The sequence below is a fragment of the Ptychodera flava genome, chromosome 2 (genome assembly GCF_041260155.1).
Source record: "Ptychodera flava strain L36383 chromosome 2, AS_Pfla_20210202, whole genome shotgun sequence".
NCBI lineage: Eukaryota > Metazoa > Hemichordata > Enteropneusta > Ptychoderidae > Ptychodera > Ptychodera flava.
The window spans coordinates 48,602,907-48,674,995 of NC_091929.1; the positions used below are offsets into that span (position 1 = coordinate 48,602,907).

A 72,089-nucleotide genomic window follows, 5' to 3' on the forward strand; every position below is an offset into this window, starting at 1 on the left:
CCTTCACTTTCGTGGTGCATTCTACCTTAAATACAGCTTAATTTGTGAATGTAATGCGACTATATTGTTGACACATCTGTATGGGATAGTGTCTGTATGTAAATGCAAAGTACGGACATATGAGGTGTGTGAGAATGAGGGAGAGAGTTATCTGAAATTCAAATTCACAGACATTTCACAGAAAACACACACACATTATCTGGCACACATATTAAACACTCATGAACCGCCAAATGTTCAAACATCTAAGACAATTCCTTTTAATGTACACATAGAAGTATAAACATTATTTATTGTAATTCTCCAAAATGAAGATAATTCCCAATACAGACAGTCATTTCCATCTACTATGTCAACACACTGAGCTTGTTGCTGAAAATGCATCAATGAAATCAAGCAATGCATTGATAACCTCTGAGATAACATTAAGTGATGCAATATCATTTGGTTTCCATGACAACTTGGTTTTGGGTGAGCTGAGCAATGAAAGCACTAAATTACCTAGTGAATATGTCATGAGAATGGCACATAAACATCTGGGTGAGACACCTAGCCATGGTTACAACACCCTGTATTTGTAATGGTTTCACCCATTTTCAGCGGGTAAAGATCAAACAACATAGTTGAAAGTACCCGTAAATTGGGTTATACCAATAAGTTAAATTGGAGGGGTGATTGAACTGACTTCAAGAGGGGTAAAAATGAGGCCAATGCTGACCACATAACTATCTACAGAACATCTTACAAAATTTTACAAAAGAAATGAACCATATAGACTTTGTCTCTGTACTGCACTAGCACCCATCTTTCTCAGCAATTTTCCTGTACATAGCAACACACTAACCGATGTGTTGGTGAATTTGTCAAATGTGAAACATCAGTGTCAGTTCTTTCATAATCACTTTAGAAAAAAAGGAAGGTTGACAAATACACAAAATAGCATTGGAAAGAGTTATTTTACAAATATTTACACAGTTCAGCTTATAACAGCAGCAGTTGCTGTAAAAATATCAACACAAGTCCAAGACTTTGCTATGCAGCAATTTACGGTAGATCTTGTCAGGTAGTTACATATAAAAGCAGACAGCACATCGTCACAAGATGAATGCACTTAATATCCCTAACAAATACTTGTTATTTCAAAAGCAGTAAAAACTATTTGGGATTTATCTGTAGTGACATTTCTCATGAAATCAGCTGCCATACAAAGCATGTAAATCAGTGTACATAATATGGCACTATTAATTGTTTGAAAATGAACTAAGAAATGTTTTGATGAAAGAAAAGGCAAGATAAAGCACACTGCAAACACTAATTTAACAACAGTGAAATCAGTTTTTAAAATGGCATAAATCAAATTTCTCCTAAATCCTAGTACCAAGTTTGAACAAAACAGCATTCACTTCTCTGTATACTGGCTCAAGATAGCTTAATTTCAAAACAAAATGGCTGCCAGTCAACCATGTTGGATCATATCACAGAACTGGTACCACAATGTATGTAACATATTATGAATTCTCCTGAAAAATTTGCAGGCAAGAAGTATTTGCTTCACTCTCCTGCTCAAAGCATATGAAATGGCTATAGTACCTCAATAAAAAGTGAGAATTTGACCATACTGTACTTTTCCAGGTTTGGAAAGAAAGCATTCAAAGGAAAATAAATCACTTACATTAGAGACCACTGCTCATATCAAACACTGTATAAACATCTTCAAGATGCTTATGTAATGCAATAGCACCTCACTATGGCAAAAAGAATGAAATTTAGAAGGATACATTTCATGAGAGATGAAACAGTTCACAACCTAAATATGGATTTGAATTGAGAGTATTAGGGACGCAATGGAGAAACTGTAGAGAGAGGATGATGGGTAATGGGACTGTTGCCAGTGTATTAATTCTTTATACTTGTATGTAGTATGAGGAAAAAATGGAAAATGAAAGAAAAAATTTACTGCTTGCTTCATACTTCAGTGATGATAGGAGCCAAGCTGATAAATTCTCAGCATTTCTTTACATTTTCACTGCCTGCAGTGATACGCATCTTAGAATTCATGTGACACAAAGTCAACTTCATCAATAATGTTGTCTTTTTTTTATTCTGTTTAAAAAACAGGACATACTTATCTGCTAAACTATGATTAGATTATCAGAAAACTAAGCAGTTGAGCGCAACTCAATACACTATGCTATACTACTATGGGAAATATTTCACCTTAAGTTCTGGAAAAATTCAAGTACTGGTAAGAAGAAAGTTAAGTACATACAGGATAAACACTTGCAATATTATCAAACGTTTGGTAAACCCTGTTTACAATGGGCAAAGTTGGACATTCAGAAAGAGCACAGCCTTGAACTGGCTAAAATGTAGTTATTCTAAACGTATGTTTGTATATTTTCAAGAAGGATATGACTGTCTGTACAGAGAAATACAACAACAAAAACTGACAAAAATTGGATAAAAATACACCGTAATAAGGTGACCATAAATAAACAGACTCAACAGATCATTACATTCTGATAAGTTCTCTGAATGCTTTCTGTCACAGAAGATACCACCTGTTTTTAGGGTTCATATGCAAATTTACCACAAAGCCTCTGAGTTGTTGGCCCAGACAAAACGGATCACAGCTTGAAGTGTTGACAGGCCATGACTGACTTAAGGAATGCCAGTTATCATTGAAGTGAAGTGACTAAATGCATTATGGGTAATTGTGCATTGTGGGTAATGATGAATCATGGCACAACACCTGCACACCTACTCTTAATAGATATTTTTTTCTGACATGTCAGTAGGCTATACTGCTTGGTGTTATCTCATAATATGGAATGCAATCTCTCTGTTAAAGATCACATTCAAAGAACAATCAGGTACAAAAGTTTAGTTTAAAGCTGTATTGTCTGGAACTCAAATATCAAATATCTGCAACATAACGGAAAAAAGTCTAGCAGTCGACTAACTTTGTCTTCCCCTAACTTTAAACAATCCCCATTTTGTCAAATGAGATGGGTTTTTACATCATTCTAGTAATACTGCAATGAATGCATCCCATTCAAAACGCACAAGGTCTATAATTATAGCACATTTTGGAAAATTCTTAGCAAAATTCACTTCATGGACAGAAAATCAATGAATATTCTCAATAAAATACATTTTCAAGTATCAATAATATTCCCCATTATATTATTTCCATCTTGGATGTTATTATTTCAAGGCTGGACGAAATTAAAAAACTAATATCTTATATTCAATATGTTTTCAGCTTCTGTTTTCCAACTCAGAAAGATTGGGGAATTTTAATTTCAAGACATTACAGCTCAGTGCATTGAATATTTTCATTTCATATATTACATGTACATTGTAAATGTGAAGTAGAAAAGACACACAGACACGCACACAAAATTCTTGCCTCCTGTGGAGGAATGCTGAATATGCAGACTTATCGTCGTATGTATTGGTGTAAACTTACAATTTTCATATGAAAATGTGCCGGTTCACAATCTCTTGCAGTGAGTTGTGTTATGTCACACAGTTTCAAATGATTTGTATCAAAACTTTATGCATCTGTGTGAAACCTCAAGTCAAAAATATGCTGTTCATAAATTCACAAGGTTGTATGTCAACTCAAAATTTCATGTTAAATCTTCTAATCTTCAGGGTTTGTGGACTGACTCACTGCTCTACCAGATTCTGGAGTTCAACTTACAGTTCACATGGTTGTGGCTTAAAGTGGCATAGTATTTTATAACATATTTTCAACATCTTTTACAATGACTGATATACTTTACTCTGCAGTTAGGTGCAATAAAAGCAAATTCAAGAACAAAGGTATGGTTTCTGGCCGTGAACTTCAATATCTGCTGTGTAGAGATGACTTCAAATTTCTTAGCAAATAGGCTCTAAATACAAGTCATCGTTCTGACCAAAGCAGAACACTACACTGCCAGCACAGTGTGCCATGTATTGTAGACTCATAGAGTTTTGAACATGTCAAAATTCCCATCTTAGTTTGACAGAGAACTAGTAGTGAAAGGGACATTCAAAATTATAGGGCATAAAATTGCATACTTTGCCAAACGTGGCATTGCTTTTTTCATTACCGGTATTAACAAAGCATGATCTACACATAATTACAGAGTGAGATATCAATCATTTGTATCAAATAAAACACCTAAAAGATGTTACAAAATAATAATGCCACTTTAACAAACTATTCCATAACTCAATAATATTGTCCATTATCCCTTTCACAGCCAAATTTTGCCATCAAGTGGAGTCATATGCACTTTGACACAGAGATGATAAAGTTAACTCACACTCATCGGGATGAATTCACTAACAATCTTAAAATCACTTTGTCCTGAATTCAAAATTATCTTATGAAAATTCAATTCTGGGACTTGAGTTAACAATCTTAGGAACTCACAAGATTTCACATGAGATTCTGAGTGAAACCATGACTTTAAACACAGGAACTCACACTCTCATATGAATGGTCCTAGATAACTGCATCTATCTTGAGTCTACAAACCCTGCATGTGAATTATTAAATCAAACATGAACTTCATTTACAACTTGAAATCTCACATACGGATCCCATTCAGCTACACTGAAGAACATTACACCCAAAGTAAACAATGTCACAATTCAACACCATCCTAGGGGGTCCAGTTACTTCATAAAGCTATGGGACCCCCTAAGAAAACCTAATTGTTTTTGTTAACAAGTTTAGGTCAAGTGTTCTTCAAGTGTGTCTTGCATTCTATAAAAGTCTTTCATGAGTATCTGTGTCAATTCACAATCATATACAAAACTGTACGGCTTTTCATGTCATGGTAGACAATAAAACATGAACAAGCCACTTCATAGAAATATCAATCTCAGCTGTAACAAACTCCAATGTTCATGTTTTTTACAATGCAAACACAGAAAATTGCTGGGACTTTTTTGTTTTGTTTTGTTTTGTTTTGTTTTGTTTTGTTTGTTCCTATGATGCTGTGTTGTTGATTTCTTTTTCTTCTTTGTCCTCTGAGTTAGGTGCTGTGTCAAGTCCACTGTCCGATGATAAGTTCAAGTCATCAAAATTCTGAAATTGAACAACATCATCAGATTAATTTTGCTAATTATCATAAATAAATAAGTTTCTGTTGACAGGAAGCACATCAATACTACATACTTCAATATTAATTCTAATTTAAAGAGAACATTTCGACCTTGAAATAATATAGATAGATGACCCTAAACATATACAATAGAACACCCCATTTCAATAGAATAGCTGCAGTCCACTATTCTATTAAAATGCATGCTAACTATTCTGTATAAATTGAGGGTCTACAATTCTTTGGTTGAATGGACAAACAAAATGAATAAAAATCAAAGTGCATTTAACTACTGTTATCTGCCACAAAGAAAACAACACTCTTTACTGCATATATTAGTTTTCATAAGTTTTTGACAACATTTGTACACCTGCTGTCTTACTGAAGCTTGTCCAGTGAGAGTCAGCGTTTGTTTAAGGTCCTGCTTACTGCTGATTATTTTAGATAGAACCTGCTGGACACTGGATTTATACTTATTAACACTGAACATTCCCAGCTGTTAAATTCCATACAGTGGAATTTGAGTGTATCATCTGATGTCACAGCAAATGAGTAGAATTTATAGAAGACATCAGCTTACCTCTAATTCTCTCATGACTTCATCCATGAAGTCTGTTGAATTTTCCTTGTATGCAACAGCTAGTTTAATTGCTTGCCTAAATAACTGTAATAAAAACATGGTGTGTAGACATCTTGTTAGATTTTCTGTTTTACAGCAACTTTTGACAAGAAAATATCCAAAAATCCGTTTCCAGATACACCTAAGTTTAAGCATTCTTTTAATAAGTTGAGCTATTTACATTGGGTAGCTGATATGACTACACTGATGTCATAGACAAACCTAGCGTTAAGTGTACCAAAACATTCACACATGACACAAACTTGAACTTCCTACCCAGCATGCCTTGCACTCCAATGGACATATAACCCATGTGAGGGCACTCTCACAGATAACTTTCTGAATACTGTCAATATTTATGTTAATAGGAGATTTCAGCATTCTTTATCAAGCAGGGGCATCTATACACTGACATCACCACTCACCTTAACTACATTGGTACCGTCTGACGCAGACACAAAATAGAAGTCCATATTATGTTTCTTTGCAAAGTTGAAATTTTTCTTTGTTATATTATAATCCACATCAATTTTATTGGCAGCACACACACACGGTATAGAAGGTCTGTATTCTCGAAGTTCTTTATACCAATTGGGAAGATTTTTATATGTTATTTTTCGTGTTGTGTCAAATACCTGAAGAACAGATAGAAACATCAATGTTAAATTCAATGGCAGTACAACACACAAGTATGTCATTCATATCTATTCAGTAATGGTATACTGGTTTTGTTCTAATGACCAGAGAGTCAAAATTCATATTTTTGTGACAATTTCTAGCTCCTTTTTGTGAAGTTCAGATCAGTCTATTCAGTCCAAAGTAGATCAGTGTCAAGTAAAACACAGAAAGTATCATAGAAACTGAATCTGATGAAAGTCCAATGCAGAAATGGGTCAATTTAGTTTTTTATGCTATCGAATTATAGTCCTTTTATCTGCAGTGATAGAAGAACAGCCGAAAAAGACCGTAATATGATAGTGTAAAAGACTGACCCATTTCTACATTGGATTTTAATCAGATTGCATAGAAACTGATATTTTACATGGTTGATCACTTGATGCTTATTCTGTCTCATGAGGGCGCTCTCTCCAATTTTCCAGAGTGACCACTGTACCCTAGTCTTACAATTGTAGGATATTGCTGCCAGCACACAGAAATACTGACTATGCACTTCCTGACAGAGATGATGGAATCATTAAAAGGCAGACTATAACTTTGAGTAAAACTTGACTTACGAGTATACAGCAATGTGCTTGATGGTAATATGATGGATGCATACTACTAAATCGTTCTTGTCCTGCTGTGTCCCAGAAATCTGTAAAAATGAAATAGTCATAAGATTTTGTCAATTTCAAGTAAGAACAATGACAGGGCTTGTTTGAGAATGATACTTGCATAGAGTTTTACCATCTCACCTCATATGTACCAATACAATGTATAACAATCAATGGGGCTGTATTGAAATTGAAAAGACCAAACACACCGGTATCTATACCTGTAGATAAAAGTGAACCGACCACAGCAGCATTGCAGTGACTTTATGGCAAAATGAAAAACTGTTTCCTAAAGAAATTTGTTCCGAAAATTCACAAAATGGTAATAATTCAACCTCAAGCACATCTCCATCTCAAAAATGTTTCTGACTTTTTTTACAAACGAGGAAAAGATAAGTGAGCAAAGAGTAACAACTTTGTCTCAGAGAAGCAGTGGCCATACTGTCTGCGTGGACACCAACACAAGATGGCAGTCTCTACAGATACAGGTATATGAACAGTACATACTGAGGATTCAACTTTGTGATATTTTGATTGACTTATAAAAATACTACAGTCAAATGATAGGACACACTTGAATGAAATACAGGTATTGTGGATAAATATCCAATGTATTCTGACACAAATGATGGACCATTGACATGATTACATCACAAAGGATGTGGAGAGAAAAATGACATTCTGAAAATGCCAAAAGGTTAATGTTGGATAAAAAGAGCTTATTTATAGCATTCCGTGAATCATGTCTGGTGACAACTTTGTCTTGGCATGTAGGGTACACTGACAAATTACTGTTTCAAAGATTTTCTCTTCAAAAGAAGGACATTATTACAGATTATATGTACACAAAGTAACATACCGGTACAGAGCTGACTGAAAGAAATTATTACAAATTACATGTTCATACACAAGTTGTAGAAAGGAATGACTGAATAATATTCAAGAATCTCCCAGAACGACTCAGAGATTTCAAAACATCAAATGCAAGGTCACACTGATTAGAGATTCAACAACTGAATCACAGCTGATGCACATTAACCTAATTGGCCACCCTCACATCCCACTATTTCCCCTCCCACTCCCCCCTCCGCCCCCATGAACTCAACCTCCACATCTACACTACTTCATCTATTACTTACCTACAGCTACTTCTTTGCCGTCAACTGTTGTGTTGTATCTGAACAATGTCAGTGCATATGTTGATAACTGTTGGGGTTGACTGTAAAATCATGTCGCAGGAAAATAACACAGACAATCTCTGACAGAGAAAGCATTGCTATCAAACTTGAAAATTCAAGTCATAATATTTTGTAGGATTTCAATTTCCATGAATTCCATGAAATGTCCGGCAATATCATTTCAGGATTACAGATGGAAAGCAAATACGCGATCTTATATTCTATATTACCATAGCAACTGGGGATTACACAATCTATATGGTTTCATTCTTCATCAATAGCCTCAGCAATTTTTAATTATTGTAAGATGAAGCTGTATAACACCAACCTTGAATTACAAATGATATGTTTCTAGCTTACATTTTTATGATACTACGCATCAGAAGACAGAATAAGGACATTTATATTTGTTTTCAATTGGTGATTAAAATTCATGTGATTTTGTACTTAAAAATTTACAATGTAAAGCACAGAAGTATTACAGATATTAATTCTAAAACAGTTGAAATCTCAATTTGTTATTTCTATCTTCATTTTCCTTGTATTACATTCACGTTTTTGCAGATTGCCTAAGCTCAACTTTTATTTAAAGAACAAAAATACTGGACCACACTGAAGAATTTTCCGACTAATATCATTGTAGAGGTACAGTTGTTTTAGAAAGATGTGGCATCTCCTACGGAAACCCAAATATTTTCACAAATTTGACAATTTGGTAAAGCGTTCTTCATGTGTGCTAAAATTTGACACAGTAAATAAGCTATCATGTATGCTTAGTGGAGATATAAAACAGAAGATAGAGTAAAATATTGTAATACTGCACAGTGCTTCCAGTAGTGTATCTATTATCATATGATATATTGTAGTCAAGTTTGGTTTGGCTGATTAGCTAGTGCTGTGGCAATGTATATTCTTTATTTGTATAACTCAACAATTACAACTGTAATGCATTACAAAAGAAAAACTTTTCTTGTTAAACCCTTCCAAGAAACAAATTTCTATGACTCTGTTGTTATTTACACTATAATTTGGCCAGGAATCAGAAACAGTGTTAGAGGGCTTGCAGCTATTTTCCACGTCTCATAATAAATCTTTGATCTATCTAATCTAGTTGCATTTTGAATTATGGACGGCCATTAAAGCTAGCATGATGATGAAGAAACACTGAAAAATTCAAGTGGCAAATGGTAAAATTTGTCCTGGTTATCAGTTGAAGTAAAAGTGAACTAAACCCTTTGTTAGAGTAAGATGGTTTGATCTTATGAAGATGGTGGGACTATTTATCGGGTTATAGGGGAGACTGAGTTTGATTGATACATGTATACAGGTATGAAGAAACTAAAATTATACGCCAACAAATGTACATGAAAGCTCAACAAATGAGATATTATCATTTGCCAAATCACAATCATAATCAAATCACAAGGATAATTTTATATAAACTTAGACAAGCGTAATCAGTGTACTGACCAGCATTCCCTCTACGGTTTCAAACAGATGTGCAACATTGGCTTTGGTGTCTGAAGGGAATGGCGGCCACTGAGGCAGCAATATTGTGTCTTCTCTATCCACGTTAATTTACTGAGTTACGTAAATCTGGTCACATAGTCACAACGTACTCTGAATGGATAGGTGTACAGTGTGTTCGTAGCAACTGTGCTGCCACCAAGCAGTAAAACTAAAATGCAGAAGTAAAATCGGCACTTAAATCACACCTTTCGCCCAAAATTTTGATGTTTATCGTTTCCAAAACTAATACCGATTGAAATGACTCAAACATAAGTAGTGCCAAACATGAAATTCCACTATAAGAGCAGTTGGAGACACTGCACAACTGCATACGAATAAGCCTTAGCTGGGAACACTGGTACTGACCATGATATTGATCTAAGAAAACAGTTTACCAGGAGAAAGTATGTTGCATACTTCATTTTATGTAATAAATCCTAGGCATGGAAAGTTGATGTCTTCAAATGATGATTTAGATGTTACATCATTTCATAATTCTAGCAGGTCTGTTTCCATGGCAATACGTAATCTTCCTGAACTCAGCACATCAATTACATTCTTGTTCAAGATAACTGTTTTATAGAAACAAGAATATTGCTGAAGGAAAGAGAATTATTCATGGTTACCCATGATGCAACTCTCTTTCATCTTGTAGTCAGCTAACGACTTAACTCCCAATTCCTAAAACCCTCTTCTGTTGGATAGCACACTTCTTCAATTGACTAATGGATTTGATGAGTAGAGTGGTTTGTGGTTCTCTCTCACCAATGAATGACAAATAAGATGTGTGTAAAAATAGACAGATCTGTTCAAAGGATACTATCCATCCATTAGAAAGCGTTCCACTAATCTGCAAAGAAAAAAGAAAAAGAAAAAAGGGAAATATAAATTCCAAGTAATATCTATCGGTATGTTATTCTCATCAACAAATGTCAAATGTAAAATTTGTGCCTGTATAATTGGACAAGTTGACAAAATCTTCAGCATTGTAATCAGTCTGGCTGTAAAGAAATGACACATGATCTTAATCGTCAGAGCTACATAATCTGGATTGCTAATCAAAATTTCATCATGTTTCTCTTTTTTTACAGATTCTAATACGACTGACTAATACTGCCTGTTCAACTTTGTCATTTGATAGAATGTCATCAAGGAAGCTATCACTATCAGTTTGGTCAAGATCAAAACAAAACCTTGAAAATCATGGCTCATACAGAATATACCCATACCTAGCACAACGACGTACAGGCATGGAGCTGAGTAGTCTCACATGCTAGACCTCAAACCTATGCACTTGATTTATGCCACAAGCAGCAAAGCTGCAAGCTCTGAGCAACCACAGGTTGTGAGGTCTGGTTGGAACCAACTGCTTACCAATGTGATGATGTCAGAGTTGGGTGTTGTCTTTTCTATGCTAATTTACACTTTGGACCACTTATGACTAGCCAGTTGTTTCAAATACACGTATTCAAATATGCATGTTCCACATGAATGCTGAGGATATTAAAACACCAGTAAATATCAAACAGGATCATATCATCGACAGCTGACTGGGACTGCCAAGATGCTGCACTTCTTTGAAATCAAGTAACATGTAGGGGATGCTGACTAATGACAATCCGCTGTCTTTCACAAACACAGTCCTAGGGTCTGTTACTGTAAAATGTTCAAAGCAAAATGTAGCAACCAGAGTTGACTTGCCATAACCTGTCAACAACTTTAACGTTTTTTCCTTTCAGAAATTTTATCAGGAATCAAGGGTTTTATTTAGTGATTTCTTCATTTTGTTAATTAGACAACAATAATCGTTTTGTCAGTGCTAGGTTTTAACTTCAGATGGTTCATGCTGAGATCAATTCAAGATTGTTTCCTTCATTCAAACTTTTCTTGTAGAATGACAAAGTCTATCAGTCCAGTACAAAAATCTACTTTGGTTCACTTCACCTATAGTACATGTAGTACACAATTGAAAAGTTACTGTACCATATTGATAATGGCACTACCCTTTGATGTGGCTGAGCATCAAGCATCCCAATAGACAGAATGGATGGTAATAAGCTCAGAATATGAACTATTTGACAGCTATACTGGTATACCGGTACTATTAATAATTGTTACAGTGTTGTTCTATAACACACTAGAATAATTCTACTTAAGCAATAACCCCCGCCGCAGGAGGGTATACACGTGATTTTGGTACAATGCGCGACATATAGCACGAGCCGATAGGCGAGTGCTATATGGAGCGAATTGTACCAAAATCGAGTGTATACCCGACTGCGAAGGGGGTTATTGCTATTATATTATATCATCTTGTGTGTCTTTGTCTTCTTGGTCCAGCATTTTCGTCAGTTGCAGCCCAAAATGCAGAAAACTGACGTCTGAGAGATCGAACGTCGGAAAATCATCGCCCGAGACCGAGCATTTTTATAAGTGTGGATTACGTTGACAACACACGAACACAATCCTACGATAACATACGCATTACGTTCATCAAAATTTCATTAATATTTACATGCAACACGAACTGCTTCAGACACAGAAATGGGTCAAGAGTTCAAAGCAAAAGGAAAAGTAACAATTTTTTTCGTAAATTTACATAAAAACGATAGCGCTGGCTTTTTTTTTTTTTGCGTAGTACGCTAAAAATAGATTTGTCTCATTCACTGTCAGTCCGGTGTGCGCCAACCGTCGTAACATTCAGACAGAGGAGGTGGTGTAGTGGGGTTACAGGTTCTATTTTTGATGGATATTTTGGATGGATAATTTGTGCCAGAAAACGTGCAGTTTTGAAATAATCCAGACATGGATTACGGCGACTGTATGAACAGTTGTAATATGCGAGCAGAGTGTGTTGCCCGATTCAGCGAGAGCTGGACGCTGACACGGCGATTTTCGTCGCAGTCGCCAGAATGATCGCATTGTTATTTTGAACTTCTCAAGTTCTTGGGCTACATCGTTAGAACACCCTGGTCTGTTACAGCCCAAACTCTAGGAAGGAATATCTGACGTACCGTTACAGTGAGGAAGTTTCAATTTATTTGTGTATGAACGAATACTAGTAGTAGCTTCGTTTTAAAGAGCGGTATGTCGCGTCTCGACTCCTGCTGAATCGATCAAGCAAACTGTACACAGTGCGCTGTTACCCTATATACAATTTTGTACATCATCATACCAAAATAAATGTGTTGCTTCGGAGATTTCTTTCATCATAGACCGCTTATTTTCACCAAGAGGTGAGTTAAAGAACCATACTTTATATCTGTATCGAAATTCGAACTCCGTCTTTGTAACAAAGCGGACTGTTTCGGATTAAGTTCAGAGCCACATCGTTCAAATGCACCGACTGGGCAATTTTCAAAAATGCTGGTTTAGGGGCCCGTTTTACCACCGCTATCAGTGCTAAAACAATATTTTAGCATTGCTCTCGTCCAATCAGAATGGCGCATGGTAGCATGATATAATATAATAAAGGTTTTAGAACTTTCTGTACATATGCTATTGATATTACAAATAAATCATTTTATCGACTGAAGTCTTCCCGGATTGACCTATCTGTTTTCTCTTCTCTTTTCATGGCAAACAACATGAAACCGGTATCTTGATCTAAAGTTACGATATTAAAATAGCTTTCAAGAATACTTTGATGTTAGGCATGAGTATCAAGGTGAACTCAAAGATTTCATATTATGTATGGTTTCACCCACCCACCACCCACAACCACACATACTCATTACATGTAACAATCATGAAATTGCAATATTGCAGACGCCATGGAATTTTCCCCATGGCTGTAAAACCTGTCGCCATTTTCTACAAGTTCAATAATTTTAAGAGATGCATATATTTTCGCCACTCCACATGTACAAAAAGGTAAATTTGAAAAAGTTAAAATTCATATATTACTTTGAAACAGGAATATAGCAACACCTGTAATATATTATATATATATATATATATATATATATATATATATATATATATATATATATATATAGTTACACAGTATGCAATATGTGTGTATGTGATGCAATGAAACTATTTGTTCAAAATACAGGAATGTAATAACAGAATTGCCAGAATCAATGCTTGTTTACATACTATTTAGTCAAAAACCTTGTGATCAAATATGACAATTTACAACATAAAAATAACCTATACGTACATGTATATTTCATGTTGAACCAAACTATTTGAAGTGTGAAGTGTCAGTGAACAATGAGAGTGCATGACATCACTCACAGTTGTATGAACTTTTACTCTCTATGAATAATAAAATAATTCTGCTGGAAAGGAATGAATTATATATCCATGCATGTACATGTACATGTATGCTTGCTCTCAGTGATGTTAAGATATACATAAACACCTTAGGTGGAGACAGTTTAACCTTTCTGGAAGAAATCTCTTCATGAAAATACCGGTATGTCTCCTGATAAATTCATGGCACAGCTTTCCAGTAAAATTCACAACAATAAAATCTGAGATCATTTCAAAGCAGAATCTTAGCAGTAAATAGATGTCAACATGTTACAGTGTATAAGGCAATTCATGTCTTGAATTTGAGTTTTAAACTTTGGCTAAATCTTTCATCAAGGAACTTTTTAAACTTATCTCTTCCACAATCATGAATAATAATTTGGGGTATAATACTCACTCTTGCCTCTGAATCAAACTCACATACAGTAAAATTGATTTCATGATACTCAAAATCGGTAATACAGCATTCTTGTTACCATGTTGATGACAGCAAAAATAATCAAGGTTTGACTCTATCCTAGCCACCCAGCTCCCCAACTCTATCCAATCCCCCCCTCCCCCACCCCCATCATTGGTATTATCTGAATCACATCACAAAATAATGTACTACAGAATAACAGACTGGTATAGAAAGTGTATGTACACTGAAAGGATAATGTAACGTAGCAATGACCTGCCAATACACATATGTATCAGCCACATTGTCAGGCCAGTATGGCTGCTGTAAAGGGACATCTTTGTAGAGTGTTATTTTGTAGTGCTATGCTAGCCTTAGATTTTCAATCCTCATCAGATAACACAGGGGCAAATTTTTATTCTACAACCATACTGCTAGCTTCTTCAAAAAAGTTCAAAAGTATGAAAATAAAACACAGGCTCATTTTAAATCCCATGGATCAAACAGAGTCCACTACTTTAATCCATTGGGACTGTGTTTGCTTGGTGACTGTACAAAAGACTGCACTGTAGCCACTGGCACAGGATAACACCAGAGATTCACAGTTCCATAGTTGTTGGTAACAGATGTGGAATTCAACTCAACTTCAATCACAACCGACTTTGATAAAAAATTTGAGCAAACAGCATTGTATTGAACAATCTAAGAACTGGGATAAGGCGCAACAAGCTGGCTTGAGGGCTTTGCATTTAATCTGTTTTCATATTTTAAGCTAAAGCTGCAGCTACTGAGAGCATGTAGCATTTTCCATCCCTCTTCACAGACATGTACCATGTATTATGGTGTTCATATTTTAGGTTTGTTGCTTATACCATGGTCTAATAATTACATCCAACCTAGTTGACCAATGAATGCGCTCGAGTTGATCATGGACAGTGGGTTCCATCCTGGGGGCATTGTCATAAGGCCGCGTCCTGGCTGCAACACTGTGTGTGTGTGTGTTTGTGTGTGTGTATAAATATATAGTACATTTTTACTGTCTACCAGTATGATATAACAACTTACTTCAGGTACAAAGACATCACTCCTTACAAAGAAGTGGACAGTTTTTTACTTGAAAATTCCTCCTTGACTCCATAATGATACTGGTGTATTGACCCATAGAGATATTACAGCTTTGTATTGTTATAATTATACCAGTACATGTACTGGTCAGCTCTCCAGGCAATTAAACAGTCTACTCAACAATGGACAAATTCTAACTCAAGGATGTTTCCTAGTTTCCATAGAAACCAGATCCAAACAACTGCACAGTCCACTGCACTGATGAGACCAATTTGACCAATTTGATCTGGCTGATGGTAAGATTAAAATGTGTTCATCAAGAGCTCAAAACTTGGAATTCAAGAATAGACCTGGCTATGTTGATCTTATCCTGGTTTGTTGATGCTACATTTTCAATATGATTCCAAAATATCTTTTTTGCAGTGCTAAAACGGGCCCCTAAACCAGCATAGAGGGTTAATGTAGAAACCAATACAGGTGGGGGGGGTGGGGGGTTGGGGCTAGGTGTTTGGGGGTAATGAATTAATAAAATTAATAAATGTTTAATTTAATGAATAGCCTTTTGCAAACACAACTGCACAGTCCACTGCACTGATGAGACCAATTTGACCAATTTGATCTGGCTGATGGTAAGATTAAAATGTGTTCATAAAGAGCTCATAACTTGGAATTCAAGAATAGACCTGGCTATGTTGATCTTATCCTGGTTTGTTGATGCTACATTTTCAATGTGATTCCAAAATATCTTTCCAACAAGCAATTTTTCACATTTGCTTCCTGAAGTAAATGATTTATCACCATAGGTGAATGTAGATTCACAGCTACTACCATGCGCCATTCTGATTGGATGAGAGCTCAATCCAAAGATGATAAAATACTGTTTTTGCAGTGCTAAAACGGGCCCCTAAACCAGCATAGAGGGTTAATGTAGAAACCAATAAAGGAAGGTGGGGGCATTTAGCTTCCAGGGAAATTTTAGGGTAATGACTTGTAGAATAAATAAAGGTTAACTTTAATATTTCGCGTTTTGCAAACACAAGTGTAGACTGTTTCATCCTCATTCTAGAAATTCCTCACTGTACTTTTGGCACTTTGCCAAACTTGCACTGTCACTTTTTGTCGTCTGCTTCACTGGACAACAACCATGGCCGGATACACTACTGAGCTGACAGAGAAAGATTTCATTAATGACACAGCTGACTTGGTTCAAGTGCAATGCAGCCAATTTGCAAATTTTGAAAAAATAACTGATCACAGAAAATCACTGACCTGAAAACTAGTTCAGACTTGATCAAAGCAGAATTATGTGTACCAAGATAAGTGAGGGATCTATATCTCAAATTTACGGGAAAAATATTAATGATTGCAAATAAGTAATCTGGAAAGAAGATGAGTTAAAAGCAGAAACCTGATTGTTTGATTGTATAAGTCTGAAAAAATGATTCTGCAAACTGGAAAACTGTAAAAATATAAAGAATGTTTTATCTGTGTATACTGGTATCTGGAACAGTAACACTACTGGCAGTAAGGGACATGCCAGGACTCACTGACAAACAGCTGACCAAAAAAAAGGAATTTTCATTGACTTTCATTAGCTATGCAGTAACTCATCAATTTGTATAGAATTGTACAATTTTGTCGTTCTGTTTACAAATTACTGGTAATTCAGAGTACAGGCAAACCACAGTTATTTTTCTTACCTTCCCCAAGAGAGATATATCTAATTAGTTTATGTGATGATAGTCTGAGTGATTATTTTATTTGAAATCTGTATTCAGCGTTTACAATTTGTGGACAAGAAATTCACTCCACAAAATTCTATTGAAATTTCACTTTTGGGGTATAATGTGCATAGGGTCAGATATTACACATTTCAAAGTCTAATACTTCAGAGGACTCACTTTGAAGCTTGTGAAATTAATAAAATTTTCACCGTCTTATTAATGTGAAAATTTAAAATTTAATTTTTCCTTATTAAAATATAGAGTTAACTTAGGAATGGCAGCCATTTTGAAATTCAAGTATCAGTACATGTTAGGTAATTTGTTTCTCAAGTACCAAAATTTGCCCTGCGACCCCAGATTTTTACTCTTGATTTTGAAAGAGAAAGGTAACATTTTCCAGTTTCCAGGCACTCAATATCTCAAGTCGTATGCTGTTGATATAGCACTTTATTTCAATAGAACGTACTGCATTGAAGCATAATCATAGTTGATATCTGGAGTGGATACAATACCTACTTTGATGTGATTTCTCAGTATTGGTACATGGCAATAGTTTTTGACCTTGCACATGAATCAACTTGTTAATGAGTGTTGAAAGCACAAGTGTTTCCACACTATTATGATACAGATATTACACCAACATTTACTGTGTCCCTTAATCTGACCCTAGGGAAAACATAGACATCAATGTAGCATGAACACAGAATATTAATTACTTTTAATTTACTAATGCACAGAGATCAATCCAAGACCGATGACAAATGATGGCCTTGTATAAATTCATCATGTGTGTTTGTTTGTGTCTTTCAAAGCACAGCTCAATGGTTTGGTCAAATTCCACCATAAAATGCAGGATATTTGTACCACATAGTAATGATGACAGGTAAGGTACAATACCAAAAATCATGTAAATGTACAATGGAACAGTGGATAAATATAAACAACTTATGTTGGTTTAACCCTTTTCCTGCCAAGTCGGTGAAAATCCGCTTGAAATTCGGTGTAGCTAAAAGCTGAGCAGCCACGGCCGTTATTCTCCTAAGGCGGTGGAAATCGGGCTACTTTTTGGTACCCCCTTTCCTGCCTAGTCGACGGAACTACGTGTAGCAAACTCTTGCTCACGCTAGGGTCGTACGAGGACAGGTTTTGGGCGAGGAACGGCGTTTGCTCTGGAAATGGGTTCACAGGGAGTCCAAGGACAGGGAAAGGTGCAGAAGCTACCCAGCCAGTCCCCCACCCCGTTGGGGGACTGGTTTTTTTTTTGGGGACGAGTAGCGTACTTGGCAGGTTAGCACGGTGACGTATCCTAGCGGAGTTTGGTCTAACTTGGCTCTGAGCCACTACATAGATTGCGGCCGAAATTGACCGTCTCGGCAATGCTAATCTATAAGGCAACCGCCTAAGACCGCCTCAGCTGGCGGTGCAATTTTTGCCAATGGTGCGAGACGAAAATCACGGACTTAGTCCTGATTGACGGAAGTGCGGACGGATTTTGACGGACTCGGGTTGATTAGTCCCTGACATGGAACTGATCCGAACGGACTTGAGCGACATTTGTGAAGGGTAACCACCGCTTTTAACCGACTTGTTACCTTCTCGAAAAGACTACCCAGTCAGATGTCGGACGTTGTCGGCTACACTTGGCTCTAGACGTTCAAGCCGTGCAACGAAACACACCGCCTCAGCCTTGCCATTCACGAACAAGGCCTCGAAATTCGATCCCATTGTTCACTGACTTGGCGGCTGCGGTTAGGTGCGTGAACCGTTGTTCACCGACTTGTTACGCCTATGTTGTCCCTGTGAAGTTCGGCTAACGGCCGAGTCTAACGGGAGTTGGCAGACCTGTGTTTGGATATACCGTGGTATAACCGACTCAGGTAGAGGTACCTGTCGGTATATTCCGAGTTTTACGCACTCGGGCGTCAATGACGGGTCGTCATCACCGCTGATGACGTAGACGTGCTGGCCATGTTATTTGAAGGAGCCATGATTGCTCAACGGATGAGGCTGAGACAGCTGTTGACAATTTTGGTATCCTTCCTCTTTGACCGCCTTAGTTGGGTAAGCCGCTCGGAAGGCAACGGTTATGACCTAAACAAGCCGCTGAAGCACTGTTCGTTGCCGTACAAGAACGAGACGGCCAGTCCATTACTGCTTAATGGGCGATCAGTCGGGTTGGCTTGTCACCGACTTGGATGACAATACGCCTTGCTCGGGCGTACTTAGAAGTGACATGAGGTTAAAGATACGGGTTTCCCACCCGTACTGAGCATGGGCTTGGGCCAACGTCCTTGGGTGGCAGGTGCGCATGCACGTACCCAGCTGGACGGAATGTCAAGTTGAGATGCTAATGACATTGACTATGGTATGCTAAGTGCTCGAGGGATTTGCATTGCAAACGAGTATTATTAGCATATCAAATGGTACGGACAGGCAATTTACATGACGGGTAGGAATGTCAGCACCGGTTGGTGGACTGATTGCCGTAGGTTCATTATAATAACAGGTGGCTGCATATATTAACACCCCTGCGTCCAATCATGTCCAGGGCTTTGTTTCCCTGTGGCTTTAAAAGGGTGGGACCTGCTAGTCTGTCGACACTGTTCCAGACATGAGCTTGACGGACCGCAAAAGTTTTCTGAAGGCGAGCAGACGACTGAAGCTCAAAGATGCAGAGTCTCCGGGCGGTAGTGGTAGCGATCGTTGTGATGTGCCTAGTAAACGTTCGAAGAAGTCGGGCAAGAAACGCGCCCGTAAGGCGAAGCTATCTCCATCTAGAAAGCCCAGTGGTAAGCGTAAACGTAAGACTGATCGTTCTACCGATGATGATGGTGGGTCACCGGTTGCCAGTGGTTCTCACCCGGCTGCTCCGGGAGAGACTACTTCACCTGCAGAGACATCTGCTGCTATTGTGGGAGATACTTCACCTGCACAGACTACGTCTGCTGCTGCTAGTGAGACAGTTAGTAACGAGACGGCTGATGCCATTGGTTCTTCCCCGGCTGCTCCGGGAGAGACACCACCTGTTGCGTGCACCATGAGCCCTCATCCTGCGTCAGGAGAGGTTCCTGTGCCCAGTGCGAAAGAGCTTGAGTCCTCGTCATCAGCAGAGGCTGCCCAGCCCGCTCCTGCCATAGTTTCGTGTGCTGCGATGTCCCCGCCGAAAAAGATAGTGCGGAGGGTTCGTTATCAGGATAGCCCACCTGATTTTGAGCCAGATATGATCCTTGATGCCGCTACGGGCGAGTTCAGGCCCAGACGCCCAGACGATGGTGATATCACCGCTGAGTCCGACTCGGAGGTTGACGAGGATGCGGCAGAGGACGATGACTTTTATGACAGGCAGTATGTAGGTGAGGCAAGCTCTGACGACGATGATGACGTTGCTGCTGTGTTGGCGGAGGATGACACCCCTCCTGTCTGGCGTATGTCGGAAACTACCGATGCTAATATATTTGAGGAGATCGATTTTGACCATGAGAGAGGACCGACTTTCACCTTGCCCAGCCACTCCCGTGAGATCGATTACTTTTTTAAGTTTATTCCAGCTACACTGATCAGATTGGCAAAGGACGAGACTAATAAATACGCCAAGTTCCACCAGCGATATATCGCTAAAAAGATCGATAAATACTGGCGTAACGCTGACTACCGAGAGGTGCAGGCGTTCATTGGCGTCTTAGTCTGTATGGGTATCGACCGTAAATCATCAGTGGAGGATTATTGGTCTAGCGATCCATTTCTGAGAAACCAGGGTATTTCTACTGTGATTACCCGCAGTCGCTTTCAGCAGCTTATGCGATATTTTCATCTGGCAGACCAGAGAACGATCCACGTCGTGATCCTGATGAGGCACGCCGCCGACGTCGGTGTCAGGAGGATCCCCTTTATAAAATCAATCCATGGATGGAGCCCATAGTTGACAGGTGCGTAAATAATTATAAGATGGGTAGAGAGATCTCCATCGACGAGGGCATGGTGCGATTCAAGGGCCGTTCTAAATTAAGCAGAGATTACCGCATAAGCCTGACCGAGACGGTTTTAAGATATGGCAGCTATGCGACTCCACCACTGCATACATCGCCAACTTTGCACCGTACCTAGGTGTGAAATTTCGGGATCGGACTGATGGGAGACGGCAGGAGCGAGGTGTGGTGAAAAGAATTACGATGGAGCTGGTCCAGCCATTTTGTGGATATAATCACAGCCTATTTTGTGATAGCCTGTTTAGCACGGTCGTTACTGCTAGAGAGCTGATGGAGACCGGGATCTACATGGTCGGGAGTTTTAACCGCCGTAATCGTCGCACCATGCCCCCTCAATTAATTCCGCCGGGTAAGAGGAAGCGCCTTCCTCTGTCTGTTGGGGATATGAAAGCCACGACCAGAACGGACTCTCGTCTTAACATCACTGCTTATCAGGATAGTAACGCTCAGGTGCTGATCTTGAATACGGTCTATCCACCCTTGGAGTGCGTGACAGTGGGGGAGGGAGACGAGCAGCGACAAGTGCCTCTGTCGCTGTATAATTATCGCCGGTACATGGGAGGTGTCGACCGAGCCAACCAGAAGCGCAAGTACTTTCACACTGGGCGCAAGAATCACAGATGGTGGACATATCTGGCATGTTACCTGATTGATGTTGCCTTGGTAAATGCATATATATGCTTCAAGCATGTACACCCTGATAGTAAGCTGACCCATAAGATGTTTCATCTGCGTGTCGGGAAACAACTCATTGGCGGTTATTGTGGGCGATCGCAGCCCAGTGTGAGAGAGGTCGAGGCCACCGTTTCTCTTGCCTCGTACATACATCCACAAAATCAGCCGATGCACGTTGTCAGCCGTTTGGAGGGGCGGCAGAAATGCTGTAAAGTATGCAGCAGAGAGGGTAAGACCACTGCGAGCGGACGACTGTCTGAGACGTCCAAAGGATGTAGTCTGTGCGGGGTTCATCTTCACGAGGGCGAGTGTTTTGCGGCTTTTCATCATCGCATGATGCTACGAGGTAAGAGGAGCGTTGGCGTGCAGACCTCTACTCACACAGCCCCGACGACACCCATCAGCAAGAGAACCCGACGTAAATAACGGACAGGGGATAGCTTCGCCTTACAGTGGCTTGACTGTATTATAACACGGACCATGATCACATTTTGAGCACGGTTGTGCCGTTTGTTTGTGCTTTACGATCCCGCTGATTGTAAATTGAAACACGGATTATTTTGTACAATCCCCCGATTGTAATCTTTGTAACACGGACCATGCACTCGGACGTCGAGACAGACTCTGAGATTTATTATTCGGCATAATGTAAATTATTCCCGAATAAAATTATATCTATGGATCGCATATTTTCGTTTGTTTTGTTTTGTTTAGACTGATTATTTTGTACAATTCCCCCGATTATTATTTTTGTAACACGGATCTGCCACCCCCCTTTTTAATTTTTGAAACACGGACCATGCACTCGGACGTCGAGACAGACTCCGAGATTTATTGTTCGGCATAATGTAAATTATTCCCGAATAAAATACTATCTATGGATCGCATATTTTCGTTTCTTTTCTTTTTACCCCCACTTTCGTTTTTGGCAGATCCGTAAGGACGCTATAGTAATGGATGAACGTGCGTTGTATCATGTGGGAGGGGCACAGCCCAACGGAGGCTGTGCTCGTGCGACGTAGACGTTGTACCGACCATCTGTCGTTTGGGTTAGTGCATGGTGCAGTTGCACTGTCCAGAGCTAAGGTGGTACAAAACTGCACCTTAGAAACAACTGCCAACTAACCTGTTAGGAAACGGTAACACTAACGAGCTAAGTGTGCACTGAACTGGCCAAACTACGTACACGCCTTCCTTCAATGGCGGAACTATGTCGTTGACACTACGTCAAAGTGGACTGCACTGTGCGACTCTTCCAAGTCGTTCAAAGTACGTGGCCAAGTGACACAACCCAGGGGAAACAGGACAGGTTCGAGGGTGCTGCCGCACCCATAGCACTAACCCCTGGGTCTTCTACTAACCCACGAGCGAGGTGATGTTTCCCCGGTGTGGCCGTGCGTGCCGGCGAACGAGCTTTACTTCCGCGAAAGTAAGCTAGAAAAGGGCATAAAAGTGCACGTCCCCCGGGGCAAACAACGCCCGTGACCTCGTCATTTTCTGGACACAACCTCATCAGCGGTTGCCCCTCTATACGGGCATGCAAAAATTTTTGAAGTCTAACACGTATATGGTCGGTAATCGTACCCCGAAAATGCGGTATTTTCCCGCCAAATGCCTGGCAGGAAAGCGTGCAGGAGAGCCTATCTTCTGTAGACACGGAAAAGGGGGCCGGTTTTGACCGACTTGGCAGGATAACGGACAGGGGCGCTCGGCAGGAAAAGGGTTAAGGAATTTGATTGTCTTCACAGGGGAAAGAGATGTTTAGAATAATGCTTTGTAATTCATGTAGTATTCAGTGTGTAATTTTCATCCCTAAGTATCTACAGATATTTCATTTCATATTCAAAACTCTGATGCTACATTCATTGCTATATTTATTTTTAATTTACTAAATACAACTTAAAAATTGATAAAGAAAACAGTTGAACAGTGTGCAAGTGTTAGTCTTTCACTGACTCACCACAATTTATTAGCTGAACTCTTTCTAGCCCTAGTTCCATAGATGTACATACCCGGTACATGTCGCTGTATAGTGTAGCTCAAGTGCTAGTTTTCAATGCGTGTATTTACTTCAGGGAACAGTGTTATAACATGTATCATTAAAAACACTGAGATTAAAGCAAACACATCAGTGATGAAAGTCTGAAATTCAAAGCAAGCAAAGCCTTGTGGAAAATCAAATAACTGATCACTTTGGTTTGAAATTGAATTTTTTACACAAGGGATGTGAAAGATAACTGGTTTGGTATTAAGCACTGTAATGATATGTTTAATCACTTACGTTTACACTGCACCCCAGACATATTATTGCTTTGTTCACTTATTTCAACTCTCAATTGAGAACATCTATTGCAAGGGACTAGACTGGCATCTGCTATTTTCCATTTCAGATTATCCTACATCCCAGTATGAATGTATGTCTGCCTTCTTGTGATTGGTTGATTGATTGATTGATTGATTGATTGAGAGTGTACAGTTTGCATCACACATCGTGTGTTTGCCACCGTACTGTACATGACACCTGTCTACAGACACCACAGTTATACCGTTACACTGACACTGCAAGTTACCATTCTTCACAGAAATCACTCTCAATACACTGGTTAATTCCTATGGATGTTTTACATGTACTAACTTAGTTAACAAGGTGTTCATGTTACACAGGTTTTCACAGTGAAAAGTTTATTCATTATTCAGTGATACATAAACATTCATATCAATTTACTGTAATGTAGAATGGGCCTATTGGACAGATATTTGGACTCTTATCTTTCACAATATTCTCTAGTACCAAAATTTGCATGATGAACCCTGAATTCATTCTTCATTTTGAAACAGAATGGTAGAAAGTTTCCTTGAGGAAGTTTAAGCCAATCTGATGTTACTGGGTCGATCTTTTACGCTATCGTATTATAGTTTTTTTCCAGCAAAAAGACCATAATATGATAGCGTATAAAAAGACCAACCATCACTACATTGGATTTTAATCAGATTGAGTTTGAGCAAAAGTTAGAGTAGTCCTTTCATTTCAAGGTGCATACTACCTTCGCTTAACACACAGAGTGTTCCATAAACTCTATACTTTCAATAAATCTACTAACTATATTTGTAACAAGTGAAAAATGATTCAATTCATTCCACGTACAAGTACCAGTATACCGATAGGTTACATAATGGTTAATTAAATTCATGAGCTCCAGGAATTATTGGATAAGGACATTAATTAATTTAATTGGCAGAAATTTGCTGATAACTTCATCTAGTTGAGTACTGATGCTAGCGCAACGGAAATTACTTTATCTGAGAAAGGCACGATGAAAACGGAACAGCAATTGCCAATACAACACTACCTGTAGATAGGGCAAATTTCCATGTGATATTGTCACCATAAAATCCTTACATTGGAAGTTAGTCATACCGGTACATGAAGATACTGAACCCGGATATGAACATTACAGTGAATATTGTCATGTAAGCTGAAACAGTGAAACTATACAAATTTGTTTACACAATTGTGAGCTACATACTAGATATTTATGGACAAGTCTTCATATTTTAATCAGTACAGAGATGATTTAAACACATGGCTTTTACAATAGAGTTAGTAGCCGTATATATATTACAAATAGGGTAGCCATATCTTAACAAACAAAACGTTTGAGCTATCGTAGTTTAACATTCATGCTTTGGTGATTTTTTCAGCAGCGTCCAATCATCGTTTGGTTTTTTTCCATTTGTCATTTTGGGAACATCCCCAACCTTATACACATGGTAGAATGAGAAAGAAAGACAATCACAAACTTAACACTGATTTATTTGCGTGACTCAACAGTGTGTCCTTTTCATTAATACATGTACCTAGTTAAAATTGACGGCTGTGATAAAGTCAACTTATTTGATTATCTGTCTCATTGGCAAACTAAGGTGTGGGATTCTAAATTGGAAAACAATTCAGTATTTCAGGAAATCAACATTCAACATTCTATTTCTAATCATCAGCGGTAAACTATTTGTGTTAGTACTTTATATCAACCATCATCTACTGCCAAGCACTTCAAGTGTATTAACAGGTACTTAATCAGTATTGGCAGTAATACTTCTCTTATGATATCATGTTACAGATGCTATTAGTGATATTGCTATCACAAACTTCAGAGCTCAAGACACATTATTTGCCAATATGCGCACACTATGCAAGTTAGATTGTGCATATCAACATACACAAACTTTCCACTTTGCACTGTGATGTTGTAACTTATCAGTAACATATGGTATATCATTCTCCCCATTATCAAACAGGTTCCTCTGTTGTTTCTCACACCATATGGTTATGTTTGGTTTTGTGTGTGCTTTTACAACCTTTGCATCAAAGTTTAACTGCAGGGCCACAGGCAGCTTCATATATACATATATCTATAAACGGTTGTATTCAGGATTTCAACATCAGTAAATTTATTTCAATTTTTAAGAACACTTTGAGTGGGATATTTTTTTACTCCATAATGTTTTATGAACTCGTACATTTTGTTTTTCCTTTTTGTTTTTCCTTTCTTTTTGTCCTGTGGCTTTTCTTGCTCCTGTAGGTTTTCCTTTTCTTGTGTATTTTTTGTGTGTGAAATAAAAAAGAAATTATAAAAAAAAAAAGAAAGAAAAAAAAGAACACTTTGAAGATGTGAAAATTTTGCCTGTCAAAATGATCAAAAGCTGGCTGATTTGCTTTGTCTACTTAAAAGCCATTTGTCTTCCAATCTACGGTACCTGCCTTCAGATAACATGTACATGTATTGTGAAACATGAACTCTCATTTATTTCTCAAAGACTTTGAGAATTATGGTACTATGCTAGATTCAAATTACTGAAATATATAATGTTGGAAAAAATTTAACATGCAATCACACAAGTATTCTATAATACACTCCAGCTAATACAATACACATGTGAAGAAAAGTCCACTTTAATAATACTGTATGTCAAATGTGATGTGTGTAATACGGAGGGGAAAGCTAATACTCTGCAATGAAGTAAAATGAAATTACAAATTAATGATCTGCCATTGCTGATATTTGATATGTGAAAATTCTCTCAGTTATTTTTTAAGAGGAATTTTAGACACAAGCTTTGAATTTCCATTTCAATATTCATAATTGGTGTAAGGCTAACTTTAGGGACATGATCATCTGCATAATGTGTCAAGTGTCTTGCAGAGAGAATGGCTTGCTGGATAATTACAGTCCTCTCACTATTAGTGTACCGGTATACCGTGATGTTACTTTGTCTTTGATAAAGGTTAAAACTTTTAAACACTGTTCAGTTTAAAAGTAAATATCACCAATCTTTACTTTGACAAGGTGGTTTATTTTGTAATATTTGATTTCAATACTTTTATTCAATGAACTGCTGTGGAATAAATGCTCACGTAACTACATGTATGTCTTTGTACTGAGATGCCATGTACTGTACATACAATTGTACCTACTGCCATGCTGGTATCTACTGCCATGCTGGTAAGGAATGCAATAGCCAAAAGTTCAGTCACTATTTTCATTATGTTTTTAGACTTTCTATTTTTTAGTTTGGGAGTTGAGAAGGGCAGGGGAAACTAAATATAATGAACAGCATCGATCATTTACATGTGTTTTTCAATTTTTGGATTGTGAGTGGCAACTTTCAAATTCACCTGCATTGATTTCAAACACTCAACATATTCACCGGTATGGGTTGTTTATGATATGACACATGCAATAGAAAAATCCATGAATTAGAGTTGACAATTGCACACAGAAAATTATGTACAAACAAACATAGAAATCTGTTTTGCTCTATGCAAAAATGTGTTTTTTTCTGATGAGGTATTTCTTATGTGTTTTTATTTGTACTCCTTGTCATGGTTTCTTCACTAGTTTGTGTGTCAGTCTTTGCCGCAGGCTGAATATGTGAAGGAAGTTGTCAAAACGATGAGCTTGCTCTTGTTTTCAGTTTTGAAAAATTCAATATCTTACACCCACACAGCTTACTGTATACGGTATACCGGTACATGTATGTTGCACTGCATTACATGTTGAATCAAAGTATAGATCTTTGTATCATACAGCATGAGAAAACATAAAATACACTGATATATATGACAACATCACGATTCATATGCCGGATTGAAGAGTTATTTTTGTTATAAATAGTTTGAACATTTCACACAACCAAATAAATTCTGACTGGAAATTGAATTGCAGCATTTCGTGACATTCAGATTGCTCCAAGGTTTTCTGATATAAATGCTGTTTCTAAGATAACCATCGAGTACCTGTACTCAGAAACTGTCCTGAAGAAAACATGATACATAGAAGAGGCAGGCAGAATACCATTATGTATAACAAGCAATTTAAAAGGTATTATAATTGCAATTTCTCTCGGTCTCTCTCTCTCTCTCTGATAAATCAGTTAAATAAGACTGGGAATACAAGATCTACAGATTACACAACTGACTTAGCAGTGACTTTTGTCTCAGATACTGTTCATCCTTTGAGTGCTGTAATTTCTTCCCACCAAATTGTTAGTGTAACATTTTACCAATTTTTAGGAATTTGTCTGGAAATATTGTGATAATTTTTGACCAATGGCCATCACATTTCATTGGCTTCAGTTTTTTATCAAAATTTTAGCAAAAATCTGAAAAAATTGATTGGGGTTACATTTTATACAGGCGGCAAAAATTGACTTTGGTGCTCAAAGGGTTAAATACCATTTCCCTCCATTTGCTGAACAGTATTTTATCAGTCATACTTCAAGTGCAACACACATTATTCATTTCATGAGCTCACAAGTATTCAGTATGCAAATTAGATGATAATTATATAGAATATTCATGAACCTCAGTTATGCATTATATGTTTGTAATATGCTTCACCATGGATAATAATGATAATACACAATTTGCATGTTTTTTTCATAGCAGGTGGTCAATAGGTGCTGCATGTCTCACTAAGCCTTTAACTTGGGACAAAAAATGCCAGCAAATAATTTTGCATATTAATGAGCTGTAATACTTCCACATCGTTGTAATAAATGCTTGCTGTAAAACAACTCTTATCACTGAACACTGATCAAATTGCATGTACACAATTGACAGCAATGTCAAACAGTTTTATTGAAGAATGAAGTTTTACAGTTTGTAAAGTTCTTGATTTAAATATTGTGAAGATGTGAAACAGTCAGTCAGCTGGGACAAACCTTATGTTAGACAGCTTAAAACTGGAATGACTTTTTAATCTTTGAGGAACACCATGCATTGATTCTGATCTTATCATTAGTCACCTGTGGGCTTAAAGCCAGACACTGACAAATATGATGTTGTGAACAGTTCACTCATTGCTGATTGGTCAGACAAAATTTGTATGAAGAGAGTATCTAGAGGACAAAGTGGCAATGACTCAAAGGTTTTTGATTTTCCATTCTGTTAGCGTTGACATTTCTTAAGGGAGAAAAGGACAAAAATAGACCTTAACCATGCCTCGTTACCGTGGTTTTACTGAGATACACTAGACTAATGACCCTATTAGGTGTTGGCAAAGAGCATTTCCGCCGGCTAGGCATAGCCCTGCAGCACTTTCTAATGATGTAGGGTGAACAATTGGCAGGATGACAAGATGAGGAATTTCAGAATCTTGGAAATCATGCTAAGATACCATACACACTAATATCAAATAAAAATGTAACATAAGATACCTAAATTACTAGAATATACAGCTGTGCTGAAAATGACCTTACATGACTGAGCTATTTCTTATAGGGGTAATTGACTGTATGAACTGACGAGTGACAAACATTATCCTTTGTTTTAGGACAAAAGTGTAATGTGCATCTGAAAAATATTCGCTGATAGCGAATACCTGTACAATTTGTGATGAAAAATTAAAATAACATAAATTTAACACTTTATGAAAATGACAATAATGTCTCTGAGAACTCTATAATTGCAAGTACATGTATCTGATACTGTCTACATTTTCAGACTGACATTATCAGGTTAAAGAGAGAATATACTGGTATGCTACACTGTACTTTAATATATTCTCCGCAACAATGTGGAATAAATTTAGCTTTTATGTGAAAGTTAGGTAGCTATTGTGGAAAATGAAAGAAAAAAAAACAGATTTGTTCATGAAATACATATTTACATTCAACAAGGAAATAAGTTCAAAAGTTATATTCTTATGTCACTCTATACATCTGTGCAACCTGATAGAGCACATTGAAAACAATTATCCATTCCATATTCTTTTAAGCTACTGATATATGCACACTGAGTGGGCTATCAAATACATGCTCATATTCCTTTGAAATCTTTGGAAATCATAATTTTTCCCAAGAAACCATATTTTTGACACTAAATTGTTTCTTGACTCAGTGATCAGTGTGTGATTAGTGATATTGGTTTACATTCTATGCTTTGAAGATCATCGTCTGTCACAGTCCTTGATGTGAATGAACCACAGTCAGTATTGCAGTCTAAACAGATATACCCTGTACAACATGTACATTCATCATATTGAATATCAATAACATCCCTGAAGCTACACAAGTTGTACACACCTTCTGATAAACATATGTATACAGTTATCATGTTCATACACCATATATCCACATCCATGGACACACGTTAAACATGGGGCCCGGGGCACCGACGTCCTTTGTACCTCCTTACCGTTTATTATTTGCCATAAATGTGAAATTTGGCAAAAAGTCAAATTGTTTGGACATGAATGAAAGTTATTTGAACTGGTTGGTTACTGCTCCAGCATAAGTTCAAGTGTGGATTCTAAGTATCAACAACCCTGATATGAAAGTGAATTAAGAATTAGAGATAGACTCAATAGGATCAACAATATCTAAAACAGGAAACGGTGAACTTATATAATACAGAAGGGGAGAAAATTTAGCCAATGGCTAATCTAAACCAAATTACTTAAACTGGACTGTTGGCATTGATTACACATGTATTTATTGTCCATCATATAGAAAATAAATTTGGGCCATTGACTAAAAAACATTTGCTTGTTACACTCACCACACTTGTACTTAGTATTTGGAGTGTACACCTATCTACAATACAATGATAAAAAGTTTGGACTCTGTAGGTCAACAGTGCATCTTTAATGTGTGAGACTAAATAAGCTTACCCCTCAAGTATGAATAGGCCAAAGACAATATTTAGTTTTGAATTATGTAGTGCAGGGAAGGACATACAATATGGTGAAAAGCAAATTAAATATAAAAACTGAATATACAATTATATGGAAATGTTGTTTTACAGTCATGAGTATCTGGTGTGTGCCGAGAGACAAATATTAAAATTGGACAGTATCATCCTGACCACAGTTTGTCTGACTGGTTGTTTCCTTCTGATTTTCTGACACGGTGATAGGTACAAAATATTATGCTATTCACGATAGTTATACAACATAGCTTGCATTTTGTTCACAGTAGAACTGAGTTTTACATGTAAGATAACTTTCTCGTAAACTGTAAATTCTGGCTTCTGGCAGCTCAAACGTCGCAATACTACATTTTTGATATGATATGGAGTGACTTCCACACATATGCAATATGCAGTGACAGTCGATATGTTCATAGTATAGAGTCTACTACATTCAAGCATAGTGATGTTGACAACTACATGCATGCCAGTGCACGATTTCAAAGTAGCAAGGATGAAATTCTAATGGTCTTTTAGTGGAAATATAGGTATTAAACGACAGTGAAACAAACAACATTAGTTATCGTGACCTTGCTAAAGTGCAATCTCGGATCATGTATGATCTGATGATCATGCCAAATTTATACCATGTCGGATTATGCCGTGATTCTGAAGTGCGCGTACTTCCTTAGTAAATCGGTCAACATCCCTGCGTACGATGCTGTGTGTTCCGCTACAGCTAATCGCCCCGCTCACCCTACGTACGGGTCTTTGCAGGGCTGTGGTGAGCGGGGTAGCGGAACACACAGCACTGTAAATGTAATAGCGATCGGAGTCAACAATGATGTCAAAATCAATGCACAACTGTCGAAATTACCCAAAATAAGCAACAGAAAACTAAAAGTTATCGCTATGTCGAAAGGACAGTACATCAACATAAAACGACGCTAGTTTGTTATGACATGGAGGTAGAAGGACAGAGCGTTCCCTCACTCTCACCCAGCTATTAGTACCATCTAGATATTGCTATGAGTACGGGCCGCCGGTGGGATTGCCTCGCTGAAGCAATGGTACTGGGGAGTACCGAGTACGGAGGCCATCATTCTTCAGTCTATCGAAGAGCGTTTCGTGCCAAAAAATACATGACAGCAACAAAAGTACCATCACTGTGAACTCCATATTTACAAAACATCATCAAATACACGCTAAAAACCCCAAAAAACGTCAAGATTCGCACCAGACGCGAGAAACAAGATGGCGTAAGTCCTTGCAAAACAATGCTAACTTGTTATATGCGCATGCGCATATTAAGGGGTGACCCATTTGATTTCGGGGGGGGGGTATGCAGGAAGTGGGTATGGGAACTTTTTTTGGTCAGAGAGACAGCATTTTTTTTATTTCTACTGTCAGACCTGCATCATTTTTTTTTTCAAATGGAGTAGCAGTGAATTTTCAAATTTAAGCCACTGTTTCACATATCACAGGATGGTTTTATGTATTCATTTTACATTCCAACAAATGAAAACAAAATGGAAAGTCTAGTATATATACAACTTTCAATTGTAGAACACTTTTTTGGCAAATCAACTGTGATCATTACTATACCTGCTTTTCTTTAAAATAGTCAATTCCTTTTAAGTTCTCAGGGGGGGGATGTTATCTTTTGTGGTCAGAGAAACAAGGCTCACACATTGTATTTCTTTATATTTGTTGTTCCTCAATTTTTCATTGTCAACTTGTAATCTTTCTAACGTATTTATATTGAGAGAATAATGTATTGGTTTTAACACTAGTTTATTGACTCCTGTCTTGTGTTTTAAATTTTCACAATTTACAGAAGTCAAATAGTCCCATCTAGATATTGCCTATACCATTGAGATATTGCAACAGAAATCCTGAAATATGATTTCTTGGGTCAGAAAAGGGAAGGGAAACATCGAGTGCACTGAGGTGTAAAGTAGTGAATGCTTATATCGTAAGCGCTGGGAAAAAAAACACATAAGAATTGCTTGTGGTAAAAACATTTGCGCTGCCTATGGCAGCATGCCAGCAAAGAATACATGAGGATGAAGTTTCCAAAATTTTGCTCATTTCAACTGCATTGTGACAATTCCTTTTTTATTTCTGTCTGTTATGAGAATTTTTTTTTCTCAAGCCATTACAGGCTTAATTTTCTTCTTTTATTTCACCTGGTGACATTTTTTTTTCTCAAAATCCTCCATACCCCCCCCGGAATCATGTGGTTCTTCCCTAAGTGAGCCCCTGACCTATACGGGCCAGTGGATTGCTTCCTCAGTAGAACTGATATGCCTGCCGGTACCGGTGTTTATCGCCTACGGAGGCCATCATTCTTCAGTCGATCAAAGGCGCCTTTCGTTCCAAAAAAACACGACAGCCGCAAAAGTGCATCACTGTCAACTTCATAACTATAGAACATGTTGAAACACACAGTGAAACGTTCACGACGTAAAAGATGTACCCACACCGAGACACAAGATGGCGTCCGATTCGATTCTTCAACTCAGAATTGTCCTACAGTTGTGCGCATGCGCAGACAGTAGCTTTAACGAAAGCGAGGCAAAATCAAGTAAATATAAAATAAAAATGGATAAAAATATTGTTTAAAAATAATACAAGGCATGTATCACCAAATTTTGAACATTTCTGACGGCATTGCAACTATACGAACACCCATGCCAAATATCACAATAATCAAATCAGTGGTTTTGAGGAAAAATTGAAAATAGTGGTTTTCAGAAAAAAGCTAAAAAAGTGACTTTAAAATGATTCAATCAAAAAAAGAAAAAAGACCGTTTGAGATACATGCCCAAGTGACCACCAGACCAAATTTCAGAAAAAGTTACTGAAGCGTTTTTGAGATACCTGCGTCCACAGCATACGGCCCACTGTATGCAACAGCAGAGGCCGCGTCATCACATTAGTACCTTTGTGCCCACAGGGCACAAAGTACTAATAAATTAAATTATAAATGAAAACTCCCCATGATGGCTTATACAAATACTCACAGTAAATGGATCATAGTTTTCCCTGACATGAGAGTTTGAGCTTTTTGCAGCAATTCATGAATTTCTGTGCATCGATAATTTACAATCAATACATGTACAGAGACTCATTTTGTTGTGTCAAAGAAAAGTTGTGTCTGAGGCATGTTAAGTGTACAATAAGGACACATATTGCTTTGTAGGTTTTGTTTTTCATAATCTCAGCATGCCATACAGACACCTACAAATCCTGAAAACACTGAACACACAGACTCACAGAAACATGTAAAGAGCTATCTTGGGTGACAGCCTAGCACTTGAAAACAGAAAGTATGTGATTGAGTACAAGTGAAAATGTAATCTGCATCAGTGTGAAGTTGATGTACAAAGGCCACATGGGGAATCTTTCTGATCTGATCCAATTTTCTCCTGTACTCCAGGTACATGTTACTACAAACTCAACAAAAACTTTGATTGCCAGTATGTGACTGGGCTATCACTGAATGTAAGCATACATCATTGGAAGTAAATACCTCTGTAGGAGTGACTGTGATTGATAATCTAAAATGACAGTTCTCCTCTTTGAGGTCATTTGATTATTTTCATTGAAAAATAATAAATGGTTACACAAATAGTAATACTGCTGTTGAGAAAAGCTGTTGTAACTTTTGTATTGAGAGCAAAAATTGTTTTAACATGTGAGCAAAGGCCAAATTTTACCAATTAAAAATTCCTTCTAGTCTTTTGACTCAAAAATTTCAGAACCTTGCCAAAATGATAGAGTATCTTAAATCTCTGGATAACTCTTGGATCTCTCTTAGTCAATATGTTTTTTATATCATTAGCTAATATTTAAGATTCACATTAAGATTGCATTGATGTACATGTACCTAGGGGGACCCTAGTAAAACACTGGTCCAAGTAACTTTTCCAAATGTCGACTATGACTGAACTAAAGTGAAAGATTAAATCAGGATCAAAGACAGTGGAATACCTGTACAGGACTGAATGTTATAGTCTGGCTACACACTATGCACTGAATGTTATAGTCTGGCTACACAGTATGGACAAATATAGATAATCAACTACTTAATGTACATTTTATTTTTACTCATTGATTCAGTGAAGGACAAACAAACAATTTGATATGAGAAAGTGGGAACTTATACACTTTAGATTATAATTCCATACATACATACATTTAGCAGTAATGTTTCTCTGTTTGTTACGTTGAAACTCATACACATAGAAACTGGCTTATTCTGTGATTCAAATATTTGTGAGCAAATGGGTTTCACTTGCTTAAAGCATTTGTTGAATGGTATGCATCCCAGGGGATTCAATGAGAACTTGTTGATGATGTAGCAGACAGCATAGTCATCATTTGACTGAAAGTGAACTGGAACTACCGGGGGTATTTTCAACTTGACAACTTCAGACCGTTGTTTGGGCTAATAATAATACATAAGATTTCATACCTGAGATACTTAATGCAGTGTTTTTATATTGTCTGCAAGACAGTACAAACTACTGAAAAGAACAAGTTTAAATGACATTTAGTTTGTGTACAATAGAGTAATGTTGCGCCAGATAGATGTGTCTTGAACTGAATCAATCTACAAGTCCCTGCTTTGCACAGACTAAAAAATCTTCTCAATTATTCAAATGATGATGGAGTCTGATGATACATGTATGGTGAAAACACAGATATATTCCTTAAACATCTATTGTTTGATGTGTGTAGTCTTCAATTCTTTGTTTCCATTGAATGTTAAATCAGTTAAAACACTTTGCTATCCTACTAATCTCATCATGGATAGTCCTCCTTTAATGTTTTAAATGAAAGTGTGAGCACTATCCACTGAGTACTGAGTAAGAGAGAGAGAGAGAGAGAGAGAGAGAGAGAGAGAGAGAGAGAGATTATGTGTGCGCAAGTCAGGTCAGAGGAGTATAATTATAAGCTGACAATATCTTGGATGAGTCATTCATACACTTTCAGCAGGAAGATGGTGACATGTACAACCCAGTACCACACTTCATATCCAAACTTCTCTGTGACTTAGTTGTGTACACCCTGGATGGTCTGTGATTTAAAACTACACATTTGTTTTGCTGTATGTGGTCACAGGAACTGCAATGCCAATCTCACATCAATGGGCAACTTGTAGAAGTTATCAGGTATCAAAGACATGCTAGATGACACTTTGTCAAATATTAAGACATCTCTGTTAGAATGAACCAAACCGTTGATGGGAATTCTCAAGACACTATATTATATTATTAGTTTTTCATGTACAGAGTGGTTAGATTTACCAACGTGTCTTTTGAATTGGTCACGATTTGCCTCGACTTGAGGTGACTGCACAATCGACTGGAGGACAAGTTCAGGGTCATTTGAAAAGTGGCGGCAGTAATCTTGACAAAAATAATATGAACTCTTCTGGAAACAGAACACGATACTATATCCCATTGACACTCCTGCATGCTATGTGATATCAAACCTATAAAAGTAAGTTACATTGCTCATTCATATTCTATACCAGAAATGCACAGAATTGATGACTTTTGCCGACGGCAACTTGTAAAAGCTCGTCCCCAATGAGTGTTAGCACACTGGCCTTGCGGTCTCGTCATAGACTCCTTGTCAAAGGACACAGCTTGTGATCAGCTGAACTAAATCACCATTTACACATCCAGACATTGTAACGGAAACTAGAGATGGTCCTCTAAACATTGAGGTGTTAAAATATTTCCCTTGGTAAACTTACATAACAACCGTTATTTGAGATTTACCAAGCCGATAACAAAACCGTTATGTCAACGACCAACTAAACAACTGCGTCAAGTTACCAAGACCGTTGCCATGTTCAGACCAATCCAACTTGAACTAAAATTTCCGACCTGACACTCACGGCTTTCGCTGAAAAAAAGCAGCAGTTCGAAATAACTATTACCAATTGGAAGATATTTAAGACGAAACCTTAGTGTAAGTTACTAGAATTTGGGATCGGCACATTCCGTTAGTTACGCAGCAACATGTACACATAATCGTACACTGTCACGACACTGGTCATTGAAACAGCGGCCGACAGCGGTATGCTGTGCTGTGGACAATGACGTTGTGCGACGTTATTGAATGGTTTTGAATTTTAAATCATAATTTTGTTACCACAAAAATTAAATGTAAATATGAGACTTACTTTGATTTCCCTACAGCTGAGTCTCCAAGACATATTACTTTCACTGAATTTTCCCTGTCGATTTTGGCGTTTTCCGGGTCTGTACCTGAGGTTTCCGCCATCTTTGCAAATATGTACGCTTTGAATGCTGGGTACTTCTGCTGGGAGGAAAAATCTGAACAACCGTAAGAGGGCGCTCTAAACAGGGTTTGATCATGTAGCATGTATAGGGAGGGGGCAGACGTGGGGCGACCCCTTCCTTACCCGCCTTCCTACTCCCCCGACATTTTTCGATCGATGCTTTATTTCGGAAATTCAAGTGATTAGTTGTGATATTTAGCAAAATTACTTGCCAAGTTTTAAACAGACGAATAATTGCTTTGTTTCGTGATAAGCGTCAGGCAGAGGGCTTACGCGCATAGCAAAAATCGGAAAGATTAGTACAAGATTAATTTAGTTTAATAGGGCCATTTAATTTTCATATATTGCAATGTGCGCATGGATTTATTTGTCTTCGTGAGTGTAAATAATCCGTGGCAAAACGCGTCCAACGCTTTTCATTTGGCCTCGCATTTAAATGTAAAAAGGGATAAAGACACCTTTTCTGTTTTACGTTAAATGTGATAAAACGCTAACTTGTCTTTAAGCCCGTTTTCGTTACGTTGCTACGCATTCCGAAAAAATTATAACAAAATAAGGGTACCCCTCTGAATCCAAATGGGGGTCTAATTGCGTCCATTCGTTTTATCGTGACTGCCTGTTAAGTACTTAAGGTTCCAAGACAAGAAATTGACCTTTTTAAGCTAACAATTCTCTAGTGATTAATAAGCTCAGAACCCCGTAAATTATATATTTTCAGAAAGCCTAGATATAGGGGAATATTTTGGTTACCATAGTGTCACCATTGTTTACATAACTATCACGTGACAGGTAATTTGCATAACCTTTCAAAATCGGTTTTCCCTATGTTTTGTTTCAATGCTTTGAGATATGTGGCTGAAATTCATGTGAGTGCAAGCTATCCTACAGGTCTTCAAAAGTGTGTCTCAGAATTTTTTTAAACCTTCTTAAACAGTTTTTATGCCAGAAAAACTTCCAGAGCAGTGAATTTTACCATAGTTGATTTCTTTAAAATTGTGCTCCAAAAAAACTAAACAAGATATAAAAAATCTGAGACACACTTTGAAAGAGCATTGTGACAGCTTGCATTCCAGAAAGTTTGAGTCAGATATTTTGAAGTATTGAGACAAAACATAGGAAAACCGACTTTTGAAAGGTTATGCAAATTATCTTGTCACGTGATAGTTATGTAAACAATGGTGACACTGTGGTTACCAAAATGTTTCCATATATGTAGGCTTTCAGAAAATGTATACTTTACAGGGGTTCTGAGTTTATTAACTGTTAGAGAATTGTTAGATTAAAAAGGTCACATTTCTTGTCTTGGAACCTTAAATCACTAGACACTCCAAACAAAAATGTTCGAGTGTCTATGCCTAGGAAAAGAAAACATGAAAATGTGGTGTTTTTGTGTTTTCATTTTCAAATAATATTTTTCTCTTTCAGTGTTAAAGTATGCGTGTTCTATCCAAAGTACATGATACTTTTTAAAATTATCAAATCCTGAGTCGGAACTTTCAGTCACGTGAGAAATCTCGGCCTGATTTGATGCAACTTGTAGCGCCAGGCATGAAAAATAGCCTTTTCTATCGAAGATTTTGTCGCAATTGGCCGAGGGAATGTAGCAAACTTTAAAATTCTGATGATGAAATGTCCGGCACTGACGCCGCGTGGGACTGACAAAAAGTGTTGCAACTTTAAGGGACGTAATTAAAACTCGTCAAGTAGACGCGCCTACATAGAGAGGCGGCTTTTCTGTATTCGATAACTTTGCTCAAAGTCGCACATTTTGATAATTTAGTTTGGCATGTACCAAGCCAGCCCAAGGCGGAGGCCTACCGGTACTCTTTCGCCATGGTTCGTTCAATTTGTGTCCATTGTGTAGTTTCCCGAGCGTTGGTAACGTTCGTTTGTTGATAATGAAAAGTGGTCGGATTTTAGCACTTCCAAAATGTTCTGTTTAGGGACGGGGGGATGAGGTCAAACGCTATTACCCCCAGCCCAATTTACCATCACTTTTTAAAAATTAAAACTTCAAGTTTGGAGTCGCGGATAGACATTATAAGCCAACGGGCTGACAACAGTGAAATAAATATGCCAATAAAAACTCAACTCCGGGCGGATGCACTATTTTGCGGGCTGCAATCCATTTTTGATATATTTTGTCTTTGTGTAAAGTGGTGAATACGTATGCTTACATGTTTTTTTGCGGAAAAAAACGCCCAAAACAATTAGAACATTGACTTTATTCGAATATCATGGTAACACACCGCGCCACCAACGTCAGACAGCCAGCCACTTCCTATCCAACCGTACTGTAATTTTTTTTCCGCGTTGAGCAAATTAGTTGCTTGCCGAAATGTCTAAAAATACGCCTGAAAGTTACCACTTTAAGGAACACCCTGCATACGTTTGCACCCCAGATTAGTTCGAGAACATTTTTAAAAGATACCTCAAAAGGGTTAGTTGTACCACCTTTTGCAATCTGTTGAAAACAGTACTTATTTTTTTCAATTTGGCGGGAACTCAATTTTAAGTAGCACAATGTCTGCGTAAACAAAAGTGGCGCGAATTATTTGGACAAATATAACAAGTTGGGCAATTAATTGTTACATTGTAGCGAACCTTATTAAATGTGCGTACAGTTCATGTACTTTAAAGAGATAATTAGAAAATGAAAACACAAAAACACCACATTTTCATGTTTTCTTTTCCCTAGGCATAGACACTCGAACATTTTTGTTTGGAGTGACTAGTGATTTAAGTACTTAACAGGCAGTCACGATAAAACGAATGGACGCAATTAGACCCCCATTTGGTGAGAGGGGTACCCTAATTATGTTATAAATTTTTCGGAATGAGTAACAACCATTGGACGCGTTTTGCCACGGATTCCTCTCGCCAAACTGGGGGTCTAATTGCGTCCATTCGTTTCATCATGACTGCCAATAAAAGTACTAAACACTCGAAGCAAAGATTTTCAAGTGGCTATGCCTAGGGGAAAAACAAAAAAGCCATTTTCATGTTTTCTTTTCCCTAGGCATAGACACTGGAACATTTTTGTTTGGAGTGTCTAGTGCCTTAAGTACTTAACAGGCAGTCACGATGAAACTCACCCCCCCCCCCCCCCGTCCCTAAACAGAACATTTTGGAAGTGCTAAAATCCGACCACTTTTCATTATCAACAAACGAACGTTACCAATGCTCGGGAAACTACACAATGGAAACAAATTGAACGAACCATGGCGAAAGAGTACCGGTAGGCCTCCGCCTTGGGCTGGCTTGGTACATGCCAAACTAAATTATCAAAATGTGCGACTTTGAGCAAAGTTATCGAAAACAGAAAAGCCGCCTCTCTATGTAGGCGCGTCTACTTGACGAGTTTTAATTACGTCCCTATGGAAGACCGGTCACGACATGCGACATGCGACCTGCGACTTCAAAACTGCGACCTGCGTCCTGCGAGTTTGAAACATGCGACCTGCGACTTCGGCATTTAGACCTAGGTGTAACCTGCGACTTCACAACAGCGACCTGCGTGTTTGTCAAACTGCGACCTGCGACTTCACAACTGCGACATGCGACAACAACACGTAACGTTTCATGGTGTTTTCCTCAGTATTAGATTGGAGGCGTCTTGCGTGAACTTTAATCCTTTGAGCGCCAAAGTCTATTTTTGTCCCCTTTATATAATAAACCCCTGTCAATTTTTCCTCCAATTTTTTTGCAAAATTTTGGGAAAAACCTGTAGCCAATGAATGTGATGTCGATTTGGTCCCAAATTATCAAAAAATTACAGAAATTCATACAATTGGTAAAATTTTGCACTAAAATTTTGGTGGGAGAAAATTACAGCGCTCAAAGGGTAAAACGTGGAAAGGAGATTTAACGTTCAACATCGATCAATTAATAAGCCATTGCTTTCGCTTTGGTAAAGCGTTCACCAAGTCTGGCAAAACTCAATTCATGTACACACCAGTTCACTCATTTTCATCTGGAGAGATAATTTTATGACGGAAATGTTGACAGTACGTGTTAATGCATGGAAAATAATATGCTACGTGATCTAGGCATTTATATGTTTATATTATAATTTCAAATTATTTTAGATATTCTTCGTCTGCCTTACCTCGCTTCTTTCCTTATGTTATCGACAAACCTTTTGATTTTTAGATATCTCTGGTATTTATCCTCATTTCACTGTGGTATAACCATCTAGCTGTCTGTTTAATTCATTGTCCCCCTGTATCATAACTGCGTCAGTGTCATTGCAAACATTCGAATTTTCAGTTATTGTCGTTCATTTTCTAACATTTCCAGTTTTGTTCCAATTCTCCAGTGATTGATCATCGGATGTTGCCATCTTTTCGTCTAATTTCATTTTTACTTTTTCGTCAAAAAATCGAATTGATCCAACTTTTGTTCAGTTGGAAAAATAAAAATATTCTTACTGGTTAACTTCGGACTACATTTGTCTACACAAATAACATATGCAAAGTAAAGCAGTTAAAATAATACTGATATTGATAGAAGTGCAAACATATTTGCTAACCATGAATAGCCAGTGACCGACTTTCTTTATAGATAACGCGAGTTAAAACTGTAAAACAGGACATAATTAAACCCTACTACAATCCTACTTTCAGTCTTTATGCCTAATATGTACATACTATAATATGTACATATTATTTTTTGTGTGTATATAATATTTTAGATCATGTAGGCAGAAAAGTTCCAGAAACTATTAAACACTGATGTAGACGTTTAAAACCCTATTGCTATTGCATTATTTCAGATCAGTTTGCCTTTCGTAAGAAGGAAAATAAATTTGTGCTCTTCGTTTGTGGAATTCTCTACCGTCACAGCTTCATGCACTTCTATCGCTGGTTGAATTCTTTCGCTGGCCGATTTTTGCGTAGGCCAGCGGTGCGAAAATTATGCTCTGGTCGCGAGAATGCGGTAAACCGGCTGTTTTAATATAGTGCAATGGTGTCCCTCGTGTATTTCAGGCTCGTGTTCAGAGCAATGGTGCGAACAAATCAAGACTGATATCGCAGTTTGACAAACACGCAGGACGCAGGTCGCTGTTGTGAAGTCGCAGGTTAGGCCTACACCTTGGTCTAAATGCCGAAGTCGCAGGTCGCATGTTTCAAACTCGCAGGACGCAGGTCGCAGTTTTGAAGTCGCAGGTCGCATGTCGCATGTCGTGACCGGTCTTCCATACGTCCCTTAAAGTTGCGCTTGCAACACTTTTTGTCAGTCCCACGCGGCGTTAGTTCCGGACATTTCATCATCAGAATTTTAAAGTTTGCTACATTCCCTCGGCCAATTGCGACAAAATCTTCGATAGAAAAGGCTATTTTTCATGCCTGGCGCTACAAGTTGCATCAAATCAGGCCGAGATTTCTCACGTGACTGAAAGTTCCCACTTAGGATTGGACAATTTTAAAAAGTATCATGTACTTTGGATAGAACACGCATACTTTAACACTGAAAGAGAAAAAGACTATTTGAAAATGAAAACACAAAAACGCCACATTTTCATGTCTTCTTTTTCCTAGGCATTGTTACTCGAACATTTTTGTTTGGAGTGTCTAGTGATTTAAGTACTTAACAGGCAGCCCCGATGAAATGAATGGACGCAATTAGACCCCCATTTGGTGAGAGGGGGTACCCTAATTATGTTATAAATTTTTCGGAATGAGTAACAACCTACTGAAAACGAGCTTAAGACCAATTATCTTTTGATGGCCTTTTAATGAAAAACATAAAAAAGTGCCTTTATTCCTTTTTACATTTGAAAACGAGATCAAAAGAAAACCGTTGGACGCGTTTTGCCACGGATTGGAGAGGGGTATCCTAATTATGTTATACATTTTTCGGAATGAGTAACAACCTAATGAAAACGGGTTTAAGACCAATTATCTTTTGATGACCTTTTAATGAAAAACATAAAAAAGTGTCTTTATTCCTTTTTACATTTGAAAACGAGATCAAAGGAAAACCGTTGGACGCGTTTTGCCACGGATTGTAAATTTTTGCAATATGTTAAATATTGTTATTTTAACACTTTCGGAAGTTGCCAAATGAGCGTCATTTTAGGTGGCAGGAGGCTAGTGGTTAAATTTCATGTGCAATGGCATATTGTTATGTAATTTTTCATGAAGAAACTTATCTTTGAATTTCCTAACTTCCGCGCATTATAAAATGGTACGGGTGAACTTCAAGTTCAAAAGATACTCTTTGAACAGACAAGCACTTGATTGCTATTTACCTTCAAAGGAAAATCTAATCCTTGTTCTTTTCTTGAAGACTAAAACTTTACCTTTTCTTCCCCGAGGAAGCTCATTTATTACTAGGTGGCAAAGGGTATCCGCCCGCAGAGAATAGCGGATAGCCTGTTTGGGCACTTGCAGTTCAGTCTGAATGCTGGGGGTGTAATTTGAACAGCGCCCTCAGAAAAATAGCCTCGTTTTCATTTCAAAACAAAGGTCGCAGTAGTACGCAGGGGTCACACAAGCATGGGTCGCCTAAACATGCCTATATTCACGCTATACCGCGGACCTGAGTGAATGTTATAGGTAATATGTGTTTTTTAGGAACTTGTTTCTGATATAAACAGTTTGTCATGTAAAAATAAACCTACCTTCAAAAGATTGTCGATGTGTATACTGAGTAGTTTCTGTTGCATAACACAATTTGGGTCTGTCTATGAAGGAGAAACGGGGCTAGTAAATGGTCTTCCGGGTCTTGAACACCGATCAATTTCAGCAGTGTCTTTTTCAGTAACAATTGATTGTGTATACCAATTTTTAACTTCACAGAGCTATTTTACTGGAAATGGTACACTTTTCAATAGACCCTTGGCGAAACTTCGTCTAAAAATTTCACCTATGAATGCCGTTTTCTAGTACTTGTTACAGTGGGCATTATACATTCACCACAGTCTGATTAGATGGCCTCTACAAACGAGAATAATTTTATGTTAACTACAACTACAGTTCTTTAGTATATTTTTTTCTCAGAATTTTAGAATTTATAAATTGTTTTATGTATCTTGAAGTCTGTTTCTATATATAGGAAAATGAGAGCAACTTTACACATCGTTTTCTACCTTTGATAGTGATGCGGTATATTGATTCGATCAATGTGGTTTAATGATATGGAGAAACATGGCGAGACACCGGTGAATCGATAGTGCTTTGACCCTGGTCATGTGATCTGGGTCCCCGGGAAAGAACCGGTTATATGTTGGAGCTATTTATCCCACATGTTATTTGATAGTAGCGATTGTTCATCAACTAGAGATGCTAGTATGGATATGTTGTGGTCTGAACTTTGAGTGGTTTGTTGGTCAGACCGTTCGTGTTTATTTTATCCTCGTGCTTGATTTGTGCCTGAACGAGGATGTCTCTTAAGTTTTTATTCCTTTTGTATGCTATGATAGGTTTTTCTGGAAAAACTTTGACCAGTGTTTGATCGGCTTCTATTATTTTCCAATTTTTTGTTAGACATTGTTTGATTTGCCTGGTTTTGATGAATGGACTGAAGGTCGTTGTGTAAACCAGTTTTGTTCTTATGTCATATTCCTCTTATCTTTATCGGTGAGGTATCGTCGATGGTTGGTGAGATTAACATCTTTCTTTATACGAGATATATCTTTTTTTCTATAATCTTGTTGTTGAAGTTTGCGTGTGAGAAAGTTGACCTTTTCAATGAAGTCCATGTCGTTGTTGCATGTGCAAGCATATCGGAGAAGTTCACCTTTAATGAAGCCTTTGAAAGTGCCGCTCGGGTGACACGAATTTCTCAATAAATATTGGAACGTGTCGGTTGGTTTTGTGTTGGTTAAATTAAAAAGAAAATTAATAAGTTCTGAATTCAATATACTGCAAAGACAACAGCTTTATTATAAATAAACCTGAAGTTTGATCAATACTTAAGCCTCAGAGACTTGACTGCAACAAACTGAGACAAATCAGACACGAAAATTACGTCAAAAAAGTTAAAAGTGAACAACCATGAGGTCACATGCACAAGTTTTTCTATGGGAAGCCCCGGCTGGAAGCTTCGAAGCCATCCTCGGACTGTGATGACCCTGAAAAAAAAAGAGGAAAATAATTAAAAACAACTGTGACACGAATTTTACGTATTACAACCTAAAAGTGTCACTTGATGATAGTTTCCCCCAAAAAAGTAACATTTGACCTAAAAATACGCACATTTATTTTGGGGATTTATTTCACTATGAGCGTATGCGAGTACACAGTGTACGTGTAAACGTACAGTACACTAATGTTGATTTGGCGCCATATTGGATTTTAGCGGCAAAACACAGCGGCGAACTTTGCCGCCCAACATCAAATTCCTGGCATGAACAGACAAAATTCTGCGGTAAAAAGCTAATTTATAGTATAATTCCACGAACTATGCTTGATTTTGGGCCTTAATTTCATGCTACCGTAGTTGGTACAGCAACACAAGTCCGCGCTCGACATATAACATCGTACTATGAAAAATCGCTGAAATCGCAAAATTCACTTTAATTTTTCAAACAGAGCCCCGAAAAGTCACTTACCTTCTCAGAAAACCCAATTGAAGAGATGAAGTTGGTCTCCAATGATAATTATCGGCGAAAAAATGAGGATTTGGGAGCGACTGAAAAACTGTGTTAGCCAGCCAACGGTCACAGTGTAAGCTGAGTTGCTGAGTGCCGTTCGAAAGGAAATGGCATTTGCATATGCAAATTGCACCCCTAGCGTTCAGACTTGCAGTTCCTTGAACTGTGTACGGGGCCTAGTAGTGCGCCACCTACGGCAACTGTACGTTACCTCAGTGACCCAGGTCGCAAGAAAAGCCAGCTGTTGTTCTGTTACAGATCACTGGCACATCGCAGACATCTCCAAATACTGCATGCATAGTCTAACTCGGCAAGTGTGACGCCAGTAGTCAATCTCTGCTGCTTTTTTATCATACCTTCTATCATTGCATGGTGGAAAATTTCACAAAATATTTCATGAATGGACGACAAGCTTCGGGCCAACGTCCACCAAGGACTGCCGCCACCGGGTGATGCACGGGATGTTTCCCTGGTAACAGGAGACTATGCGTATTATCATTACGGATGTGATGGGCTTGATGATCGGGTAGGTCTGATGTAGTTATGAACATTTATATAAACCCTGATTATTGGATCGTTAAGTCTTCACACACTCCAGATAGTGAAACAAGCTTCTTCAAGTCGTAGACCCTCGAGAAAAACGAAGGTCTATGTTCATGTCTATGACTTGCCCTCTATCAGTTATTAGAAAAAACTACCATTTGCCACTTGGCACACTCAAAGTTTATTTCAAGTCCATCCTATCCATTGTTTTTGCTATGCTTCATACAAGAACATGTAAATGTTAACACTTCAGGAAAGTCAATCCGTTTCTCCCAACTTTTAATTTTGTTATTTTGTGTCCTTGTTATCAACAAATATTAGTAATTTCAGCACCTTGCAGTTAGTAATCAGGTTGTTGTTGTTTATATTTATGTTTTTATTTGCTAATTAAATTGAATAACATGCATTTGTTGTTATTGCAGTCCTATCATTGTTGTCTCAAATACTTGTACTATTCAAAAGAACATAGTAGTTGAGCTTCATCTACCTGTATAAAAACATAACGTGAACATACTGGTCATTCTGCCAATCTATGCTACACTCCTTAATCCATTCTTTATGTGGATTAACACAAGTGTATACAACAATCACAACAACAACCAGAGAGAGAGAGAGAGAGAGAGAGAGAGAGAGAGAGAGAGACAGACTGACTGATTTTGACGAAGATGCAATTATCGATGGTACTACCTTAGAGAAAAAGAGATGCTAGAGAGACACAAACATTTTTCATCGATTCTGGAAGTGCAGATTTCCGTTGAGTTGACTTTCTAACACTTTAATTGCAGGGATGGGGTTGTGGATACAGTAACATAATTTCTTTGATTGCAGGGATGGGGTTGTGGATACAGAACTCTTCAAACCATGTGTTCGTGGATCAGACAGCAATCAACAAACAAAGCTGACACAAGACAAGTACCATCCATTCCAGAAATACAGAAAGCCCTGGTTGCTATGGGAGACAAGGAACAAAGATTTGTGGGATCGAAGGATTGGATTGGCTCATTTGAAGTTTGCCTTTGTTTAGATTATTTTTATGATGTAAGTTATTTACTAGACTATCTTTATCATGGGCAAAATCCCTTTGATTAAAATTATTTTTGCTGTTTGTTGATACAAGGTATCTGTCTGCAACCACAGAGATCTGTCAAAAAGTCTGTGATGTGCAGATACCTCCATGTCCTCACTCCATGTACAAGCATGATACATCCAAATTTTGTTGGTTGAGGGCTAATAGATGTTACCTCAGTGTAACAATGAAAAAAAGATGCATATTTATGAAAATTACAACCAACGAGTGGAAGTGAGAATAACTATGTGTTTTTGTTCATTGTACAAGTTCTTATACGAGACAAGAATTACTGTGATGCGCTGAAAACTTTTTTGATTTTAAGCAAGCTCATAAAGTTTATAGCGTTATATTCTCCATGAGTGTATGAATTCTCATTCCATCTTTAGGTACCATGTAAAATTATTCACATCCAGAGTGGGGATGACATAAACTCCAAGATTCCAGAATTAATCCATCATTTTCAAAATATTGGATCTCCAGTTATGATGGGTGAGTCATCTTACTGATAATTGTATTCTTCTGTTTCTTTGAACATCTTTAGAATTATCAACTTAAGTGTGTCATTGCTTCAGAAAGTTTGAAAGAAAATCTTCTTGAATACTCTAAGGGTGTTTAAACACTCACACAATACTCAGTCCTCCTATCTAATTTCTCAAAGCAGGTCAATCTTAAGAAATTCTAATGTGGTATACATACTTGTAAGAAGTCAGGATCACTCAGAATGTCTTCAAGTGACAGAAATTTCAAATAAATTAATCCCTTGGTAAATTTTAATTCCCACAGTGTAAATGTTTAATGTTTTATGGAAGAAAAGTAACAACTTTGTATGACATTCAACATTATCGTAGATTCTCAAGTGTTGAGTAAGTAATGCATGTATTCAGACCTTTTACTTTCAGTGAACTTTGTCAGTTTTTTGTGATAAATGTAAATAGCTTTTTGATCTTGAAAGTTCATCTGTTTCCAATTGTGACGTGTGATTAATAACTGGACAAAATACAGAGAGGACACATTTTCTCATAATGTACTTGATTTTTTTTTGTAAATAATTGTCAAAACAGATACAACATTATCTTTTCAGGTGGAGACAGTGATAATTCCTCCAAGGGAATTCTGGGAGTTGCCAAATCATCTTCTGCAACATATCTATTAGTTTTGGTAAGTTTTACAGAGTAAGCTGTCCTAAAACCAGTCACTTCCTCAATAAGTTTATTTTTCAGCCAAATGTGCAAAATATTCAACTCATTTACCAGACTTTGTAAGTCACTCTTATACATTTCATTGGATATAGGTACTCATATAAATATAGACCCCTCTCTGCAGCAAGTTCGCTGTATAATATATTTTTCTTGTCAATCAGAAACCAAGCCCCTTGCGACTACCATGCATCATACACCCATGCAGTGATGGGTTTTGTTTCAAGAAGAGGAAAAGCATTTTATATTACATCAGAGCTCACCTCTGCAGCACATTTTATCAACAATTCACAAATTAGTCTTACTGTTGATGTGGACGTGAACAGTCTCATTGTCAGTTTTTAAAACCTTCAAACTTCACTTGAACACTTGAAGACGAAACATCAAATATTGACCCATGTTTGCTTTACTTTGCTTCGCTTTTGTTGTTTTTATGCAGGATCCCCATTTCTATGGCAACCCTGATATGACATCACTTCAACAAGATGGCTGGATAAAATGGAGACCACTTGACAGTTTTATGAGTCAATCTTTTTATAATTTCTGTTTACCACAATTCAAAACCAGGTGATGATAATCAATGTAACATAAGAAACTATGTTTTATTTTCCATTTTTATTAGTTCATGGAGGGTTTCATGCATATTATATTTTTGGAAAGCTGACCGATCAGAATAAATTTGCCTTCAATCAGATCAATGGTGGGGGTGGCTGTGAGGTGTTGTTGGCAAGGCAACTGTGGCATTATTTTGGGAGTACTTACATCAAGAAAAGATGAAATATGGATATGGTTGCAGACGATCTGCTTCTGATAGCTGGATTGATGAGCTTTCAGAAAATACTTATTTGTAAAAATCCTCAGGGGAAGTGTTTTGGTTCCTCAACCATGTGGACTAAATGGAAAAACATGATTACATTATTATTATGCAGGGCAAGGTTTTATCAAGAAGTTCAAACCTGTAAAACATACACCATATTTAGACAAGATTATTAAAATTTCATCCAGTTTGTGACACAGTGCTGAAAGGAACCTACAGTTCCAGAATGAGAACTCATTGATAAAACAGTCTGGTCTTGGAAAAAAATTATTAAAGCTGTTAACATTCAACAAAATTACAAAAGATGCCATCAATATGGCAATGAGCAGATTTGGTAATGCTGGCAGCAGTGAATGTTTGGACTTGTAACTGTGCAATCACAGTGATAATAATAGAGTGTTGGAAGAGTTATATGAAAAGCTAACATGCAAAGAAGACAAAGATCTGTTAATGGTATATGAGATGAGTTATGGAACGTTGTAGATTTGTGATACTGCTTGTAAAATCGTCTGATGGAAATAAAGCTCAAATCAATTAATGAAGATGCACACTGTGATGATATGGAATGCTGTGAAAATAGCAGAGACACTGAGAAGAAACACTAGGGAAGGAAGGGCTGGCAGTGTGAAGAAGATATGATTAAGAAATTTATAAGTGCAACAAAAGGTCGACATCTTCCGTGAAGAGAAGAAATCATAATGAGATATCAATTCCTAACATGTTACAAACCAATCTTCAGTGGACTTTCAATGCCCATACGTCACATGTACAGAATCATCATCATCAAGGAAGGATGCAGATTATAGCCATGCAAAGAAACCTGGATATGACATCACAGTGACAAAGATGTCATAATGACAGCTGTACATGATGTAATTTGACTAGTGGAAAGTTGGCGATAGGACGCAGATACTTAACCTAAAGTATGTTCCATACATTTTGTTCCAAAAATTTTGACAGTTGATTGAAATATTTCTTGCAAAGGGCAGATCATTTTTATTGTAAATATGCGTTTTGTATGTAGTCTGTTGAATGTTGATTTTGTAAAGTTCCATAATCTTCACTACCGGGTACTGGTATTCTCAATTCTGTTTGTCACTCAATATTTCCAATATCTGAAAAACTTCAACTCTGAAATTGTTCATCCAATTGCAATCAAGTTTGGTTTGTAAGTTAGCAGGAATGACCTTATTCAGCTTGGTTCAAATGATAACTGACATATCTATAGCTCCTCTCAGAAGTTTTTTTACATATTTTTGTCATACACTCTGTTAATTTCCATTGTATGAAAAGCCACTATGCTTGTCTTCACATTGATTTGTAAAAAAGCTATTTATCAGTGAAAAATAACTGAAGCCTTATTGCATAGTGGAAACTTTTACAAAATATTTCATGAATGGACCACAAGCTTCCTGTCGACGTCCACTAAGGACTGCTGCGCTGCCACCAGGTGATGCAAGGGATGTTTCCCTGGTAACGGGAGACTATGCGTATTATCATTATGGATGCGATGGACTTAATAATCGGGTAGGTTTGACATAGCTATGAACATTTAAACCCCTGATTGATTGGATTACTGTCACCAAACACTCCAGATGGTGAAACAAGCTTCTGCAAGTCATAGACATGTCTATGTTTACATCTATGACTGCAGTACTTGCCTTGTATCAGTTGTTAGGAAAATTACCATTTGCCACTAGTGCACTTGTTACCCAAAGTTCATTGTACAAGTAAATGATAACATTTTGGGAAAGTAAATCCATTTCTCCCAATTTTTAATTTTGCAAAGATTGTTTTATGCTCTTGACATCAACAAAAACAAATATGGTATTAGAATTTCCAGCACCTTTAAGTTAGTTATCTGGTTATTGTTTATATTTGTATTGTTATTTGTATATTAAATTGAATAACATGCATTTGTTGTTGTTGAAGTCCTGTTGTTGTCGTTGCAAATACATGTACCATTAAGAGAAAAACATAACAGTTGGGATTCATCGATAAAAACATAACTTGGAGATTGTGACCAATCATTCTGCCAAATATATGCTACACTAGCTCCTAAATCGATCCATTACGTGGATTGAACAAGTGTACCACAACAACAACAAAAACCAGATTTGCTGATTTCAGTAACTTTAATGAGAGAGAATGAGAGAGAGAATCAATCAAGAAGTATTTATAGATACACTGTAGTACCTTAGAGGAAAAGTGATGCTAGAGAGACACAAACACTTCATGGATTCTGGCAGTGTAGATTTAAGAATAGATTGTCATATTTTGATAAAAAGAGTACCAAAAAATTGAATTGTTCATTAAAGTTATAGATTTATATTTTTATCATGTGTATGCTTTTTCATTCAATCTAAAAGGTACCGTGTAAAATTCTTCACATCCAGAGTGGAGATGACATAAACTCCAAGATTCCAGAATTAATCCAACATTTTCAAAATATTAGATCTCCAGTTATGATGGGTGAGTCATCTGATGATAATTTTGTGTGCTGGTTTCTCCACATGACTTTGGCATTTTAAACTTTAGGGTGTTATTTTGAGTTTTAGAAAGTCTACAAGAAAATCTTGAATATTCTTGGAGGTATTTTAGCTGATTGAGACAATTCTGTCTACCAATCTAAGTTCTCAAGGCAAGTCAATCTCAATGAATGATTTACTTCATACAAATTGTGGTAATAGGTGAGGATCATATAGAATATCAGTTTGATGCTTTTGCGACATCTTTTCTCTTCTCGGCCTTTGTGTCGTGAGTCGATTTCATACAGGACTTTACACAGTGAGTATATCTCAACAGGATAAGTGGTAGTTGGCCTGAGTAATACTACACTGCTTAGAGGCCCCGTAAAGGTTTCTGTAGTTACTTATAATTGATGATCTATGATAAAATATTGCATGTTTTTGCTTTTTTCCAACAAAAATTGCCACAGCTTGTAGGTAAAAGGGTGTTCATTTGTGCTGGCCTGTTGAATTGCCACATTTCCATACCACGAGACAAAGATGTCTGAATCGCATGATTTGCATAACTCTTCCACTCAGGATATAAAGAAAAAATGTTTCATTGCATTAGGTGCAGCTTCTTGCTAATCTATACGTTGACCTGTTCTGAAGCTGATCTTTAAAAATAAATGATCGGTAAAGAAGATACCGGTAGGTGTACAACCAAAGTACAACAGCTGCTAAAGTAATGAAGGTTGCACTAAAGATTTGCATTGTCCAACCATTCTTGATCTAGAAATCAGGTTTTAGGACATGGCATGTGAGTATAGGTGGGGAAAGGGTAAATAGATTCAAATTTGAGTCATTTTCAGAGAATCAGGTCATGTTGAAGGAATTCTACCAAACAATGATGTCATGCATATTGTGAGATTTCAAAAATATTTTGATGAGACTGGAAATAACGACTAAGAGATAAGAGTTCTATTGATATGATTGTATTGTGTCAAGATTTTACTTATCATGATTATTATTGTAGATTATCTATGTTATTTTAGTGTACATAATGTCATGTAAGTGATCAAAGTTTTCTTTGATTGCAATTAACTGCTGATTAACCCATTAGAAAATAATTGCCCTGGTTCGACTTTGCTCGTAACATATGTTTCAAATGTGGACTCATAGCTCCATTCTTGCCCTACTTATGATACCCCAGTTCTCTGTACACATACCCCCTGTACATGTATATTGATATCAAAAAGTTTTCAATTGTGTGTAAATAGCTTTATGATCAAGTACAGTTTATGTTCACCCTGGTTCCCCGTTGTAATATGAGATCAATGAATGATGGCAAAGTAGGGAATGAACAGTGCATATTTTCGGCGCAATTAATACATACCTTAAGTCAAAGAAACACAATAACTCATTTCAGGTGGAGACATGACAATTCCTCCAGGGAATCATTGCAGTTGTTAAATCATCATCTACGACATATCTATAAGTTTGCAAAATTACCTTTTGCAAAGCAATATCCTCCTCATATACATTTTTAAAGCCAAACACACAGAATTTACACATCCCAATCCCTTCTCATGATTAAACAGGAACTTCGCCTATAAAAGCTTGATTATCGTAAATCTATGCAAAACGGCCACACTACTGATCGGATGTGCCGTATTTGGTCCCACAATCCCATAATTTTGCCATGTTTCAGGCGTTCACTGTCCTTGACTCTTGCATATAATGTGTGTGAATATATAGTTACTATACGGGAGTCGAAAATAAACTGAAAAAATGTTACGTTTTCTGTCGGGGAACGCATATGTTTCAAAATGTGTAGTTGTTACGAAAGTGCCCAACATGATTATTCAAATTTATCACACAGTCAAAGCGATGCTATGATTCAAAAACTCCCGCCCAGTGTAATATAATAATAATATTTTATTGCTTGCTTGTAAATATAGGATTTGCATCACATTTATGGCAATAAAAGTGTGATACAAAAATAAGTTCAAATTTTTCTTCAATTAAGATAAAGTAATACAGTATAATAGTAGCTAGTAATAAATATAACTAGGTATTTTTGTTTATACGGTATAAAGTAAAAATATAATCTGCGAGTTGTTCTTAGTCTTGTTTTGTTAATTTAGTAGAGAAATAAGCTGATTTTCAGTTGTATCGTTTTGGAAATTGATTTTACTGAAAAAGTTCTTTCTTTGGACTTTGTGTTTTAGTGTATGCAAATGGCAACATCATCAGTAGGATCACCCTATTGTGTAACTTCCCGTTAATTAACATCCAGGGCTCATTTTTATCAAAAATACATGGATTCCAAACATACCAGTTACCTGCATTATGTGTGGTACTATATCCATGACACTTGCCTGGCAGACTACTATTTGTTTGGCACAGTTGAAGCTAAACCTCCCCCTCCCCCCCTTTCCAGAGAGGCACTTTCAGGCGACTGGTGTAAAATTTTCACATAGCTATAGGGTCAGCAACCCAAGGTTTAAACAAGTCATCGCTGATGACACGGTCCCTGCTCTAACCATTAATGGACATGCACATGCACACTACAATACAATACATTCTACACATAGAAACAGGTAGATATAGAAACCTTGATGTCATAGACAGAGCATGCCCAATTTGCCAAAACAAACAAGTAGAAGATGAGATACATTTTCTTTTTCATTGCAAAGGATACACAGACATTAGACATGATTTTTTCAGTAAACTAAACATTTGTAAAAACGCATTCAGAGGCACACAAGACCTTATAAGCATCTTTTCAAGGACAGATAAAGCATCACTATGTGAATTGGGAAAATATATACATACATGTTTTAAACTCAGACAAGACAAAATGAAAAAGACAAAGTAAACTATTTATGAACCTTTAATATGTTGACCTCATGTATAGATATTTATATTTATATATATATTATATATACTCTTTCATTGTTGTTTTTGCAAAACCTGTATTGTACTTTATGATCAAGATCCCAACTGGGATACGATTTCAATAAAGTCTTACTTTACTTTACTTTACTTTACTTTACAATGTCTGTGTGCACAGTTTGAACAAAATCTGTTCAGGGATAGTTGAGTTATATGGTTCAAATACATGAAAAATCGCAACAAAATGGCTGCGTGGCGGCCATAGTGGATTGTATCATGAAATTAATTGACATACATATGTATGCCACAGTACTTTATCTTTGCACACAGGTTTTAAAAAATCGGCTCAGGGGTGACAGAGAAACAGCTGCTGATGGCCAGACGGATGGGAATTCCCCGCCTGACTGCGTCTGCGCGAACTGATAAACAGTACTACTGTAGTTATTACATGAACTGGCCTGAATCACCACCTGTGCGATGTAGAACAGGATAGATAAGAAATCTGAATTACCCCTGTTCAATGTCATCAACCGGAACTTTTTTTGTGCATAGTACCGTTCATACATGCAGGCATTGGGACACAAACAGATTTGTTGTGATCGATGCCGTGCTGGCTCGCACGTTATTTTTACAAAAAGGTGACCCGATAAATGCAGACATGGAAACATAGAAGGCATATTTGTCCAACGAAATTGTGAGTTGCTAAAACTTTGAAATACATAAACTCCAGGCTATTCAAAATTCAGCCGCTCGGCTTGTTAGCAGAAAGAAGAAAAGGGACCACATAACACCAGTACTACAAAATTTACATTGGCTTCCAGTCCAGAAACGAATTGATTTTAAAATTCTTTGTTTCACTTATAAAATTCTTACAGGCCAAGCCCCCGACTATCTAGCAGAAATGCTTACAGTACGTCATACTGGTCGTACACTTAGGTCCCAGTCAAGTGGTGTGATCATTTTGCATCAGCCTGTTTGCAACACGGCTTTTTATGGCCATAGAGCCTTTTCTGTATGTGCTCCCCATTTGTGGAATGCTTTATCATTTGAGATAAGGCTTGCTAATTCTTATAACAATTTTAGAAGTCAGTTAAAAACTTATCTTTTTAGATCATTTTATTCCTAGACACTTTTTAAAATTTTATCTCTTTGCATTTTATTGGTGTTTTCTCGTAATTTTTATTTATATTTTACCTCTTTTTTAGTGTTATGTAAAGCGCATTGAGATTTTAAAACTGTAATGCGCTTTATAAGAAATAAATATTATTATTATTATTATTATTATTAAAACTATAACTTTTCCCGAGAATCGAATGGAGATACAGAAGATTGTTATTTTTAATGGCTCAGTAACGTCACGGCGTGTAGGCTCAATTTGGACGTCATACCAGGCGATCCTGGTTGGTGATAAAACCGAAACCTACACCTCAACGTAAGTTAAACTGAATAAATGAGTACAGTATAATCTCCGGGAAAGCGACCTAGGAGGCACAAGCATAAAGTCATTAGACTAACAACGATCAATTTCCTTTAATCGCACAAAAATTCAGTAAAGTCTCGCTCGGAATCAAACTTCCAGCGCGGCATAGGCCTAATGCTGTAGTGAAGACGCAAGCTGTCGAGCTGTGTGCAGAGCTCTGGAACCCCATATTCTTCGAAAGTGGACTCAGACAACACTTAAAACAGAGTTTCCGTCAAGTAACAAAATTAGGATGTACCCATGGGCGAGATATCAATCAATCTTTTATTACTCAACACACACTGACAGAGAGTGTGGTATGGTACATTTCAGATGAAAGAACAACATGTCCAAAACTGAACACCATCAAATGGATATTAAAATCCAAGTAAATTGAATTGAAGTACTATTTATAACTCTGACTGTAAACAGCTAACTGTAGGTAGCTACTGGAGGGGTCAGCAAACACCAGAATTCCTTATAAATATAGCAAGGTTTAGAAATTCTGTTCCATAATCTTTTTCATCTCTTCTATTTTTCTTCAACACTCATAGTGATAGAAAAATCTGTTCCGCTTTTCTGGCACAAAATTGATCTCTCAGAAATATGACACTTGCATGTGAATAAAAAGTGAAACTCATCATCTATTACATTACTATCACATCTAAAGCAAATTCTTTCATTTAAAGGTAAATGAGGTTTACATTTCCTACCAATTTCAACACGCAAATTATGATCACTCAGTCTATATTTTGTTAAACTTCTACGTAACCCGAAATCTGAAATATCTCTTAAATACTTTTTCAAAACCAAACTTGGTCTTGAAGATTCTATAAGTGCGCAATTTGTTACCACTTCCATGCATTCTTCCTTGAATCATTGAAAAGTGTTCTCTTCCAAGTTTCTTAGTATTGATTTTCATACTCATTTTTTAACTTCTTACATAACTGAGAATAAGAATTTACTCTAAATTCACTGAAAACACGACTGTGATTGTAACTTCCTAAAACGTGATGAACAAATTTTGCCCATGGAGAATTGATTTGTATATTTTCTCTAAGTGCATTTTTCAAAATATGGTCTCCTGGTAAATTATTTAATCTACACCAATATCTTATCACAGACATATTGAGCTTAATTTTACAAGGAAATCTACCTAGCTCAGATCTAATACCCTCAAAAGGGGTGCGTTTACTTACTCCTAAAATAAACCTGAGATATGATATACAAAGACTTTCGAGGCAGTTATCAACACTTGTAATTTCTGTCCCCCATATTTCAGAACAATATGAAAGAATTGGGACAATCAAACAATCAAAAAGTTTTAACACAGCTTTGGATCAGCATTTTTTCACACAATATAGACTTTTTAATGCTGAATAAAGCTTTCATAGCCTTATTTTTAAGATTAATCATATTTTGTTTGAACTTTCCATTAGGTGTAAAAACAACAACATATGTGTACTGATTCACTGCTTCAATCACACTTTTCTCAATCAAAAATTGCTGGTTCTTTATGAAACGGTTACCTCTATTAAATATCATTGTTTTTGTCTTATTGATATTGATTGAAAGGCCCCATATTTTACTGTAAGCATGCAACTTATCTAAACAATTTTGTAAACCATCAGCTGATTTTGACATAAGTATCAAATCATCTGCATATAATATACAATTTAACTTCTGATCTCCAATTTCGATGGGAGAATCAGAAATACCACCAAACTTGTGTGGAAGATCATTTAAGAAAATATTAAATAATGTTGGTGACATATTGCAACCTTGTTTCACGCCACATGAGGAAATAAACCATCTGAAATACCACTGGACAGTTTCATTTTGTACTGAGTATCATCATACATAGACTTAACAACATTGTAAAAGCTACCAGATATACCCAACCTCTGCATTTTTAAAAAGAGGCCTTTTCTCCAAACACTATCAAATGCTTTTCTAAAGTCTACAAATGCCACAAAAAGATTGTTTGATGAATTTTTCAATCTTTTCATGGAGAACATCTTATCAATAGCAGTCTTTAACAGAAAAACACAGTCTGATGTACGTCTGTTTTTTCGAAAACCAAACTGGAAGTTAGAAAAAAGATTATTATCCTCAAGATACTTAATAAGCCTCCTATTCATCACTGATGTAAAAAGTTTTGAGAAACAACTTGAAAGAGCAATTGCTCTATAATTATTCGGATCACACTTATCCCCTGATTTGTGAAGTGGAACTAATAAAGTGGATTTCCAAACTGCTGGAAAATTGCCGCTTTGTAAAATGTGATTAAATAACTTAAGAATGCTACTTATACAAAGACTATTACTGACTTTAATCATTTCATTTATAACTGAGTCTTCTCCTGGCGCTTTATGATTTTTTAATTGTTTTATAGCAAGCAATAACTCGTTGTGTTTTATTGGCATATTAAGATACGTATTCAATCTCTTTATTCTTTCAAGATCATTTAGTTCATGTGAAATACCATTTTCATTGACAATTGTTGATGAATTGTAAAGTGACTTAAAATATTTTACCAAGTCCTTACAATGTATAGCCTCATCTACAGATGCCCCTGATTTGGAACGAAGATTCTTCAAAATATTCCAATACTCAGTTGAGTTATTATTTGTTGATTCTAATCTGTCTATTAAACATCTGCTATACTGCTTTTTATTAAATTTCAGAAGTTTTCTATATTTTTCCTCAAGCTGAAATAATTGCATCTTAAAAAATAATCATTGGGATTCTATCAAAGGCTTTCATAGCGATCTTTAGTTCTTTGCGTAAATTATTACAATCTTGGTCAAACCACTGATTTCTTTTCTTCTTTTTTCCAGGATTGCTGTACTTAATTTTAAACTTTCTCGGGCTCCTTTAGAAAAAATTTTAGTTAACGTGATAGCTGCTGAGTTCGTATCAACAAGACCTTCATTATATTTCAAAAACTTATCAAATGTATTTGTAAAATCTTGATTACTCATCACACTATTGAAAGCATCAGCACTACTACTTTCCCAAACATATTTGGCGGAAGCTATTTGGAGGAGAGTCATGAACTACTCTGTAATTACAACTCAATGAAGTACTTATGGCACAATGATCAGACATGGCATTAAAATCATGCACTTTAAAGTATTGCAAATTCTTATAATTTGACTTAGAAGTGATACAATAATGAACAGCACTAGATCCCATTGGATGGTGATAGGTATATTTTCCAGATAAGTCTCCAACAGTTCTCCCATTAGCAATTAACAGGTTGTTATTCAGACAAAGATCAATCAATTGTTTACCAAATCTATTACCTTTTGGTAGCGAGGAATCTTTAGAATTTCTTACTCTAAAATTATCAGATGTATAAAAATTGGGAACTGGAGTATATACTATATCATCGTTCTGGATAAAGTCTGTTAGAAATCCAACTCTACTACTAAATCACCCATTACAACAATATCACCTCTCAAAGAGTATTGAGCTATTTCCCTCTCTAATGCATCAAAATAATCATATTTCACATGTACAGAAGAATTTCAGGTGGAATATACACACAGCAAATGTACACATCATTGTTCAAAGAAAAGAACTGCTTATCAAGTTTACACCATAAAAAATCAGAAACACTAGATTTTAACTTTGAAATAATATGTGTCACTGCAAACATCAAAGTCCGTAAGACAAAAACATTGACGACCGAGATTGGGATTGAGTTGACACCGGCAGACACCGGTGACGGCAACGTTGTGGGCACAAACATTCATGTGCGTGTCATTGAACGGAATCTTTCGCGCTCACAAAGGTCTGAGAATGAGAATTTACTCTTTCGACCGTGTTGGTGCATTTACTTCATAAACCTATTTGTAAACATTCTAAATAACTCTGAATACTTATGGCTATCCGTCGCTAGCATGGTGAAAGCTATGTCCACCGATGGCCGACCAGCCTTGCATCGATACAGCACCAGACAATGATTGACACGTTCACGTGACCGAATCCGTATGTTTGGTTGGTGGAGATACCATTTGATGTATCAAATTTCAGCTTTGTCAAACAGAGAAAAATACCATGGGAATACATATAAAAATTCCACTGTCAGCTCTGAGCTTCAAAACATTTAGCTTTAGCCTGAATCATGATGGCCTATGAAATTGCATCACCAAAGATGTACATCTTTGCAACGTTCAAATCACCCTGTAGGATGAAACATTTGATAATCGATCAGACTCCTGTTTCTTTTTCTTTGACGATTTCATGCAGGATCCCCATTTCTATGGCAACCCTGATACAACATCACTACAGCAAGGTGGCTGGATAAAATGGAGACCATTGGACAGTTTTATGAGTCAGTCTTTTTACAATTTCTGTTTACCACAATTTAAAAGGAGGTGATGGAAAGGTGATGAGTCATAGCATCATTCACACAATGCAAGGCCCCCAGCATGGAGGTAATATAGACACTTAAAGACCATTAATTTAAGCCCAGAATGGGACATAGTCACACTCGGAAAGTATAACGCCAGTGTTAGATCTCTGCCCCTTTTTATCATACTTCCTATCATTGCATGATGGAAAATTTCACAAAGTAGATCAAAAATATTTAGTTTACAAACTTAGTAAGTATGGAATACAAGACGCCCTCCTTGACTGGTTTAGTAGCTACCTAACTGATAGATCCCAGGTAGTTAATGTTAAAGAGTGTAGATCAGACCCTGTCTTAGTTAAGTCAGGGGTCCGCAGGGTCACAATTGGGACCACTGTGTTTTATTCTTTATTTAATGATATATTTGGTAATTTTAAGGCGATAACGAAGGATTCAAATTGCTAAGCAACGGTTGCTAAGGGTAATTTCCAAAATCGATCAAAATTCAAAGTTTTCATGGTTTTCTTTGAATAATGATTTATAGAATCAAATAATTCCAAAAGACGCAGGTTTGTCGCGCGATTGATCAGTGATGTCACTCATATACAAATTTTCACAGCTCTGTTTTTAAATGTTTCAGCTCCTACAAATTTGCACCAAATTTTCCAAAATTTCAGAATGTAACACATGAGATACCTGTTTAGAGCCCCTAGCATGGATTAGATTATCTGTTCAATGGTTCACAATTGAGAGAGTTGAAAGATTTTGAGCATTTTAAAAATACCAGGAGTCGAAAATCCATATAAAACACACGGAACGGTAAGATTTTGCATGTGCAAAAGTGCGCGTTTGGAACGTTGCCAGCGATAGCAAACAACTCGCACTTTGAATCCTTCAGTATCGCCTTAAATGTGGCTCCTTAGGCTTTGCAGACGATCTGAAGTTGTTTAAGATAATACATAGTGTGAGTGACTATTCAGTGTTGCAAGAAGATATCAATTACTTGTCCACATGGAGTGAGAAATGGAAAATGCACTTTAATTATGCCAAATGTAGTACTTTGTATTTCATTTAAAAGATTGCCAATTGAAAGGGATTATTTGATGCTCACAACTTGAAGACTGTTTAAAGTAACAGTGACATAGGCGTGACACTAGACACAAAGTTAACTTTTTCAACTCACGTTGTTTCCATTTTCACTGATGCTCAAAGACTACCCCCTTACAATTTATATCAGCTTGGGCCAAGTTTGTACAACATTGCTGTAAACTTGCTGCAATCTTGAAAGCCCAGCTGGTAACTTGTATCAAGGTTGGGCAAGCTTGGAAAGTATTCGAACTAAAATTAATACACTCGTACCAACTTTTGTTCAAATTTCATGCACGGTTGGCAGATACAATTTTCTTACAAGGTTTAGTTTTCCATACTTCGTTCAGTGAAGGTTGTAAGATGCAAACTTCTTACAAAGTTATGATTTTGTACCTCCCCTTCTGTGTGACTCATGTCCAGTGTGCAATTGATCCGACGCACACCCAATGAATGAACATGTCATTTTACGTGGTATGAACCTGCATCCATTGTAACTACTGTACGAACTCTCACAACAGCTGCACGGACAGTTGCCGATGCAGGGAAAGACTTGAGCACTATCATTACGTATTCAAAAAAATGATTTTGCCAGACTCGATAGGTTTCTCATTCATCACAGCAGGATTACAGACAAACACATTCACGGACTTCACTCACAAGATTACAAAATGTGAGTAAATTTTCCAAGTGAACAATGTTATTTTTCATTTATTTTCCACAACTGACAATCCAAAATTTTAAACGACAAGAACTGGTGGAAAATAGACAGCCTTTCACTTGTGGTTGTGCACAATTCAGCTGATTAAAAGCATCATTTTTCTAGTATATACCTTGGCAATCACCTAAGTTTCTAATGCCCAAAGTTTAAGCAAGTTAAAGCAAGTTTAAAGCTGAGAGTTGAGTTTCGAGCTTACAAGTACGTACACAAGATTTGAGAGTCAGGAAAACTTTTAATATAGTCGACGATCTTGTTTTGTAAATCGTGGTTGGATCAACAGCTGAATTTTTAAGAAAATAAAACAAATTGTTCAACAGGAATTTGTATGTTATAGAAGATTTAAACCTACATTTTCAGTGAATGCTGTTACGGACGCAATCCGTACACCTCTTTCAAAACAAGCAACAATAACGGGTCGTAGACTTATTGTTGTTGCAAATTTGTACCATAAAAATGTCAACAGACCAGGACTTTTCACTGTTGAAACGTACATAAAGGTCAATGCTTTCAATGTTTGATATGCATGGAGGTAGAAAGAAAGATACATCAATTCACGGCCCTTTTGTGGAGGGACCGTGAGCAATTCAAGCACAGTCGAGTCCCTCACTGCCCCAGCTAAAGAATGCACAGCACAAGTTACATAAGCTTACAGTCTGTGTCACTTGGTCATCGATGCTGCCAACAAAATCTCGCCTTCAGAAGACGTGGATTGAGGTTACGGCTTTTGCTCATGTTTTATGCATCAGAGCTATATTGCACTCCATCCTAAGCTGACTAGCTGTACGAATATCCAATACGCTGGCTACTTTGCCAAAGAGTGAGCCGAAGCCGGCTGGAAGCAGCCGACTTACAGTTGAGGCCATTATTCTTCGGTGGGGCAAGTTGGTAATTACCTACCAATTTAGCTAGGGATATTGCAATATACCAAGGGAACTTCCTAAGCCAAACTCTGTTTTCCTATCTGGAGCGGCAAGATGAAATCTAAACAAACACAGCGGGTAACAAATTTTACAGCCACCAATGGTGATCTGATACCGGGATGAACCATAAATGTACTCCACTGTCCACTTTATGTTTCAGTAATTTAGCTGGTCAGAGGGAACTTTGGTAGTGATTTAGTATGTGTAGCTCAGTTCATCGTGTAGTATGTTGAACACTGTTCTGATTGCCGGCTGTTTTTTTACAGTACAAGTATTCTAAATAAAGTATTTTGTCAATATTTTACTGGCTGCTATCAAAGGTTTCTTCACTCACAAAAAATTAAGCAATTAGTTGTGCAGGTCATGTCAAACTTTTTGATTGTGGCCTTCCAGGATGTTTTTGGCAATGGTACTGAGAATGAGATGGGCGATGACATGCTGAAGTGCCGTTTGTTTGCATTTATTCTCTGAGCGATATTTATCATAGTTTCAACTTCATGTAGCTTTGTACAATTTTGTCATCTTGTCTCCAATTTCGATGGAGCTTTCAAGACAGACTGTAAGTTGACTTTTTATGAGTCGGTGATTGCTTTTGAATTAGACTCCTGTGAACCACACAGTAAAGACCAACTTTTGAAAGATCAATGTACAAGGAGTGATCTCAAACTTTTGTACAAAATACCATGTTTTGTAATGATGTTACTTCATGCAGCTTTTTCAAACTTAGTTGTGTGTAATATTTATCAAAAAGAAGACAAGGCACGATACGATCTCTTAAGATCGTGTTTTATTCCTTGTAGTTTTCATTCCCCAACCCAGTGCCCTTTTAACGAACCTACATGAAAATGGTTCGTCCCAGTTATCAGATCACCATTGCTGGCTGTAAAATCTCATTACCCGCTGTGTTTGTTTGGATTTCATCTTGCTGCTCCAGATAGGAAAGCAGAGTTTGGCTTAGGAAGTTCCCTTGGTATATTGCAATATCCCTAGCTAAATTGGTAGGTAATTACCAACTTGCCCCACCGAAGAATAATGGCACTAACTGTATTTACTCAGAGGTCACCAGCTGGTCACGGTTTACCAAGTTAAGTTTGCGCATTGATATTGAATCTTCGTGCTGAAAGATCTGTACTCTTTTGAGTATTTCCAATCATTAGTATATGATTATTTTCATAATTTAATAAAATAAATTACTATTTTGAGTTGAAATGTACTGGATTAGGGTCGATAGAAAGTCAAAATCCGACGTTCAAAAACGGTACTACGTTATCCATCGCGTAATGATTTATTCATCTCACTTCCGTGAACGTCACAAGGCTCGAACGGCGCGAAGTAAGATTTCTGTACCGTCGACTTGGTATTTGTGATCAGGAGTTATCTTGCGGAAAGTTTCGCGATCTTTGTATGGAATCACAAGCCGAATGACATCAAACTTTCGAAGAAATGTGTATAGAGTACCAGGGACAGACAGAGTTCTAAATTTGTGAACGCGAAAAGAAGTTAAAGATGCCGACTATATTTTCCCAGTAACTTGTACCGATGTGCTGTGCGTGCAGCACGGAGAGACCTGAAGCCGGGAACCGTCTAGCGTCTGCGAGCCGTTCACAAATGCAGGTAAGTCGATATAGCCGCATGGAGCTAGAACCTGATAACGTACATTTGTACCTTGCATTGCCATTAAATTACTTATTCTGCAACCTTGGTATCGCTCTATTTAAACACAGATAAGTTTCGTTGAGTAATGATTCGTATGGAAATACGGAATTCACTTTCAATTCACAACGATGCTAGAAAATAGTCAATGGAAAATAATTGCGAGATTTTTACACACTGTTTGTCACCGCTGTCCGTTTTAAATATTATTAATATATGATTATAAATGTTTATGCAGTTGGTTTCTATGCTTTTCAAGTAACTATTGTCTCATTTTCAACTAATAATTTTTATTGATTTCATTCATCAAATTGCGGTCAAACAGTAAAGACATACACTCTTCCCTCAACCATTTGTATTTTTCAGAATTCGTTGCCGGTACTGCAGTGTAAATGGACGAGAAATTCAGAAAACAGAAGCTAAATCACTGCCTTTGAGAGTAATGTAAATTTCACATGAACCTTCTCAAGTCAAAGCTTTATGAAGACATTTATGTCGCATGAAAAAACATTGGCATATACGGTAAAATAAATCGTACCCTAAATTAACTTAACCTTTTGTTTCTCTGTTTTATTTTTTACTGTTTCTCAGTATTTCAGAAATATATCTGCGCTGATTTACAGTCTGCAATTATGTTATTAGTCATGTTTAGACAGCTGATTTCACTACTCGGTGTACGTATCTGAACTTTCAAAATGTTAAAAGTGTGGTACAACTACAAATTCACAAATTTTGCTGTCACTAAACTGTGTTGTTTCTTTGGTTTCAGTATCTACAACATATTTAGTTTTCTATTTATTACTGTTTAGAATTATTTTTCCTTGTAATTGGTAGATGCATTTATTCGAGAGTTTACTGCTCTGGAGTTATGCCAACTTTTACAGGCATTTTGGCAGGATAAAATGCACAAAAGTATGAGCAGTGCAGGGTAGGTAAAATGAAGTCTCCATGGCAACATACTGATAAAACTACAACCAGCAAGGAATGATGGGAAAACTACAACTTTGACACAACGTTTGAGGCTTGAAAATGAGGAGTTAATATGGAGCATACAAAGTTTAAATGCACAACCTTGTTAAACCTTGCTACAAGTGTGCAATACTAACTTTCAACCAAGCTTTTAACAGTTTCATTTTAAGCTTGGCTGGCAACCTTGCCAGACAAAGCTCCCACAAGCTTTGACTGAGTTGAAAGCCTTTTTTATCTCCAACTTTGGTTGCAAGATTGGACACGAACCTTGAGCCAAGTTTGCCCCAAACTGATATAAATCGTAAGGGCTTGGCACAAGATCACTAATTCACTTCCGGGTACGTTACCCACGAAGATTATAGCTCGGAAGAAAAATAGTGCAGACCTTGAAGTTTTGATATCTGCATGGATACTTGTTTAGTTTGAACTTTAACGTCAAGAATTTTTGTAAAGGTATTTTTCTGCCTGAATCAAAATGCAGAGTGTTGTGAATAATGGCTGAAGCATTTGGTGGTAATATGAGGAGTTCTAGGGCTAATAGAAATCATAACAATAAGCCTGAATTTTGCCAAAAATACCACTGAGGGCGCTATTTTCATCGCTATCTCAAAATTTCCGTGGACTTGCCCACATGAAAAATTAACCAGTAGTCAAGCTGACATTGATTTAACACCTGTTAAGAGGATTCGTGCCGCTGAATGTTTTAAAATAGGAAAATCGAGCTCAACGCTACTGTGGTGGCCTATGGGAAATCAATCAGTGGTCTTGTGCCACTTGGCATGCTAAAAAGGTTTGGCAAAAGGTTGTCGGTGGATGCATTGCTCGTGGTTTACAAAACGTTCATTAGAACTAAACTCGAGTATGCGTCAGTTGTTTGGAACAGCATTGACAAAGTGTACTCAGACAAACTAGAAGCTGTACAGCGTACCTTTGTTAAATATTTGTGTTATCTTGTAAAAGTTTGATAATTATTAGCTACTATAGACTATAGTCTATAGAAGCTATTGGGATGGGTATTCGTCTGGCGTCCATCGTCAGTCTGTATGTATGTATGTATGTATGTATGTATGTATGTCCGTTTGTGAGGCGTCTGTCCACTCAAATATCTTGAGAACCGCAGTACTTACTGATTTGATATTTGTTGTGTAGATGGAAAATATGATTTTGAGAAACGGCGTTTTTTTAATTTTTTGATATTGTTGAAAATAGGCAAATTAATGCCAAAAAAGGCGTTTTTGGTAAAAAATCTTCTTCTTCATAACCGCTGGTCAGACAGCTTTGTTATTTGGTATACAGGTCCCTAGGGATAACCCAACTTAGATTTGTTCAAATTGTGATGAAATATGCAAATGTGTATTTTTAAGGAATTTTTTTGTCATTTTTGGTCAAAATTTGACTTACATTGTATGTAATTCTTGTACTGTATAAACCGTATCAATTCACCCAGAAAAAAATAATAATTAAGACTTTAAATAATTTAATGAGTTAGGAAATCATCAAAGCCAAAATAATTTTAGTGTAGAATTATTAGAAAGTTCAACTGTTTTGACAGTTCATAGTGAAATGCTTACCAACTAGGAGGATTAAAACATGTAGCCCTTTTCCTACGGAGTCCATATTTCACCACCAGGTCAAGATGGTTAAAATTAATGAAACAAAATGTATTTCGTATGATGTATTTTAACATAATAATGTACATTTGAAGGCTGTTGAAAACATAATACTGTAAAAGTTGATTTTTTGGGACAAAAGATGCTATAACATACCAAGTGGGTGAAAATCTGTCATGTTTTGGCTCAATACCGCTTTTTACTGACTTGGCTGATGAGGAAGTGATACAGTTATTACTGTCTGGCAGGAAAAGGGGTAAAGGCAACTTTCCTGAATCCCAACTTTGACATATTCTGAACCGTCATATATTGTGCTCTGTATGTTATCTAAAAGAAATTGCTCATAATAGTTTGTCATGATAGGGTGGTCAAATAAATAGAGATAGAGAAAGTTCTAATTTCCATTTATGGTTGACTTGGTAAGGATAAAATAAAATTACTTTTTGAGGAAAAAAATAGAGTGGTCAATTAAAAGAGTGGTCAACGTGACGGGTTTTTATGGTAAGCTGGGCTGTAAGATTCCTCATGTGCTATTTATAGCAATTATGCAATCTGTGTAAACAGTGCAATGAAAGTGTTACATGATTCCTTATAATGCTTTTGATGACCTTGAACTTCTTAAGTTTGAAACATTTGTCTCTTCTGTGTGCTTTCTCTGAGTACCTACAGGCTCAACTTATTCACAGAACTTATTTGCAATGTTAATTTGAAAGTTAAAATGTGCTTGGTTAATAGGATGAAAATACTGATAAAGATTAAACCAGCTGAAGATTCCTTATAACCTAACAGATATGCTGTTTTTTTATGACGTAAATCTTGATAAGCAAGTCTTGTTTACTTTAATTAGAATGTAATTAACTCTCATTTATTAGCTACTATAGACTAATATAGTCTATAGAAGCTATTGGGATGGGTATCCGTCCGGCGTCCACCGTCAGTCTGTATGTATGCATGTACCGGTATGTATGTATGTCCGTTTGTGAGGCGTCCGTCCACTCAAATATCTTGAGAACTGCAGTACTTACTGATTTGATATTTGTTGTGTAGATAAAATATATGATTTTGAGAAACTATTTCTATTAATTTTTTGATATTGTTGAAAATAGGCAAATTAGCGCCAAAAAAGGCGTTTTGGTAAAAAATCTTCTTCTTCGTAACCACTGGTCAGACAGCTTTGTTATTTGGTATACAGGTCCCTAGGGATAACCAAACTTAGATTTGTTAAAATTGTGATGAAATATGCAAATCTGTATTTTTAAGGAATTTTTTTCCATTTTTGGTCAGACCATCCTGAAATAAGCTATCAAAGATATCCACCTTCTTCATCAATACATGTGTCACAAAAGGTTATTCTCTACATAACACAGCAGAGCTCTGTCAACTGTTGGGTTGCCTTTTTTTTTCAAAAACACCGGTCAGACGGCTTTAATATTAATTGGTTCACAAGTCCCTAGGATGACCTTAGTGAGATAATTTCATACAATCAGGAAATACTTTATTTTGTATCCATGTCTATAGTAGCTTCAGGGACATTGGCCCTATGTTTCATATATTGATCTGTGTTTTATGTTTAATTTACCAATGCTGTCTTAAAGGGGCACTTATTTTGACATTGTTTTTCTTCACAAATCAATTAATGCCCTTCTTGATTGCCAACCAATTTTTATCTACACATTCCTGGGCAATCAACTAGACAGAAAAGGACATTTCATGAACCTGGTGGTAGAGTTAAATTTACCAGCAATTCACTTTTTAATCACTGTCCAAGGCTGTATAATAGTTTTTATCAATGTCTGCCAATTTTTAATATTTCTGTTTCGAGTTTAAAAGAAGAAAAGCTAAAAGCGTTTGTTCTTGATTTTTAACTTTGTCCTTATTGTGCATGTTATTTGTTTTAACTAGCTTTCTTGTCCTGTAACATCATGTTATTGTTTTTTACTAAAATCCTCCTGTAAGTGCGGATGTATATGGTTTTTAAGTGTATCATATAGTTATGAAATAAATAAATAAATAAATAAATAAATAAATAAATAAATAAATAAATAAATAAATAAATAAATAAAATATTTTATGCATTGATGACAAGCTTCGGGCCAACGTCCACCAAGGACTGCCGCCACCAGGTGATGCAAGGGATGTTTTCCTGGTAATAGGAGACTATGTGTATTATCATTACGGATGTGATGGGTTTGATGATCCGGTAGGTCTGATGTAGCTATGAACATTGAAAACCCTGATTATTAGATCACTGTCACCACACACTCCAGATGGTGAAACAAGCTTCTGCAAGTCATAGTCGAGAAAAACGAGTGTCTATGTTCAAGTCTATGACTCAGTCTGGCAGAGACCTGCAACTCACATTCTTATGGTGTCCAATCCATGCCAAAATTACTACTTTGATTTTACAACACAACATGCTATTTCACAACTCAACATGCTATTTGACAACACATCATGCACTTCCACATCCTATTTTACAACTCAACATGCTCTTCCCAATTTCATTTGACAACACATCATGCACTTCCAAATCCTATTTTACAACTCAACATGCTCTTCCCAATTTCATTTGACAATTCAACATGCTATTTCACAACTCAACATGCTATTTGACAACACATCATGCACTTCCAAATCCTATTTTACAACTCAACATGCTCTTCCCAATTTCATTTGACAACACATCATGGACTTCCAAATCCTATTTTACAACTCAACATCCCATTCTAAAGCTAGCTCTGCGGAGCAGGGCAGTGTTACTGGCTATCGAACAAGATTCAAAATGGCGGACGCGAAATGGTCCCCTCGCACAGAGAGAGAAATGCGAACTTTGCACAAGTCTAAAAACGCATGTTAGCATATTGTGTATCTAAACAAAATGAGCGTGCTCGAAAACTAGGATCGATCACGATTATAAATTAAAAATTGGCTGTTTTGGAAAAGAAACTGCGCGCTGCAATCAGCAGTTTTGTCTATTGTGCACCGTGCGTGGGAGGCTTATCGTGAAAGACCGAGATTTACTATATGGCGCATCTGATACGGATATGGTCCCATCGCATAGAGAGATGAAAATAGGCTTTGTCTAAGTTCAAAAGCACAGCTTAGCTCATCGTGCATCTAGACAAGTTGAGCGTGCTCAAAATAGGAGATCGATCACGATTTTGGGTGAAAAAAACCGAGTTTTCGGTGGAGAAACTGCGCGTTGCAACCAGTGGTTGGTTTTGCCTATGGCGGTCAGCAGGGCTGTGGTGGGAGGCCTTTAGCCGGCAAGGGGTGGACCATTGGGGAGTGGAAAATTTTTGAAAAAAAAATTCCCCACAAATTTCAATAAAAATAATCAGCCAAAGAAACTTGAGAAAAACAGATGACGCACTTAGGTAAAAGGAAAAAAAATCCGTCAAAAGTTACTTTCTGAAACATTTTTATTTTAGTCTGCATCAGATAGGCCTATACTATGATTCTTTGGCCAAGAGGGGGGGGGGGAGATCTGAAGGGTATAATCGTGGCCAGTAAATGAAGTAACTTTTTTATTTTATAACTTTTTGTTCTGTTTTTCATATTTTTTCTTTCACTGAAGTTTGGCATCGTAAAGTAATTCGAGATATAAGATAATGTAAAAATCATATCTGTGATATCGATTGTTAACAACTGTATTGTGGGTCTTTACACTATGATTAATTAACAAGAATTCAACAATTCAGGCAGCTTGCATACTTAAAATGGGAAATATTCACCAACCATATGACAAACAATCACTTTCTTTGTATTTCACTATTCAACGAAACTGATTTCCATTGTAATGTTCTAAACTTTATTTTACAATTAAACATTACAAATCCGTATTTTTCTTTTCAAAATTTCATTTGTACACTTGTCTTGACGGTTGAATACCGTGCGTGTGAAATGCAATAGTGCAGAAGAATACGGATAGCAACATTACAGCGACCTCTATTGGTTGTTATCCACACAGTCTTTCTCGCGAAGTCCGTTCCAACAGAGCTTTGACCCTTGTCTGGCCCCATATTCGTATTTTACATCTCCGCTTGCTGAGGCTTAGTTGTCAGTTGTCATGGCTGTAATGTCGCTATCCGTATTCTTCTGCACTATTGCATTTCACACGCACGGTATTCAACCGTCAAGACAAGTGTACAAATGAAATTTTGAAAAGAAAAATACGGATTTGTAATGTTTAATTGTAAAATAAAGTTTAGAACATTACAATGGAAATCAGTTTCGTTGAATAGTGAAATACAAAGAAAGTGATTGTTTGTCATATGGTTGGTGAATATTTCCCATTTTATGTACCGATGCAAGCTGCCTGAATTGTTGAATTCTTGTTAATTAATCATAGTGTAAAGACCCACAATACAGTTGTTAACAATCGATATCACAGATATGATTTTTACATAATCTTATATCTCGAATTACTTTACGATTC

At 37.0% G+C, this 72,089-nt stretch overlaps 2 protein-coding genes and 1 long non-coding RNA gene across 3 annotated transcripts; 2 read left to right on the top strand and 1 right to left on the bottom strand.

Moving 5' to 3' along the window:
- Positions 1-236: 236 nt before the first annotated feature.
- On the bottom strand, positions 237-37,320 carry LOC139122765 (rab-like protein 2A). Its single transcript, XM_070688474.1, has 7 exons — positions 37,185-37,320; positions 10,506-10,535; positions 8,138-8,217; positions 6,960-7,039; positions 6,150-6,359; positions 5,686-5,769; positions 237-5,089 (listed from the first exon to the last, which is right to left on the bottom strand). The coding sequence occupies exons 1-7, from the start codon at positions 37,283-37,285 to the stop codon at positions 4,991-4,993; spliced, it is 684 nt and encodes a 227-aa protein (XP_070544575.1). The 5' UTR covers positions 37,286-37,320; the 3' UTR covers positions 237-4,990.
- Positions 37,321-46,141: 8,821 nt separating this feature from the next.
- On the top strand, positions 46,142-50,063 carry LOC139148865 (ufm1-specific protease 1-like). Its single transcript, XM_070720297.1, has 5 exons — positions 46,142-46,429; positions 47,275-47,484; positions 47,902-48,004; positions 48,597-48,673; positions 49,151-50,063. Exons 1-5 carry the CDS (start codon positions 46,304-46,306, stop codon positions 49,280-49,282), a joined length of 648 nt encoding a protein of 215 aa, XP_070576398.1. The 5' UTR covers positions 46,142-46,303; the 3' UTR covers positions 49,283-50,063.
- A 14,459-nt stretch (positions 50,064-64,522) lies between these two features.
- Positions 64,523-65,625, top strand: LOC139122774 (uncharacterized). The gene is made up of 2 exons (XR_011549531.1): positions 64,523-65,033; positions 65,439-65,625. It is a non-coding gene; the product is annotated as an uncharacterized lncRNA (long non-coding RNA).
- Positions 65,626-72,089: the final 6,464 nt, after the last annotated feature.

Excerpts from the sequence above, each read along its gene's own strand:
- LOC139122765 (XM_070688474.1), bottom strand. The coding sequence starts at position 37,285 with ATGGCGGAAACCTCAGGTACAGACCCGGAAAACGCCAAAATCGACAGG. Across the intron at positions 5,770-6,149 it reads ACGGTACCAATGTAGTTAAG|TTATTTAGGCAAGCAATTAA; the intron begins GTGAGTGGTGAT and ends TTTTTATTACAG. Across the intron at positions 5,090-5,685 it reads AAGTCATGAGAGAATTAGAG|AATTTTGATGACTTGAACTT; the intron begins GTAAGCTGATGT and ends GTTCAATTTCAG.
- LOC139148865 (XM_070720297.1), top strand. The coding sequence starts at position 46,304 with ATGGACGACAAGCTTCGGGCCAACGTCCACCAAGGACTGCCGCCACCG. Across the intron at positions 47,485-47,901 it reads GTTTAGATTATTTTTATGAT|GTACCATGTAAAATTATTCA; the intron begins GTAAGTTATTTA and ends TTCCATCTTTAG. Across the intron at positions 48,005-48,596 it reads TGGATCTCCAGTTATGATGG|GTGGAGACAGTGATAATTCC; the intron begins GTGAGTCATCTT and ends TTATCTTTTCAG.